A 72,089-nucleotide genomic window follows, 5' to 3' on the forward strand; every position below is an offset into this window, starting at 1 on the left:
TTCCCATCAGGAAGAAGAATTAACCACAGGCTCAGCCTGCCGCCAGGAACCAGAATACGGCCTGAAGCAATCCTGCGCTTTTGCGGCCAGCTCCCAAGAAAGCGAGTTGAATAATGGAGCTCAGGGGCACTGCAATTCACAAACCTGCAGACTTACAAATGATAACTCTCGTCCACAAATATACTGAGGGAAGGCAACGAAGAGGATTTGAAAGCAAGGCAGAATTGCAGGAAACAGATTTCAGGAGGTAGATTCGAATCGCCTTTAAAGCACTGGAAAAGCATCAAAACCTCGACAATGATGCCCTTGGCCAAAAAGGGCGTATGCGTTTTTTCCTGAATATATTCAGGAAAAAACGCATACGCCCTTTTTGGCCAACCAAGCAACCTGGAAAGGCAAATCAGCGCTACAAAGAAGTCTCGCTTCCCATCGGTCAAAAGGGCCATGCTGAAAAAAGTGTCAAAACCAGAAATGCAGGACAGGCCATGGAGAAATGGGAGCCTTGCTACACTGATGGGCGGGATGTAAATTGCCAACAGCCACTCTGGAGAAGTGTACGGTGTGTCCTGAAACATCTAAAAAACTCAGCTTAGAGAGCATAGGGCACTTCCACTCATGGGCGTATAAATTGGGAAAACTAAAAATCAGCAAGACACAGGCACCCCAAAGTTTTGGGCTACTCTGTTGACAAGAACCTCCACTTCGTTACACCTTAAATATCCCAGGAAAGAGAAGAATGGATAAAGAAGATGTGGTCCTTATATACAATGGAATATCACTCAGCCATGAAATCAATGTCATAAGGCTAGTAGCAGCATGATGAGTGGATTTAGCTATGACGATTCTAAGAGAAATAAGTCACACAGAAAAAGACACTTATCATGAGATATCACTTATAGAGGGAATGTAAAAACCGCTACCCTTGAACTGAATTACAAAACAGAACAGAATCACACGTTTAGAAAACACACTATGGCTGCTTAACGGGAAAGGTGAGGTGGGGTGATGCATAAAACAAGGGTTTCAAATTAGCTCAGATATCGTTCCATAAACCCAATATGTAATAGACAAGACCTACTCCTTGCTCAGTGAACTGGACTCAACACCCCCTATTCACCGCCCAGGAATATATCAGACTAGTAAGAATCTTCAAACCTATGTATTGATATCTCTCTGTAAGTGAGTCAAGTGGGTGTAAAGCGGCATAAACACAGCAGTGAAAAGCAGCCAAACCCCATTATAAAAATCAATTACTTTTCAAAACCCGTGAAACAAAGACAGTGAAAGAGAGAGAAATTCTTACAAAATTCGTTCAGGGGCTGTGATGCCACCTGGATTGACCATATCTAGACCCACAGCTGATTGAGACATATGGGTGGACACTCTTGGGGCTGAGAGGTTTGGTGAGGTTGGGTGAGCTAACGCAGACCCTTTAAATTAATACGGCGTGGTACCCATCCCATGGGTCCCAAATCTCCAGGTTCAAGGGTATCGTCCTACATTGAAAACATGCATGAGAAACCCCGAAGATGGCACACCGTGTGATCGGGAAAGGTTTCTAAAACGCACCTCATTTCTCATCTCCTTGTGCTCCGGCTCGCCATTCCAGCCGCTTTACTAGCAATCTCTCTCCTTGGAGAATCAGCACCTTTATCCTCCTGTTCCGTACAGGTTGCAATTTGTCCTGAGGATGAACGGGAAGAGGGGCAACCAATGAGGGACTAGCTCTAGGTGTTGGGACAGGCACAGGTCACTCTGTTTTCCCATCAGGAAGAAGAATTAACCACAGGCTCAGCCTGCCGCCAGGAACCAGAATACGGCCTGAAGCAATCCTGCGCTTTTGCGGCCAGCTCCCAAGAAAGCGAGTTGAATAATGGAGCTCAGGGGCACTGCAATTCACAAACCTGCAGACTTACAAATGATAACTCTCGTCCACAAATATATTGAGGGAAGGCAACGAAGAGGATTTGAAAGCAAGGCAGAATTGCAGGAAACAGATTTCAGGAGGTAGATTTGAATCGCCTTTAAAGCACAGGAAAAGCGGCAAAACCTCGACAGTGATGCCCTTGGCCAAAAAGGGCGTATGCGTTTTTTCCTGAATATATTCAGGAAAAAACGCATACGCCCTTTTTGGCCAACCAAGCAACCTGGAAAGGCAAATCAGCGCTACAAAGAAGTCTCGCTTCCCATCGGTCAAAAGGGCCATGCTGAATAAAGTGTCAAAACCAGAAATGCAGGACAGGCCATGGAGAAATGGGAGCCTTGCTACACTGATGGGCGGGATGTAAATTGCCAACAGCCACTCTGGAGAAGTGTACGGTGTGTCCTGAAACATCTAAAAAACTCAGCTTAGAGAGCATAGGGCACTTCCACTCATGGGCGTATAAATTGGGAAAACTAAAAATCAGCAAGACACAGGCACCCCAAAGTTTTGGGCTACTCTGTTGACAAGAACCTCCACTTCGTTACACCTTAAATATCCCAGGAAAGAGAAGAATGGATAAAGAAGATGTGGTCCTTATATACAATGGAATATCACTCAGCCATGAAATCAATGTCATAAGGCTAGTAGCAGCATGATGAGTGGATTTAGCTATGACGATTCTAAGTGAAATAAGTCCCACAGAAAAAGACACTTATCATGAGATATCACTTATAGAGGGAATGTAAAAACCGCTACCCTTGAACTGAATTACAAAACAGAACAGAGTCACACGTTTAGAAAACACACTATGGCTGCTTAACGGGAAAGGTGAGGTGGGGTGATGCATAAAACAAGGGTTTCAAATTAGCTCAGATATCGTTCCATAAACCCAATATGTAATAGACAAGACCTACTCCTTGCTCAGTGAACTGGACTCAACACCTCCTATTCACCGCCCAAGAATATATCTGAGTAGTAAGAATCTTCAAACCTATGTATTGATATCACTCTGTAAGTGAGTAAAGTGGGTGTAAAGCGGCATAAACACAGCAGTGAAAAGCAGCCAAACCCCATTATAAAAATCAATTACTTTTCAAAACCCGTGAAACAAAGACAGTGAAAGAGAGAGGAATTCTTACAAAATTCGTTCAGGGGCTGTGATGCCAAATGGATTGACCATATCTAGACCAACAGCTGATTGAGACATATGGGTGGACACTCTTGGGGCTGAGAGGTTTGGTGAGGTTGGGTGAGCTAACGCAGACCCTTTAAATTAATACGGCGTGGTACCCATCCCATGGGTCCCAAATCTCCAGGTTCAAGGGCATCGTCCTACATTGAAAACATGCATGAGAAACCCCGAAGATGGCACACCGTGTGATGGGGAAAGGTTTCTAAAACGCACCTCATTTCTCATCTCCTTGTGCTCCGGTTCGCCATTCCAGCCGCTTTACTAGCAATCTCTCTCCTTGGAGAATCAGCACCTTTATCCTCCTGTTCCGTACAGGTTGCAATTTGTCCTGAGGATGAACGGAAAGAGGGGCAACCAATGAGAGACTAGCTCTAGGTGTTGGGACAGGCACACGTCACTCTGTTTTCCCATCAGGAAGAAGAATTAACCACAGGCTCAGCCTTCCGCCAGGAACCAGAATACGGCCTGAAGCAATCCTGCGCTTTTGCGGCCAGCTCCCAAGAAAGCGAGTTGAATAATGGAGCTCAGGGGCACTGCAATTCACAAACCTGCAGACTTAGAAATGATAACTCTCGTCCACAAATATATTGAGGGAAGGCAACGAAGAGAATTTGAAAGCAAGGCAGAATTGCAGGAAACAGATTTCAGGAGGTACATTCGAATCGCCTTTAAAGCACAGGAAAAGCGGCAAAACCTCGACAGTGATGCACTTGGCCAAAAAGGGCGTATGCGTTTTTTCCTGAATATATTCAGGAAAAATCGCATACGCCCTTTTTGGCCAACCAAGCAACCTGGAAAGGCAAATCAGCGCTACAAAGAAGTCTCGCTTCCCATCGGTCAAAAGGGCCATGCTGAATAAAGTGTCAAAACCAGAAATGCAGGACAGGCCATGGAGAAATGGGAGCCTTGCTACGCTGATGGGCGGGACGTAAATTGCCAACAGCCACTCTGGAGAAGTGTACGGTGTGTCCTGAAACATCTAAAAAACTCAGCTTAGAGAGCTTGGGCACTTCCACTCATGGGCGTATAAATTGGGAAAACTAAAAATCAGCAAGACACAGGCACCCCAAATTTTGGGCTACTCTGTTGACAAAAACCTCCACTTCATTACACCTTAAATATCCGAGGAAAGAGAAGAATGGATAAAGAAGTTGTGGTCCTTATGTACAATGAAATATCACTCAGCCATGAAATCAATGTCATAAGGCTAGTAGCAGCATGATGAGTGGATTTAGGTATGACGATTCTAAGTGAAATAAGTCCCACAGAAAAAGACACTTATCATGAGATATCACTTATAGAGGGAATGTAAAAACCGCTACCCTTGAACTGAATTACAAAACAGAACGGAGTCACACATTTAGAAAACACACTATGGCTGCTTAACGGGAAAGGTGAGGTGGGGTGATGCATAAAACAAGGGTTTCAAATTAGCTCAGATACCGTTCCATGAACCCAATATGTAATAGACAAGACCTACTCCTTGCTCAGTGAACTGGACTCAACACCCCCTATTCACCGCCCAGGAATATATCTGACTAGTAAGAATCTTCAAACCTATGTATTGATATCTCTCTGTAAGTGAGTCAAGTGGGTGTAAAGCGGCATAAACACAGCAGTGAAAAGCAGCCAAACCCCATTATAAAAATCAATTACTTTTCAAAACCCGTGAAACAAAGACAGTGAAAGAGAGAGAAATTCTTACAAAATTCGTTCAGGGGCTGTGATGCCACCTGGATTGACCATATCTAGACCCACAGCTGATTGAGACATATGGGTGGACACTCTTGGGGCTGAGAGGTTTGGTGAGGTTGGGTGAGCTAACGCAGACCCTTTAAATTAATACGGCGTGGTACCCATCCCATGGGTCCCAAATCTCCAGGTTCAAGGGCATCGTCCTACATTGAAAACATGCATGAGAAACCCCGAAGATGGCACACCGTGTGATCGGGAAAGGTTTCTAAAACGCACCTCATTTCTCATCTCCTTGTGCTCCGGCTCGCCATTCCAGCCGCTTTACTAGCAATCTCTCTCCTTGGAGAATCAGCACCTTTATCCTCCTGTTCCGTACAGGTTGCAATTTGTCCTGAGGATGAACGGGAAGAGGGGCAACCAATGAGAGACTAGCTCTAGGTGTTGGGACAGGCACAGGTCACTCTGTTTTCCCATCAGGAAGAAGAATTAACCACAGGCTCAGCCTGCCGCCAGGAACCAGAATACGGCCTGAAGCAATCCTGCGCTTTTGCGGCCAGCTCCCAAGAAAGCGAGTTGAATAATGGAGCTCAGGGGCACTGCAATTCACAAACCTGCAGACTTACAAATGATAACTCTCGTCCACAAATATATTGAGGGAAGGCAACGAAGAGGATTTGAAAGCAAGGCAGAATTGCAGGAAACAGATTTCAGGAGGTAGATTCGAATCGCCTTTAAAGCACAGGAAAAGCGGCAAAACCTCGACAGTGATGCCCTTGGCCAAAAAGGGCGTATGCGTTTTTTCCTGAATATATTCAGGAAAAAACGCATACGCCCTTTTTGGCCAACCAAGCAACCTGGAAAGGCAAATCAGCGCTACAAAGAAGTCTCGCTTCCCATCGGTCAAAAGGGCCATGCTGAATAAAGTGTCAAAACCAGAAATGCAGGACAGGCCATGGAGAAATGGGAGCCTTGCTACACTGATGGGCGGGACGTAAATTGCCAACAGCCACTCTGGAGAAGTGTACGGTGTGTCCTGAAACATCTAAAAAACTCAGCTTAGAGAGCATAGGGCACTTCCACTCATGGGCGTATAAATTGGGAAAACTAAAAATCAGCAAGACACAGGCACCCCAAAGTTTTGGGCTACTCTGTTGACAAGAACCTCCACTTCGTTACACCTTAAATATCCCAGGAAAGAGAAGAATGGATAAAGAAGATGTGGTCCTTATATACAATGGAATATCACTCAGCCATGAAATCAATGTCATAAGGCTAGTAGCAGCATGATGAGTGGATTTAGGTATGACGATTCTAAGTGAAATAAGTCCCACAGAAAAAGACACTTATCATGAGATATCACTTATAGAGGGAATGTAAAAACCGCTACCCTTGAACTGAATTACAAAACAGAACGGAATCACACGTTTAGAAAACAGACTATGGCTGCTTAACGGGAAAGGTGAGGTGGGGTGATGCATAAAACAAGGGTTTCAAATTAGCTCAGATATCGTTCCATAAACCCAATATGTAATAGACAAGACCTACTCCTTGCTCAGTGAACTGGACTCAACACCCCCTATTCACCGCCCAGGAATATATCAGACTAGTAAGAATCTTCAAACCTATGTATTGATATCTCTCTGTAAGTGAGTCAAGTGGGTGTAAAGCGGCATAAACACAGCAGTGAAAAGCAGCCAAACCCCATTATAAAAATCAATTACTTTTCAAAACCCGTGAAACAAAGACAGTGAAAGAGAGAGAAATTCTTACAAAATTCGTTCAGGGGCTGTGATGCCACCTGGATTGACCATATCTAGACCCACAGCTGATTGAGACATATGGGTGGACACTCTTGGGGCTGAGAGGTTTGGTGAGGTTGGGTGAGCTAACGCAGACCCTTTAAATTAATACGGCGTGGTACCCATCCCATGGGTCCCAAATCTCCAGGTTCAAGGGCATCGTCCTACATTGAAAACATGCATGAGAAACCCCGAAGATGGCACACCGTGTGATCGGGAAAGGTTTCTAAAACGCACCTCATTTCTCATCTCCTTGTGCTCCGGCTCGCCATTCCAGCCGCTTTACTAGCAATCTCTCTCCTTGGAGAATCAGCACCTTTATCCTCCTGTTCCGTACAGGTTGCAATTTGTCCTGAGGATGAACGGGAAGAGGGGCAACCAATGAGAGACTAGCTCTAGGTGTTGGGACAGGCACAGGTCACTCTGTTTTCCCATCAGGAAGAAGAATTAACCACAGGCTCAGCCTGCCGCCAGGAACCAGAATACGGCCTGAAGCAATCCTGCGCTTTTGCGGCCAGCTCCCAAGAAAGCGAGTTGAATAATGGAGCTCAGGGGCACTGCAATTCACAAACCTGCAGACTTACAAATGATAACTCTCGTCCACAAATATATTGAGGGAAGGCAACGAAGAGGATTTGAAAGCAAGGCAGAATTGCAGGAAACAGATTTCAGGAGGTAGATTCGAATCGCCTTTAAAGCACAGGAAAAGCGGCAAAACCTCGACAGTGATGCCCTTGGCCAAAAAGGGCGTATGCGTTTTTTCCTGAATATATTCAGGAAAAAACGCATACGCCCTTTTTGGCCAACCAAGCAACCTGGAAAGGCAAATCAGCGCTACAAAGAAGTCTCGCTTCCCATCGGTCAAAAGGGCCATGCTGAATAAAGTGTCAAAACCAGAAATGCAGGACAGGCCATGGAGAAATGGGAGCCTTGCTACACTGATGGGCGGGATGTAAATTGCCAACAGCCACTCTGGAGAAGTGTACGGTGTGTCCTGAAACATCTAAAAAACTCAGCTTAGAGAGCATAGGGCACTTCCACTCATGGGCGTATAAATTGGGAAAACTAAAAATCAGCAAGACACAGGCACCCCAAAGTTTTGGGCTACTCTGTTGACAAAAACCTCCACTTCGTTACACCTTAAATATCCCAGGAAAGAGAAGAATGGATAAAGAAGATGTGGTCCTTATATACAATGGAATATCACTCAGCCATGAAATCAATGTCATAAGGCTAGTAGCAGCATGATGAGTGGATTTAGCTATGACGATTCTAAGTGAAATAAGTCACACAGAAAAAGACACTTATCATGAGATATCACTTATAGAGGGAATGTAAAAACCGCTACCCTTGAACTGCATTACAAAACAGAACAGAGTCACACGTTTAGAAAACACACTATGGCTGCTTAACGGGAAAGGTGAGGTGGGGTGATGCATAAAACAAGGGTTTCAAATTAGCTCAGATATCGTTCCATAAACCCAATATGTAATAGACAAGACCTACTCCTTGCTCAGTGAACTGGACTCAACACCCCCTATTCACCGCCCAAGAATATATCTGACTAGTAAGAATCTTCAAACCTATGTATTGATATCACTCTGTAAGTGAGTCAAGTGGGTGTAAAGCGGCATAAACACAGCAGTGGAAAGCAGCCAAACCCCATTATAAAAATCAATTACTTTTCAAAACCCGTGAAACAAAGACAGTGAAAGAGAGAGGAATTCTTACAAAATTCGTTCAGGGGCTGTGATGCCACCTGGATTGACCATATCTAGACCCACAGCTGATTGAGACATATGGGTGGACACTCTTGGGGCTGAGAGGTTTGGTGAGGTTGGGTGAGCTAACGCAGACCCTTTAAATTAATACGGCGTGGTACCCATCCCATGGGTCCCAAATCTCCAGGTTCAAGGGCATCGTCCTACATTGAAAACATGCATGAGAAACCCCGAAGATGGCACACCGTGTGATGGGGAAAGGTTTCTAAAACGCACCTCATTTCTCATCTCCTTGTGCTCCGGTTCGCCATTCCAGCCGCTTTACTAGCAATCTCTCTCCTTGGAGAATCAGCACCTTTATCCTCCTGTTCCGTACAGGTTGCAATTTGTCCTGAGGATGAACGGGAAGAGGGGCAACCAATGAGAGACTAGCTCTAGGTGTTGGGACAGGCACACGTCACTCTGTTTTCCCATCAGGAAGAAGAATTAACCACAGGCTCAGCCTTCCGCCAGGAACCAGAATACGGCCTGAAGCAATCCTGCGCTTTTGCGGCCAGCTCCCAAGAAAGCGAGTTGAATAATGGAGCTCAGGGGCACTGCAATTCACAAACCTGCAGACTTAGAAATGATAACTCTCGTCCACAAATATATTGAGGGAAGGCAACGAAGAGGATTTGAAAGCAAGGCAGAATTGCAGGAAACAGATTTCAGGAGGTACATTCGAATCGCCTTTAAAGCACAGGAAAAGCGGCAAAAACTCGACAGTGATGCACTTGGCCAAAAAGGGCGTATGCGTTTTTTCCTGAATATATTCAGGAAAAATCGCATACGCCCTTTTTGGCCAACCAAGCAACCTGGAAAGGCAAATCACCGCTACAAAGAAGTCTCGCTTCCCATTGGTCAAAAGGGCCATGCTGAATAAAGTGTCAAAACCAGAAATGCAGGACAGGCCATGGAGAAATGGGAGCCTTGCTACGCTGATGGGCGGGACGTAAATTGCCAACAGCCACTCTGGAGAAGTGTACGGTGTGTCCTGAAACATCTAAAAAACTCAGCTTAGAGAGCTTGGGCACTTCCACTCATGGGCGTATAAATTGGGAAAACTAAAAATCAGCAAGACACAGGCACCCCAAATTTTGGGCTACTCTGTTGACAAGAACCTCCACTTCATTACACCTTAAATATCCGAGGAAAGAGAAGAATGGATAAAGAAGTTGTGGTCCTTATGTACAATGGAATATCACTCAGCCATGAAATCAATGTCATAAGGCTAGTAGCAGCATGATGAGTGGATTTAGGTATGACGATTCTAAGTGAAATAAATCACACAGAAAAAGACACTTATCATAAGATATCACTTATAGAGGGAATGTAAAAACCGCTACCCTTGAACTGAATTACAAAACAGAACGGAGTCACACATTTAGAAAACACACTATGGCTGCTTAACGGGAAAGGTGAGGTGGGGTGATGCATAAAACAAGGGTTTCAAATTAGCTCAGATACCGTTCCATGAACCCAATATGTAATAGACAAGACCTACTCCTTGCTCAGTGAACTGGACTCAACACCCCCTATTCACCGCCCAAGAATATATCTGACTAGTAAGAATCTTAAAACCTATGTATTGATATCTCTCTGTAAGTGAGTCAAGTGGGTGTAAAGCGGCATAAACACAGCAGTGAAAAGCAGCTAAACCCCATTATAAAAATCAATTACTTTTCAAAACCCGTGAAACAAAGACAGTGAAAGAGAGAGAAATTCTTACAAAATTCGTTCAGGGGCTGTGATGCCACCTGGATTGACCATATCTAGACCCACAGCTGATTGAGACATATGGGTGGACACTCTTGGGGCTGAGAGGTTTGGTGAGGTTGGGTGAGCTAACGCAGACCCTTTAAATTAATACGGCGTGGTACCCATCCCATGGGTCTCAAATCTCCAGGTTCAAGGGCATCGTCCTACATTGAAAACATGCATGAGAAACCCCGAAGATGGCACACCGTGTGATCGGGAAAGGTTTCTAAAACGCACCTCATTTCTCATCTCCTTGTGCTCCGGCTCGCCATTCCAGCCGCTTTACTAGCAATCTCTCTCCTTGGAGAATCAGCACCTTTATCCTCCTGTTCCGTACAGGTTGCAATTTGTCCTGAGGATGAACGGGAAGAGGGGCAACCAATGAGAGACTAGCTCTAGGTGTTGGGACAGGCACACGTCACTCTGTTTTCCCATCAGGAAGAAGAATTAACCACAGGCTCAGCCTGCCGCCAGGAACCAGAATATGGCCTGAAGCAATCCTGCGCTTTTGCGGCCAGCTCCCAAGAAAGCGACTTGAATAATGGAGCTCAGGGGCACTGCAATTCACAAACCTGCAGACTTAGAAATGATAACTGTTGTCCACAAATATATTGAGGGAAGGCATCGAAGAGGATTTGAAAGCAAGGCAGAATTGCAGGAAACAGATTTCAGGAGGTAGATTCGAATCGCCTTTAAAGCACAGGAAAAGCATCAAAACCTCGACAATGATGCCCTTGGCCAAAAAGGGCGTATGCGTTTTTTCCTGAATATATTCAGGAAAAAACGCATACGCCCTTTTTGGCCAACCAAGCAACCTGGAAAGGCAAATCAGCGCTACAAAGAAGTCTCGCTTCCCATCGGTCAAAAGGGCCATGCTGAATAAAGTGTCAAAACCAGAAATGCAGGACAGGCCATGGAGAAATGGGAGCCTTGCTACACTGATGGGCGGGATGTAAATTGCCAACAGCCACTCTGGAGAAGTGTACGGTGTGTCCTGAAACATCTAAAAAACTCAGCTTAGAGAGCATAGGGCACTTCCACTCATGGGCGTATAAATTGGGAAAACTAAAAATCAGCAAGACACAGGCACCCCAAAGTTTTGGGCTACTCTGTTGACAAGAACCTCCACTTCGTTACACCTTAAATATCCCAGGAAAGAGAAGAATGGATAAAGAAGATGTGGTCCTTATATACAATGGAATATCACTCAGCCATGAAATCAATGTCATAAGGCTAGTAGCAGCATGATGAGTGGATTTAGGTATGACGATTCTAAGTGAAATAAGTCCCACAGAAAAAGACACTTATCATGAGATATCACTTATAGAGGGAATGTAAAAACCGCTACCCTTGAACTGAATTGCAAAACAGAACGGAATCACACGTTTAGAAAACAGACTATGGCTGCTTAACGGGAAAGGTGAGGTGGGGTGATGCATAAAACAAGGGTTTCAAATTAGCTCAGATATCGTTCCATAAACCCAATATGTAATAGACAAGACCTACTCCTTGCTCAGTGAACTGGACTCAACACCTCCTATTCACCGCCCAAGAATATATCTGAGTAGTAAGAATCTTCAAACCTATGTATTGATATCACTCTGTAAGTGAGTAAAGTGGGTGTAAAGCGGCATAAACACAGCAGTGGAAAGCAGCCAAACCCCATTATAAAAATCAATTACTTTTCAAAACCCGTGAAACAAAGACAGTGAAAGAGAGAGGAATTCTTACAAAATTCGTTCAGGGGCTGTGATGCCAAATGGATTGACCATATCTAGACCAACAGCTGATTGAGACATATGGGTGGACACTCTTGGGGCTGAGAGGTTTGGTGAGGTTGGGTGAGCTAACGCAGACCCTTTAAATTAATACGGCGTGGTACCCATCCCATGGGTCCCAAATCTCCAGGTTCAAGGGCATCGTCCTACATTGAAAACATGCATGAGAAACCCCGAAGATGGCACACCGTGTGATGGGGAAAGGTTTCTAAAACGCACCTCATTTCTCATCTCCTTGTGCTCCGGTTCGCCATTCCAGCCGCTTTACTAGCAATCTCTCTCCTTGGAGAATCAGCACCTTTATCCTCCTGTTCCGTACAGGTTGCAATTTGTCCTGAGGATGAACGGAAAGAGGGGCAACCAATGAGAGACTAGCTCTAGGTGTTGGGACAGGCACACGTCACTCTGTTTTCCCATCAGGAAGAAGAATTAACCACAGGCTCAGCCTTCCGCCAGGAACCAGAATACGGCCTGAAGCAATCCTGCGCTTTTGCGGCCAGCTCCCAAGAAAGCGAGTTGAATAATGGAGCTCAGGGGCACTGCAATTCACAAACCTGCAGACTTAGAAATGATAACTCTCGTCCACAAATATATTGAGGGAAGGCAACGAAGAGAATTTGAAAGCAAGGCAGAATTGCAGGAAACAGATTTCAGGAGGTACATTCGAATCGCCTTTAAAGCACAGGAAAAGCGGCAAAACCTCGACAGTGATGCACTTGGCCAAAAAGGGCGTATGCGTTTTTTCCTGAATATATTCAGGAAAAATCGCATACGCCCTTTTTGGCCAACCAAGCAACCTGGAAAGGCAAATCAGCGCTACAAAGAAGTCTCGCTTCCCATCGGTCAAAAGGGCCATGCTGAATAAAGTGTCAAAACCAGAAATGCAGGACAGGCCATGGAGAAATGGGAGCCTTGCTACGCTGATGGGCGGGACGTAAATTGCCAACAGCCACTCTGGAGAAGTGTACGGTGTGTCCTGAAACATCTAAAAAACTCAGCTTAGAGAGCTTGGGCACTTCCACTCATGGGCGTATAAATTGGGAAAACTAAAAATCAGCAAGACACAGGCACCCCAAATTTTGGGCTACTCTGTTGACAAAAACCTCCACTTCATTACACCTTAAATATCCGAGGAAAGAGAAGAATGGATAAAGAAGTTGTGGTCCTTATGTACAATGAAATATCACTCAGCCATGAAATCAATGTCATAAGGCTAGTAGCAGCATGATGAGTGGATTTAGGTATGACGATTCTAAGTGAAATAAGTCCCACAGAAAAAGACACTTATCATGAGATATCACTTATAGAGGGAATGTAAAAACCGCTACCCTTGAACTGAATTACAAAACAGAACGGAGTCACACATTTAGAAAACACACTATGGCTGCTTAACGGGAAAGGTGAGGTGGGGTGATGCATAAAACAAGGGTTTCAAATTAGCTCAGATACCGTTCCATGAACCCAATATGTAATAGACAAGACCTACTCCTTGCTCAGTGAACTGGACTCAACACCCCCTATTCACCGCCCAGGAATATATCTGACTAGTAAGAATCTTCAAACCTATGTATTGATATCTCTCTGTAAGTGAGTCAAGTGGGTGTAAAGCGGCATAAACACAGCAGTGAAAAGCAGCCAAACCCCATTATAAAAATCAATTACTTTTCAAAACCCGTGAAACAAAGACAGTGAAAGAGAGAGAAATTCTTACAAAATTCGTTCAGGGGCTGTGATGCCACCTGGATTGACCATATCTAGACCCACAGCTGATTGAGACATATGGGTGGACACTCTTGGGGCTGAGAGGTTTGGTGAGGTTGGGTGAGCTAACGCAGACCCTTTAAATTAATACGGCGTGGTACCCATCCCATGGGTCCCAAATCTCCAGGTTCAAGGGCATCGTCCTACATTGAAAACATGCATGAGAAACCCCGAAGATGGCACACCGTGTGATCGGGAAAGGTTTCTAAAACGCACCTCATTTCTCATCTCCTTGTGCTCCGGCTCGCCATTCCAGCCGCTTTACTAGCAATCTCTCTCCTTGGAGAATCAGCACCTTTATCCTCCTGTTCCGTACAGGTTGCAATTTGTCCTGAGGATGAACGGGAAGAGGGGCAACCAATGAGAGACTAGCTCTAGGTGTTGGGACAGGCACAGGTCACTCTGTTTTCCCATCAGGAAGAAGAATTAACCACAGGCTCAGCCTGCCGCCAGGAACCAGAATACGGCCTGAAGCAATCCTGCGCTTTTGCGGCCAGCTCCCAAGAAAGCGAGTTGAATAATGGAGCTCAGGGGCACTGCAATTCACAAACCTGCAGACTTACAAATGATAACTCTCGTCCACAAATATATTGAGGGAAGGCAACGAAGAGGATTTGAAAGCAAGGCAGAATTGCAGGAAACAGATTTCAGGAGGTAGATTCGAATCGCCTTTAAAGCACAGGAAAAGCGGCAAAACCTCGACAGTGATGCCCTTGGCCAAAAAGGGCGTATGCGTTTTTTCCTGAATATATTCAGGAAAAAACGCATACGCCCTTTTTGGCCAACCAAGCAACCTGGAAAGGCAAATCAGCGCTACAAAGAAGTCTCGCTTCCCATCGGTCAAAAGGGCCATGCTGAATAAAGTGTCAAAACCAGAAATGCAGGACAGGCCATGGAGAAATGGGAGCCTTGCTACACTGATGGGCGGGACGTAAATTGCCAACAGCCACTCTGGAGAAGTGTACGGTGTGTCCTGAAACATCTAAAAAACTCAGCTTAGAGAGCATAGGGCACTTCCACTCATGGGCGTATAAATTGGGAAAACTAAAAATCAGCAAGACACAGGCACCCCAAAGTTTTGGGCTACTCTGTTGACAAGAACCTCCACTTCGTTACACCTTAAATATCCCAGGAAAGAGAAGAATGGATAAAGAAGATGTGGTCCTTATATACAATGGAATATCACTCAGCCATGAAATCAATGTCATAAGGCTAGTAGCAGCATGATGAGTGGATTTAGGTATGACGATTCTAAGTGAAATAAGTCCCACAGAAAAAGACACTTATCATGAGATATCACTTATAGAGGGAATGTAAAAACCGCTACCCTTGAACTGAATTACAAAACAGAACGGAATCACACGTTTAGAAAACAGACTATGGCTGCTTAACGGGAAAGGTGAGGTGGGGTGATGCATAAAACAAGGGTTTCAAATTAGCTCAGATATCGTTCCATAAACCCAATATGTAATAGACAAGACCTACTCCTTGCTCAGTGAACTGGACTCAACACCCCCTATTCACCGCCCAGGAATATATCAGACTAGTAAGAATCTTCAAACCTATGTATTGATATCTCTCTGTAAGTGAGTCAAGTGGGTGTAAAGCGGCATAAACACAGCAGTGAAAAGCAGCCAAACCCCATTATAAAAATCAATTACTTTTCAAAACCCGTGAAACAAAGACAGTGAAAGAGAGAGAAATTCTTACAAAATTCGTTCAGGGGCTGTGATGCCACCTGGATTGACCATATCTAGACCCACAGCTGATTGAGACATATGGGTGGACACTCTTGGGGCTGAGAGGTTTGGTGAGGTTGGGTGAGCTAACGCAGACCCTTTAAATTAATACGGCGTGGTACCCATCCCATGGGTCCCAAATCTCCAGGTTCAAGGGCATCGTCCTACATTGAAAACATGCATGAGAAACCCCGAAGATGGCACACCGTGTGATCGGGAAAGGTTTCTAAAACGCACCTCATTTCTCATCTCCTTGTGCTCCGGCTCGCCATTCCAGCCGCTTTACTAGCAATCTCTCTCCTTGGAGAATCAGCACCTTTATCCTCCTGTTCCGTACAGGTTGCAATTTGTCCTGAGGATGAACGGGAAGAGGGGCAACCAATGAGAGACTAGCTCTAGGTGTTGGGACAGGCACAGGTCACTCTGTTTTCCCATCAGGAAGAAGAATTAACCACAGGCTCAGCCTGCCGCCAGGAACCAGAATACGGCCTGAAGCAATCCTGCGCTTTTGCGGCCAGCTCCCAAGAAAGCGAGTTGAATAATGGAGCTCAGGGGCACTGCAATTCACAAACCTGCAGACTTAAAAATGATAACTCTCGTCCACAAATATATTGAGGGAAGGCAACGAAGAGGATTTGAAAGCAAGGCAGAATTGCAGGAAACAGATTTCAGGAGGTAGATTCGAATCGCCTTTAAAGCACAGGAAAAGCGGCAAAACCTCGACAGTGATGCCCTTGGCCAAAAAGGGCGTATGCGTTTTTTCCTGAATATATTCAGGAAAAAACGCATACGCCCTTTTTGGCCAACCAAGCAACCTGGAAAGGCAAATCAGCGCTACAAAGAAGTCTCGCTTCCCATCGGTCAAAAGGGCCATGCTGAATAAAGTGTCAAAACCAGAAATGCAGGACAGGCCATGGAGAAATGGGAGCCTTGCTACACTGATGGGCGGGATGTAAATTGCCAACAGCCACTCTGGAGAAGTGTACGGTGTGTCCTGAAACATCTAAAAAACTCAGCTTAGAGAGCATAGGGCACTTCCACTCATGGGCGTATAAATTGGGAAAACTAAAAATCAGCAAGACACAGGCACCCCAAAGTTTTGGGCTACTCTGTTGACAAAAACCTCCACTTCGTTACACCTTAAATATCCCAGGAAAGAGAAGAATGGATAAAGAAGATGTGGTCCTTATATACAATGGAATATCACTCAGCCATGAAATCAATGTCATAAGGCTAGTAGCAGCATGATGAGTGGATTTAGCTATGACGATTCTAAGTGAAATAAGTCACACAGAAAAAGACACTTATCATGAGATATCACTTATAGAGGGAATGTAAAAACCGCTACCCTTGAACTGCATTACAAAACAGAACAGAGTCACACGTTTAGAAAACACACTATGGCTGCTTAACGGGAAAGGTGAGGTGGGGTGATGCATAAAACAAGGGTTTCAAATTAGCTCAGATATCGTTCCATAAACCCAATATGTAATAGACAAGACCTACTCCTTGCTCAGTGAACTGGACTCAACACCCCCTATTCACCGCCCAAGAATATATCTGACTAGTAAGAATCTTCAAACCTATGTATTGATATCACTCTGTAAGTGAGTCAAGTGGGTGTAAAGCGGCATAAACACAGCAGTGGAAAGCAGCCAAACCCCATTATAAAAATCAATTACTTTTCAAAACCCGTGAAACAAAGACAGTGAAAGAGAGAGGAATTCTTACAAAATTCGTTCAGGGGCTGTGATGCCACCTGGATTGACCATATCTAGACCCACAGCTGATTGAGACATATGGGTGGACACTCTTGGGGCTGAGAGGTTTGGTGAGGTTGGGTGAGCTAACGCAGACCCTTTAAATTAATACGGCGTGGTACCCATCCCATGGGTCCCAAATCTCCAGGTTCAAGGGCATCGTCCTACATTGAAAACATGCATGAGAAACCCCGAAGATGGCACACCGTGTGATGGGGAAAGGTTTCTAAAACGCACCTCATTTCTCATCTCCTTGTGCTCCGGTTCGCCATTCCAGCCGCTTTACTAGCAATCTCTCTCCTTGGAGAATCAGCACCTTTATCCTCCTGTTCCGTACAGGTTGCAATTTGTCCTGAGGATGAACGGGAAGAGGGGCAACCAATGAGAGACTAGCTCTAGGTGTTGGGACAGGCACAGGTCACTCTGTTTTCCCATCAGGAAGAAGAATTAACCACAGGCTCAGCCTTCCGCCAGGAACCAGAATACGGCCTGAAGCAATCCTGCGCTTTTGCGGCCAGCTCCCAAGAAAGCGAGTTGAATAATGGAGCTCAGGGGCACTGCAATTCACAAACCTGCAGACTTAGAAATGATAACTCTCGTCCACAAATATATTGAGGGAAGGCAACGAAGAGGATTTGAAAGCAAGGCAGAATTGCAGGAAACAGATTTCAGGAGGTACATTCGAATCGCCTTTAAAGCACAGGAAAAGCGGCAAAAACTCGACAGTGATGCACTTGGCCAAAAAGGGCGTATGCGTTTTTTCCTGAATATATTCAGGAAAAATCGCATACGCCCTTTTTGGCCAACCAAGCAACCTGGAAAGGCAAATCACCGCTACAAAGAAGTCTCGCTTCCCATTGGTCAAAAGGGCCATGCTGAATAAAGTGTCAAAACCAGAAATGCAGGACAGGCCATGGAGAAATGGGAGCCTTGCTACGCTGATGGGCGGGACGTAAATTGCCAACAGCCACTCTGGAGAAGTGTACGGTGTGTCCTGAAACATCTAAAAAACTCAGCTTAGAGAGCTTGGGCACTTCCACTCATGGGCGTATAAATTGGGAAAACTAAAAATCAGCAAGACACAGGCACCCCAAATTTTGGGCTACTCTGTTGACAAGAACCTCCACTTCATTACACCTTAAATATCCGAGGAAAGAGAAGAATGGATAAAGAAGTTGTGGTCCTTATGTACAATGGAATATCACTCAGCCATGAAATCAATGTCATAAGGCTAGTAGCAGCATGATGAGTGGATTTAGGTATGACGATTCTAAGTGAAATAAATCACACAGAAAAAGACACTTATCATAAGATATCACTTATAGAGGGAATGTAAAAACCGCTACCCTTGAACTGAATTACAAAACAGAACGGAGTCACACATTTAGAAAACACACTATGGCTGCTTAACGGGAAAGGTGAGGTGGGGTGATGCATAAAACAAGGGTTTCAAATTAGCTCAGATACCGTTCCATGAACCCAATATGTAATAGACAAGACCTACTCCTTGCTCAGTGAACTGGACTCAACACCCCCTATTCACCGCCCAAGAATATATCTGACTAGTAAGAATCTTAAAACCTATGTATTGATATCTCTCTGTAAGTGAGTCAAGTGGGTGTAAAGCGGCATAAACACAGCAGTGAAAAGCAGCTAAACCCCATTATAAAAATCAATTACTTTTCAAAACCCGTGAAACAAAGACAGTGAAAGAGAGAGAAATTCTTACAAAATTCGTTCAGGGGCTGTGATGCCACCTGGATTGACCATATCTAGACCCACAGCTGATTGAGACATATGGGTGGACACTCTTGGGGCTGAGAGGTTTGGTGAGGTTGGGTGAGCTAACGCAGACCCTTTAAATTAATACGGCGTGGTACCCATCCCATGGGTCTCAAATCTCCAGGTTCAAGGGCATCGTCCTACATTGAAAACATGCATGAGAAACCCCGAAGATGGCACACCGTGTGATCGGGAAAGGTTTCTAAAACGCACCTCATTTCTCATCTCCTTGTGCTCCGGCTCGCCATTCCAGCCGCTTTACTAGCAATCTCTCTCCTTGGAGAATCAGCACCTTTATCCTCCTGTTCCGTACAGGTTGCAATTTGTCCTGAGGATGAACGGGAAGAGGGGCAACCAATGAGAGACTAGCTCTAGGTGTTGGGACAGGCACACGTCACTCTGTTTTCCCATCAGGAAGAAGAATTAACCACAGGCTCAGCCTGCCGCCAGGAACCAGAATATGGCCTGAAGCAATCCTGCGCTTTTGCGGCCAGCTCCCAAGAAAGCGACTTGAATAATGGAGCTCAGGGGCACTGCAATTCACAAACCTGCAGACTTAGAAATGATAACTGTTGTCCACAAAAATATTGAGGGAAGGCATCGAAGAGGATTTGAAAGCAAGGCAGAATTGCAGGAAACAGATTTCAGGAGGTAGATTCGAATCGCCTTTAAAGCACAGGAAAAGCATCAAAACCTCGACAATGATGCCCTTGGCCAAAAAGGGCGTATGCGTTTTTTCCTGAATATATTCAGGAAAAAACGCATACGCCCTTTTTGGCCAACCAAGCAACCTGGAAAGGCAAATCAGCGCTACAAAGAAGTCTCGCTTCCCATCGGTCAAAAGGGCCATGCTGAATAAAGTGTCAAAACCAGAAATGCAGGACAGGCCATGGAGAAATGGGAGCCTTGCTACACTGATGGGCGGGATGTAAATTGCCAACAGCCACTCTGGAGAAGTGTACGGTGTGTCCTGAAACATCTAAAAAACTCAGCTTAGAGAGCATAGGGCACTTCCACTCATGGGCGTATAAATTGGGAAAACTAAAAATCAGCAAGACACAGGCACCCCAAAGTTTTGGGCTACTCTGTTGACAAGAACCTCCACTTCGTTACACCTTAAATATCCCAGGAAAGAGAAGAATGGATAAAGAAGATGTGGTCCTTATATACAATGGAATATCACTCAGCCATGAAATCAATGTCATAAGGCTAGTAGCAGCATGATGAGTGGATTTAGGTATGACGATTCTAAGTGAAATAAGTCCCACAGAAAAAGACACTTATCATGAGATATCACTTATAGAGGGAATGTAAAAACCGCTACCCTTGAACTGAATTGCAAAACAGAACGGAATCACACGTTTAGAAAACAGACTATGGCTGCTTAACGGGAAAGGTGAGGTGGGGTGATGCATAAAACAAGGGTTTCAAATTAGCTCAGATACCGTTCCATGAACCCAATATGTAATAGACAAGACCTACTCCTTGCTCAGTGAACTGGACTCAACACCCCCTATTCACCGCCCAGGAATATATCAGACTAGTAAGAATCTTCAAACCTATGTATTGATATCTCTCTGTAAGTGAGTCAAGTGGGTGTAAAGCGGCATAAACACAGCAGTGAAAAGCAGCCAAACCCCATTATAAAAATCAATTACTTTTCAAAACCCGTGAAACAAAGACAGTGAAAGAGAGAGAAATTCTTACAAAATTCGTTCAGGGGCTGTGATGCCACCTGGATTGACCATATCTAGACCCACAGCTGATTGAGACATATGGGTGGACACTCTTGGGGCTGAGAGGTTTGGTGAGGTTGGGTGAGCTAACGCAGACCCTTTAAATTAATACGGCGTGGTACCCATCCCATGGGTCCCAAATCTCCAGGTTCAAGGGCATCGTCCTACATTGAAAACATGCATGAGAAACCCCGAAGATGGCACACCGTGTGATCGGGAAAGGTTTCTAAAACGCACCTCATTTCTCATCTCCTTGTGCTCCGGCTCGCCATTCCAGCCGCTTTACTAGCAATCTCTCTCCTTGGAGAATCAGCACCTTTATCCTCCTGTTCCGTACAGGTTGCAATTTGTCCTGAGGATGAACGGGAAGAGGGGCAACCAATGAGAGACTAGCTCTAGGTGTTGGGACAGGCACAGGTCACTCTGTTTTCCCATCAGGAAGAAGAATTAACCACAGGCTCAGCCTGCCGCCAGGAACCAGAATACGGCCTGAAGCAATCCTGCGCTTTTGCGGCCAGCTCCCAAGAAAGCGAGTTGAATAATGGAGCTCAGGGGCACTGCAATTCACAAACCTGCAGACTTACAAATGATAACTCTCGTCCACAAATATATTGAGGGAAGGCAACGAAGAGGATTTGAAAGCAAGGCAGAATTGCAGGAAACAGATTTCAGGAGGTAGATTCGAATCGCCTTTAAAGCACAGGAAAAGCGGCAAAACCTCGACAGTGATGCCCTTGGCCAAAAAGGGCGTATGCGTTTTTTCCTGAATATATTCAGGAAAAAACGCATACGCCCTTTTTGGCCAACCAAGCAACCTGGAAAGGCAAATCAGCGCTACAAAGAAGTCTCGCTTCCCATCGGTCAAAAGGGCCATGCTGAATAAAGTGTCAAAACCAGAAATGCAGGACAGGCCATGGAGAAATGGGAGCCTTGCTACACTGATGGGCGGGATGTAAATTGCCAACAGCCACTCTGGAGAAGTGTACGGTGTGTCCTGAAACATCTAAAAAACTCAGCTTAGAGAGCATAGGGCACTTCCACTCATGGGCGTATAAATTGGGAAAACTAAAAATCAGCAAGACACAGGCACCCCAAAGTTTTGGGCTACTCTGTTGACAAAAACCTCCACTTCGTTACACCTTAAATATCCCAGGAAAGAGAAGAATGGATAAAGAAGATGTGGTCCTTATATACAATGGAATATCACTCAGCCATGAAATCAATGTCATAAGGCTAGTAGCAGCATGATGAGTGGATTTAGCTATGACGATTCTAAGTGAAATAAGTCACACAGAAAAAGACACTTATCATGAGATATCACTTATAGAGGGAATGTAAAAACCGCTACCCTTGAACTGCATTACAAAACAGAACAGAGTCACACGTTTAGAAAACACACTATGGCTGCTTAACGGGAAAGGTGAGGTGGGGTGATGCATAAAACAAGGGTTTCAAATTAGCTCAGATATCGTTCCATAAACCCAATATGTAATAGACAAGACCTACTCCTTGCTCAGTGAACTGGACTCAACACCCCCTATTCACCGCCCAAGAATATATCTGACTAGTAAGAATCTTCAAACCTATGTATTGATATCACTCTGTAAGTGAGTCAAGTGGGTGTAAAGCGGCATAAACACAGCAGTGGAAAGCAGCCAAACCCCATTATAAAAATCAATTACTTTTCAAAACCCGTGAAACAAAGACAGTGAAAGAGAGAGGAATTCTTACAAAATTCGTTCAGGGGCTGTGATGCCACCTGGATTGACCATATCTAGACCCACAGCTGATTGAGACATATGGGTGGACACTCTTGGGGCTGAGAGGTTTGGTGAGGTTGGGTGAGCTAACGCAGACCCTTTAAATTAATACGGCGTGGTACCCATCCCATGGGTCCCAAATCTCCAGGTTCAAGGGCATCGTCCTACATTGAAAACATGCATGAGAAACCCCGAAGATGGCACACCGTGTGATGGGGAAAGGTTTCTAAAACGCACCTCATTTCTCATCTCCTTGTGCTCCGGTTCGCCATTCCAGCCGCTTTACTAGCAATCTCTCTCCTTGGAGAATCAGCACCTTTATCCTCCTGTTCCGTACAGGTTGCAATTTGTCCTGAGGATGAACGGGAAGAGGGGCAACCAATGAGAGACTAGCTCTAGGTGTTGGGACAGGCACACGTCACTCTGTTTTCCCATCAGGAAGAAGAATTAACCACAGGCTCAGCCTTCCGCCAGGAACCAGAATACGGCCTGAAGCAATCCTGCGCTTTTGCGGCCAGCTCCCAAGAAAGCGAGTTGAATAATGGAGCTCAGGGGCACTGCAATTCACAAACCTGCAGACTTAGAAATGATAACTCTCGTCCACAAATATATTGAGGGAAGGCAACGAAGAGGATTTGAAAGCAAGGCAGAATTGCAGGAAACAGATTTCAGGAGGTACATTCGAATCGCCTTTAAAGCACAGGAAAAGCGGCAAAAACTCGACAGTGATGCACTTGGCCAAAAAGGGCGTATGCGTTTTTTCCTGAATATATTCAGGAAAAATCGCATACGCCCTTTTTGGCCAACCAAGCAACCTGGAAAGGCAAATCACCGCTACAAAGAAGTCTCGCTTCCCATTGGTCAAAAGGGCCATGCTGAATAAAGTGTCAAAACCAGAAATGCAGGACAGGCCATGGAGAAATGGGAGCCTTGCTACGCTGATGGGCGGGACGTAAATTGCCAACAGCCACTCTGGAGAAGTGTACGGTGTGTCCTGAAACATCTAAAAAACTCAGCTTAGAGAGCTTGGGCACTTCCACTCATGGGCGTATAAATTGGGAAAACTAAAAATCAGCAAGACACAGGCACCCCAAATTTTGGGCTACTCTGTTGACAAGAACCTCCACTTCATTACACCTTAAATATCCGAGGAAAGAGAAGAATGGATAAAGAAGTTGTGGTCCTTATGTACAATGGAATATCACTCAGCCATGAAATCAATGTCATAAGGCTAGTAGCAGCATGATGAGTGGATTTAGGTATGACGATTCTAAGTGAAATAAATCACACAGAAAAAGACACTTATCATAAGATATCACTTATAGAGGGAATGTAAAAACCGCTACCCTTGAACTGAATTACAAAACAGAACGGAGTCACACATTTAGAAAACACACTATGGCTGCTTAACGGGAAAGGTGAGGTGGGGTGATGCATAAAACAAGGGTTTCAAATTAGCTCAGATACCGTTCCATGAACCCAATATGTAATAGACAAGACCTACTCCTTGCTCAGTGAACTGGACTCAACACCCCCTATTCACCGCCCAAGAATATATCTGACTAGTAAGAATCTTCAAACCTATGTATTGATATCTCTCTGTAAGTGAGTCAAGTGGGTGTAAAGCGGCATAAACACAGCAGTGAAAAGCAGCTAAACCCCATTATAAAAATCAATTACTTTTCAAAACCCGTGAAACAAAGACAGTGAAAGAGAGAGAAATTCTTACAAAATTCGTTCAGGGGCTGTGATGCCACCTGGATTGACCATATCTAGACCCACAGCTGATTGAGACATATGGGTGGACACTCTTGGGGCTGAGAGGTTTGGTGAGGTTGGGTGAGCTAACGCAGACCCTTTAAATTAATACGGCGTGGTACCCATCCCATGGGTCTCAAATCTCCAGGTTCAAGGGCATCGTCCTACATTGAAAACATGCATGAGAAACCCCGAAGATGGCACACCGTGTGATCGGGAAAGGTTTCTAAAACGCACCTCATTTCTCATCTCCTTGTGCTCCGGCTCGCCATTCCAGCCGCTTTACTAGCAATCTCTCTCCTTGGAGAATCAGCACCTTTATCCTCCTGTTCCGTACAGGTTGCAATTTGTCCTGAGGATGAACGGGAAGAGGGGCAACCAATGAGAGACTAGCTCTAGGTGTTGGGACAGGCACACGTCACTCTGTTTTCCCATCAGGAAGAAGAATTAACCACAGGCTCAGCCTGCCGCCAGGAACCAGAATATGGCCTGAAGCAATCCTGCGCTTTTGCGGCCAGCTCCCAAGAAAGCGACTTGAATAATGGAGCTCAGGGGCACTGCAATTCACAAACCTGCAGACTTAGAAATGATAACTGTTGTCCACAAATATATTGAGGGAAGGCATCGAAGAGGATTTGAAAGCAAGGCAGAATTGCAGGAAACAGATTTCAGGAGGTAGATTCGAATCGCCTTTAAAGCACAGGAAAAGCATCAAAACCTCGACAATGATGCCCTTGGCCAAAAAGGGCGTATGCGTTTTTTCCTGAATATATTCAGGAAAAAACGCATACGCCCTTTTTGGCCAACCAAGCAACCTGGAAAGGCAAATCAGCGCTACAAAGAAGTCTCGCTTCCCATCGGTCAAAAGGGCCATGCTGAATAAAGTGTCAAAACCAGAAATGCAGGACAGGCCATGGAGAAATGGGAGCCTTGCTACACTGATGGGCGGGATGTAAATTGCCAACAGCCACTCTGGAGAAGTGTACGGTGTGTCCTGAAACATCTAAAAAACTCAGCTTAGAGAGCATAGGGCACTTCCACTCATGGGCGTATAAATTGGGAAAACTAAAAATCAGCAAGACACAGGCACCCCAAAGTTTTGGGCTACTCTGTTGACAAGAACCTCCACTTCGTTACACCTTAAATATCCCAGGAAAGAGAAGAATGGATAAAGAAGATGTGGTCCTTATATACAATGGAATATCACTCAGCCATGAAATCAATGTCATAAGGCTAGTAGCAGCATGATGAGTGGATTTAGGTATGACGATTCTAAGTGAAATAAGTCCCACAGAAAAAGACACTTATCATGAGATATCACTTATAGAGGGAATGTAAAAACCGCTACCCTTGAACTGAATTGCAAAACAGAACGGAATCACACGTTTAGAAAACAGACTATGGCTGCTTAACGGGAAAGGTGAGGTGGGGTGATGCATAAAACAAGGGTTTCAAATTAGCTCAGATACCGTTCCATGAACCCAATATGTAATAGACAAGACCTACTCCTTGCTCAGTGAACTGGACTCAACACCCCCTATTCACCGCCCAGGAATATATCAGACTAGTAAGAATCTTCAAACCTATGTATTGATATCTCTCTGTAAGTGAGTCAAGTGGGTGTAAAGCGGCATAAACACAGCAGTGAAAAGCAGCCAAACCCCATTATAAAAATCAATTACTTTTCAAAACCCGTGAAACAAAGACAGTGAAAGAGAGAGAAATTCTTACAAAATTCGTTCAGGGGCTGTGATGCCACCTGGATTGACCATATCTAGACCCACAGCTGATTGAGACATATGGGTGGACACTCTTGGGGCTGAGAGGTTTGGTGAGGTTGGGTGAGCTAACGCAGACCCTTTAAATTAATACGGCGTGGTACCCATCCCATGGGTCCCAAATCTCCAGGTTCAAGGGCATCGTCCTACATTGAAAACATGCATGAGAAACCCCGAAGATGGCACACCGTGTGATCGGGAAAGGTTTCTAAAACGCACCTCATTTCTCATCTCCTTGTGCTCCGGCTCGCCATTCCAGCCGCTTTACTAGCAATCTCTCTCCTTGGAGAATCAGCACCTTTATCCTCCTGTTCCGTACAGGTTGCAATTTGTCCTGAGGATGAACGGGAAGAGGGGCAACCAATGAGAGACTAGCTCTAGGTGTTGGGACAGGCACAGGTCACTCTGTTTTCCCATCAGGAAGAAGAATTAACCACAGGCTCAGCCTGCCGCCAGGAACCAGAATACGGCCTGAAGCAATCCTGCGCTTTTGCGGCCAGCTCCCAAGAAAGCGAGTTGAATAATGGAGCTCAGGGGCACTGCAATTCACAAACCTGCAGACTTACAAATGATAACTCTCGTCCACAAATATATTGAGGGAAGGCAACGAAGAGGATTTGAAAGCAAGGCAGAATTGCAGGAAACAGATTTCAGGAGGTACATTCGAATCGCCTTTAAAGCACAGGAAAAGCGGCAAAACCTCGACAGTGATGCACTTGGCCAAAAAGGGCGTATGCGTTTTTTCCTGAATATATTCAGGAAAAATCGCATACGCCCTTTTTGGCCAACCAAGCAACCTGGAAAGGCAAATCAGCGCTACAAAGAAGTCTCGCTTCCCATTGGTCAAAAGGGCCATGCTGAATAAAGTGTCAAAACCAGAAATGCAGGACAGGCCATGGAGAAATGGGAGCCTTGCTACGCTGATGGGCGGGACGTAAATTGCCAACAGCCACTCTGGAGAAGTGTACGGTGTGTCCTGAAACATCTAAAAAACTCAGCTTAGAGAGCTTGGGCACTTCCACTCATGGGCGTATAAATTGGGAAAACTAAAAATCAGCAAGACACAGGCACCCCAAATTTTGGGCTACTCTGTTGACAAAAACCTCCACTTCATTACACCTTAAATATCCGAGGAAAGAGAAGAATGGATAAAGAAGTTGTGGTCCTTATGTACAATGGAATATCACTCAGCCATGAAATCAATGTCATAAGGCTAGTAGCAGCATGATGAGTGGATTTAGGTATGACGATTCTAAGTGAAATAAATCACACAGAAAAAGACACTTATCATAAGATATCACTTATAGAGGGAATGTAAAAACCGCTACCCTTGAACTGCATTACAAAATAGAACAGAGTCACACGTTTAGAAAACACACTATGGCTGCTTAACGGGAAAGGTGAGGTGGGGTGATGCATAAATCAAGGGTTTCAAATTAGCTCAGATACCGTTCCATAAACCCAATATGTAATAGACAAGACCTACTCCTTGCTCAGTGAACTGGACTCAACACCCCCTATTCACCGCCCAAGAATATATCTCACTAGTAAGAATCTTCAAACCTATGTATTGATATCTCTCTGTAAGTGAGTCAAGTGGGTGTAAAGCGGCATAAACACAGCAGTGAAAAGCAGCTAAACCCCATTATAAAAATCAATTACTTTTCAAAACCCGTGAAACAAAGACAGTGAAAGAGAGAGAAATTCTTACAAAATTCGTTCAGGGGCTGTGATGCCACCTGGATTGACCATATCTAGACCCACAGCTGATTGAGACATATGGGTGGACACTCTTGGGGCTGAGAGGTTTGGTGAGGTTGGGTGAGCTAACGCAGACCCTTTAAATTAATACGGCGTGGTACCCATCCCATGGGTCCCAAATCTCCAGGTTCAAGGGCATCGTCCTACATTGAAAACATGCATGAGAAACCCCGAAGATGGCACACCGTGTGATCGGGAAAGGTTTCTAAAACGCACCTCATTTCTCATCTCCTTGTGCTCCGGTTCGCCATTCCAGCCGCTTAACTAGCAATCTCTCTCCTTGGAGAATCAGCACCTTTATCCTCCTGTTCCGTACAGGTTGCAATTTGTCCTGAGGATGAACGGGAAGAGGGGCAACCAATGAGAGACTAGCTCTAGGTGTTGGGACAGGCACAGGTCACTCTGTTTTCCCATCAGGAAGAAGAATTAACCACAGGCTCAGCCTGCCGCCAGGAACCAGAATACGGCCTGAAGCAATCCTGCGCTTTTGCGGCCAGCTCCCAAGAAAGCGAGTTGAAGAATGGAGCTCAGGGGCACTGCAATTCACAAACCTGCAGACTTACAAATGATAACTCTCGTCCACAAATATATTGAGGGAAGGCAACGAAGAGGATTTGAAAGCAAGGCAGAATTGCAGGAAACAGATTTCAGGAGGTAGATTCGAATCGCCTTTAAAGCACAGGAAAAGCGGCAAAACCTCGACAGTGATGCCCTTGGCCAAAAAGGGCGTATGCGTTTTTTCCTGAATATATTCAGGAAAAAACGCATACGCCCTTTTTGGCCAACCAAGCAACCTGGAAAGGCAAATCAGCGCTACAAAGAAGTCTCGCTTCCCATCGGTCAAAAGGGCCATGCTGAATAAAGTGTCAAAACCAGAAATGCAGGACAGGCCATGGAGAAATGGGAGCCTTGCTACACTGATGGGCGGGATGTAAATTGCCAACAGCCACTCTGGAGAAGTGTACGGTGTGTCCTGAAACATCTAAAAAACTCAGCTTAGAGAGCATAGGGCACTTCCACTCATGGGCGTATAAATTGGGAAAACTAAAAATCAGCAAGACACAGGCACCCCAAAGTTTTGGGCTACTCTGTTGACAAGAACCTCCACTTCGTTACACCTTAAATATCCCAGGAAAGAGAAGAATGGATAAAGAAGATGTGGTCCTTATATACAATGGAATATCACTCAGCCATGAAATCAATGTCATAAGGCTAGTAGCAGCATGATGAGTGGATTTAGCTATGACGATTCTAAGTGAAATAAGTCACACAGAAAAAGACACTTATCATGAGATATCACTTATAGAGGGAATGTAAAAACCGCTACCCTTGAACTGAATTACAAAACAGAACAGAGTCACACGTTTAGAAAACACACTATGGCTGCTTAACGGGAAAGGTGAGGTGGGGTGATGCATAAAACAAGGGTTTCAAATTAGCTCAGATATCGTTCCATAAACCCAATATGTAATAGACAAGACCTACTCCTTGCTCAGTGAACTGGACTCAACACCCCCTATTCACCGCCCAAGAATATATCTGACTAGTAAGAATCTTCAAACCTATGTATTGATATCACTCTGTAAGTGAGTCAAGTGGGTGTAAAGCGGCATAAACACAGCAGTGGAAAGCAGCCAAACCCCATTATAAAAATCAATTACTTTTCAAAACCCGTGAAACAAAGACAGTGAAAGAGAGAGGAATTCTTACAAAATTCGTTCAGGGGCTGTGATGCCACCTGGATTGACCATATCTAGACCCACAGCTGATTGAGACATATGGGTGGACACTCTTGGGGCTGAGAGGTTTGGTGAGGTTGGGTGAGCTAACGCAGACCCTTTAAATTAATACGGCGTGGTACCCATCCCATGGGTCCCAAATCTCCAGGTTCAAGGGCATCGTCCTACATTGAAAACATGCATGAGAAACCCTGAAGATGGCACACCGTGTGATGGGGAAAGGTTTCTAAAACGCACCTCATTTCTCATCTGCTTGTGCTCCGGTTCGCCATTCCAGCCGCTTTACTAGCAATCTCTCTCCTTGGAGAATCAGCACCTTTATCCTCCTGTTCCGTACAGGTTGCAATTTGTCCTGAGGATGAACGGGAAGAGGGGCAACCAATGAGAGACTAGCTCTAGGTGTTGGGACAGGCACAGGTCACTCTGTTTTCCCATCAGGAAGAAGAATTAACCACAGGCTCAGCCTGCCGCCAGGAACCAGAATACGGCCTGAAGCAATCCTGCGCTTTTGCGGCCAGCTCCCAAGAAAGCGAGTTGAAGAATGGAGCTCAGGGGCACTGCAATTCACAAACCTGCAGACTTACAAATGATAACTCTCGTCCACAAATATATTGAGGGAAGGCAACGAAGAGGATTTGAAAGCAAGGCAGAATTGCAGGAAACAGATTTCAGGAGGTAGATTCGAATCGCCTTTAAAGCACAGGAAAAGCGGCAAAACCTCGACAGTGATGCCCTTGGCCAAAAAGGGCGTATGCGTTTTTTCCTGAATATATTCAGGAAAAAACGCATACGCCCTTTTTGGCCAACCAAGCAACCTGGAAAGGCAAATCAGCGCTACAAAGAAGTCTCGCTTCCCATCGGTCAAAAGGGCCATGCTGAATAAAGTGTCAAAACCAGAAATGCAGGACAGGCCATGGAGAAATGGGAGCCTTGCTACACTGATGGGCGGGATGTAAATTGCCAACAGCCACTCTGGAGAAGTGTACGGTGTGTCCTGAAACATCTAAAAAACTCAGCTTAGAGAGCATAGGGCACTTCCACTCATGGGCGTATAAATTGGGAAAACTAAAAATCAGCAAGACACAGGCACCCCAAAGTTTTGGGCTACTCTGTTGACAAGAACCTCCACTTCGTTACACCTTAAATATCCCAGGAAAGAGAAGAATGGATAAAGAAGATGTGGTCCTTATATACAATGGAATATCACTCAGCCATGAAATCAATGTCATAAGGCTAGTAGCAGCATGATGAGTGGATTTAGCTATGACGATTCTAAGTGAAATAAGTCACACAGAAAAAGACACTTATCATGAGATATCACTTATAGAGGGAATGTAAAAACCGCTACCCTTGAACTGAATTACAAAACAGAACAGAGTCACACGTTTAGAAAACACACTATGGCTGCTTAACGGGAAAGGTGAGGTGGGGTGATGCATAAATCAAGGGTTTCAAATTAGCTCAGATACCGTTCCATAAACCCAATATGTAATAGACAAGACCTACTCCTTGCTCAGTGAACTGGACTCAACACCCCCTATTCACCGCCCAAGAATATATCTCACTAGTAAGAATCTTCAAACCTATGTATTGATATCTCTCTGTAAGTGAGTCAAGTGGGTGTAAAGCGGCATAAACACAGCAGTGAAAAGCAGCTAAACCCCATTATAAAAATCAATTACTTTTCAAAACCCGTGAAACAAAGACAGTGAAAGAGAGAGAAATTCTTACAAAATTCGTTCAGGGGCTGTGATGCCACCTGGATTGACCATATCTAGACCCACAGCTGATTGAGACATATGGGTGGACACTCTTGGGGCTGAGAGGTTTGGTGAGGTTGGGTGAGCTAACGCAGACCCTTTAAATTAATACGGCGTGGTACCCATCCCATGGGTCCCAAATCTCCAGGTTCAAGGGCATCGTCCTACATTGAAAACATGCATGAGAAACCCCGAAGATGGCACACCGTGTGATCGGGAAAGGTTTCTAAAACGCACCTCATTTCTCATCTCCTTGTGCTCCGGCTCACCATTCCAGCCGCTTTACTAGCAATCTCTCTCCTTGGAGAATCAGCACCTTTATCCTCCTGTTCCGTACAGGTTGCAATTTGTCCTGAGGATGAACGGGAAGAGGGGCAACCAATGAGAGACTAGCTCTAGGTGTTGGGACAGGCACAGGTCACTCTGTTTTCCCATCAGGAAGAAGAATTAACCACAGGCTCAGCCTGCCGCCAGGAACCAGAATACGGCCTGAAGCAATCCTGCGCTTTTGCGGCCAGCTCCCAAGAAAGCGAGTTGAAGAATGGAGCTCAGGGGCACTGCAATTCACAAACCTGCAGACTTAGAAATGATAACTCTCGTCCACAAATATATTGAGGGAAGGCAACGAAGAGGATTTGAAAGCAAGGCAGAATTGCAGGAAACAGATTTCAGGAGGTACATTCGAATCGCCTTTAAAGCACAGGAAAAGCGGCAAAACCTCGACAGTGATGCACTTGGCCAAAAAGGGCGTATGCGTTTTTTCCTGAATATATTCAGGAAAAATCGCATACGCCCTTTTTGGCCAACCAAGCAACCTGGAAAGGCAAATCAGCGCTACAAAGAAGTATCGCTTCCCATTGGTCAAAAGGGCCATGCTGAATAAAGTGTCAAAACCAGAAATGCAGGACAGGCCATGGAGAAATGGGAGCCTTGCTACGCTGATGGGCGGGACGTAAATTGCCAACAGCCACTCTGGAGAAGTGTACGGTGTGTCCTGAAACATCTAAAAAACTCAGCTTAGAGAGCTTGGGCACTTCCACTCATGGGCGTATAAATTGGGAAAACTAAAAATCAGCAAGACACAGGCACCCCAAATTTTGGGCTACTCTGTTGACAAAAACCTCCACTTCATTACACCTTAAATATCCGAGGAAAGAGAAGAATGGATAAAGAAGTTGTGGTCCTTATGTACAATGGAATATCACTCAGCCATGAAATCAATGTCATAAGGCTAGTAGCAGCATGATGAGTGGATTTAGGTATGACGATTGTAAGTGAAATAAATCACACAGAAAAAGACACTTATCATAAGATATCACTTATAGAGGGAATGTAAAAACCGCTACCCTTGAACTGCATTACAAAATAGAACAGAGTCACACGTTTAGAAAACACACTATGGCTGCTTAACGGGAAAGGTGAGGTGGGGTGATGCATAAATCAAGGGTTTCAAATTAGCTCAGATACCGTTCCATAAACCCAATATGTAATAGACAAGACCTACTCCTTGCTCAGTGAACTGGACTCAACACCCCCTATTCACCGCCCAAGAATATATCTCACTAGTAAGAATCTTCAAACCTATGTATTGATATCTCTCTGTAAGTGAGTCAAGTGGGTGTAAAGCGGCATAAACACAGCAGTGAAAAGCAGCTAAACCCCATTATAAAAATCAATTACTTTTCAAAACCCGTGAAACAAAGACAGTGAAAGAGAGAGAAATTCTTACAAAATTCGTTCAGGGGCTGTGATGCCACCTGGATTGACCATATCTAGACCCACAGCTGATTGAGACATATGGGTGGACACTCTTGGGGCTGAGAGGTTTGGTGAGGTTGGGTGAGCTAACGCAGACCCTTTAAATTAATACGGCGTGGTACCCATCCCATGGGTCCCAAATCTCCAGGTTCAAGGGCATCGTCCTACATTGAAAACATGCATGAGAAACCCCGAAGATGGCACACCGTGTGATCGGGAAAGGTTTCTAAAACGCACCTCATTTCTCATCTCCTTGTGCTCCGGTTCGCCATTCCAGCCGCTTTACTAGCAATCTCTCTCCTTGGAGAATCAGCACCTTTATCCTCCTGTTCCGTACAGGTTGCAATTTGTCCTGAGGATGAACGGGAAGAGGGGCAACCAATGAGAGACTAGCTCTAGGTGTTGGGACAGGCACAGGTCACTCTGTTTTCCCATCAGGAAGAAGAATTAACCACAGGCTCAGCCTGCCGCCAGGAACCAGAATACGGCCTGAAGCAATCCTGCGCTTTTGCGGCCAGCTCCCAAGAAAGCGAGTTGAATAATGGAGCTCAGGGGCACTGCAATTCACAAACCTGCAGACTTACAAATGATAACTCTCGTCCACAAATATATTGAGGGAAGGCAACGAAGAGGATTTGAAAGCAAGGCAGAATTGCAGGAAACAGATTTCAGGAGGTAGATTCGAATCGCCTTTAAAGCACAGGAAAAGCGGCAAAACCTCGACAGTGATGCCCTTGGCCAAAAAGGGCGTATGCGTTTTTTCCTGAATATATTCAGGAAAAAACGCATACGCCCTTTTTGGCCAACCAAGCAACCTGGAAAGGCAAATAAGCGCTACAAAGAAGTCTCGCTTCCCATCGGTCAAAAGGGCCATGCTGAATAAAGTGTCAAAACCAGAAATGCAGGACAGGCCATGGAGAAATGGGAGCCTTGCTACACTGATGGGCGGGATGTAAATTGCCAACAGCCACACTGGAGAAGTGTACGGTGTGTCCTGAAACATCTAAAAAACTCAGCTTAGAGAGCATAGGGCACTTCCACTCATGGGCGTATAAATTGGGAAAACTAAAAATCAGCAAGACACAGGCACCCCAAAGTTTTGGGCTACTCTGTTGACAAGAACCTCCACTTCGTTACACCTTAAATATCCCAGGAAAGAGAAGAATGGATAAAGAAGATGTGGTCCTTATATACAATGGAATATCACTCAGCCATGAAATCAATGTCATAAGGCTAGTAGCAGCATGATGAGTGGATTTAGCTATGACGATTCTAAGTGAAATAAGTCACACAGAAAAAGACACTTATCATGAGATATCACTTATAGAGGGAATGTAAAAACCGCTACCCTTGAACTGAATTACAAAACAGAACAGAGTCACACGTTTAGAAAACACACTATGGCTGCTTAACGGGAAAGGTGAGGTGGGGTGATGCATAAAACAAGGGTTTCAAATTAGCTCAGATATCGTTCCATAAACCCAATATGTAATAGACAAGACCTACTCCTTGCTCAGTGAACTGGACTCAACACCCCCTATTCACCGCCCAAGAATATATCTGACTAGTAAGAATCTTAAAACCTATGTATTGATATCACTCTGTAAGTGAGTAAAGTGGGTGTAAAGCGGCATAAACACAGCAGTGGAAAGCAGCCAAACCCCATTATAAAAATCAATTACTTTTCAAAACCCGTGAAACAAAGACAGTGAAAGAGAGAGGAATTCTTACAAAATTCGTTCAGGGGCTGTGATGCCACCTGGATTGACCATATCTAGACCCACAGCTGATTGAGACATATGGGTGGACACTCTTGGGGCTGAGAGGTTTGGTGAGGTTGGGTGAGCTAACGCAGACCCTTTAAATTAATACGGCGTGGTACCCATCCCATGGGTCCCAAATCTCCAGGTTCAAGGGCATCGTCCTACATTGAAAACATGCATGAGAAACCCCGAAGATGGCACACCGTGTGATGGGGAAAGGTTTCTAAAACGCACCTCATTTCTCATCTGCTTGTGCTCCGGTTCGCCATTCCAGCCGCTTTACTAGCAATCTCTCTCCTTGGAGAATCAGCACCTTTATCCTCCTGTTCCGTACAGGTTGCAATTTGTCCTGAGGATGAACGGGAAGAGGGGCAACCAATGAGAGACTAGCTCTAGGTGTTGGGACACGCACACGTCACTCTGTTTTCCCATCAGGAAGAAGAATTAACCACAGGCTCAGCCTGCCGCCAGGAACCAGAATACGGCCTGAAGCAATCCTGCGCTTTTGCGGCCAGCTCCCAAGAAAGCGAGTTGAATAATGGAGCTCAGGGGCACTGCAATTCACAAACCTGCAGACTTAGAAATGATAACTCTCGTCCACAAATATATTGAGGGAAGGCAACGAAGAGGATTTGAAAGCAAGGCAGAATTGCAGGAAACAGATTTCAGGAGGTATATTCGAATCGCCTTTAAAGCACAGGAAAAGCGGCAAAACCTCGACAGTGATGCACTTGGCCAAAAAGGGCGTATGCGTTTTTTCCTGAATATATTCAGGAAAAATCGCATACGCCCTTTTTGGCCAACCAAGCAACCTGGAAAGGCAAATCAGCGCTACAAAGAAGTCTCGCTTCCCATTGGTCAAAAGGGCCATGCTGAATAAAGTGTCAAAACCAGAAATGCAGGACAGGCCATGGAGAAATGGGAGCCTTGCTACGCTGATGGGCGGGACGTAAATTGCCAACAGCCACTCTGGAGAAGTGTACGGTGTGTCCTGAAACATCTAAAAAACTCAGCTTAGAGAGCTTGGGCACTTCCACTCATGGGCGTATAAATTGGGAAAACTAAAAATCAGCAAGACACAGGCACCCCAAATTTTGGGCTACTCTGTTGACAAAAACCTCCACTTCATTACACCTTAAATATCCGAGGAAAGAGAAGAATGGATAAAGAAGTTGTGGTCCTTATGTACAATGGAATATCACTCAGCCATGAAATCAATGTCATAAGGCTAGTAGCAGCATGATGAGTGGATTTAGGTATGACGATTCTAAGTGAAATAAATCACACAGAAAAAGACACTTATCATAAGATATCACTTATAGAGGGAATGTAAAAACCGCTACCCTTGAACTGCATTACAAAATAGAACAGAGTCACACGTTTAGAAAACACACTATGGCTGCTTAACGGGAAAGGTGAGGTGGGGTGATGCATAAATCAAGGGTTTCAAATTAGCTCAGATACCGTTCCATAAACCCAATATGTAATAGACAAGACCTACTCCTTGCTCAGTGAACTGGACTCAACACCCCCTATTCACCGCCCAAGAATATATCTCACTAGTAAGAATCTTCAAACCTATGTATTGATATCTCTCTGTAAGTGAGTCAAGTGGGTGTAAAGCGGCATAAACACAGCAGTGAAAAGCAGCTAAACCCCATTATAAAAATCAATTACTTTTCAAAACCCGTGAAACAAAGACAGTGAAAGAGAGAGAAATTCTTACAAAATTCGTTCAGGGGCTGTGATGCCACCTGGATTGACCATATCTAGACCCACAGCTGATTGAGACATATGGGTGGACACTCTTGGGGCTGAGAGGTTTGGTGAGGTTGGGTGAGCTAACGCAGACCCTTTAAATTAATACGGCGTGGTACCCATCCCATGGGTCCCAAATCTCCAGGTTCAAGGGCATCGTCCTACATTGAAAACATGCATGAGAAACCCCGAAGATGGCACACCGTGTGATCGGGAAAGGTTTCTAAAACGCACCTCATTTCTCATCTCCTTGTGCTCCGGTTCGCCATTCCAGCCGCTTTACTAGCAATCTCTCTCCTTGGAGAATCAGCACCTTTATCCTCCTGTTCCGTACAGGTTGCAATTTGTCCTGAGGATGAACGGGAAGAGGGGCAACCAATGAGAGACTAGCTCTAGGTGTTGGGACAGGCACAGGTCACTCTGTTTTCCCATCAGGAAGAAGAATTAACCACAGGCTCAGCCTGCCGCCAGGAACCAGAATACGGCCTGAAGCAATCCTGCGCTTTTGCGGCCAGCTCCCAAGAAAGCGAGTTGAAGAATGGAGCTCAGGGGCACTGCAATTCACAAACCTGCAGACTTAGAAATGATAACTCTCGTCCACAAATATATTGAGGGAAGGCAACGAAGAGGATTTGAAAGCAAGGCAGAATTGCAGGAAACAGATTTCAGGAGGTAGATTCGAATCGCCTTTAAAGCACAGGAAAAGCGGCAAAACCTCGACAATGATGCCCTTGGCCAAAAAGGGCGTATGCGTTTTTTCCTGAATATATTCAGGAAAAAACGCATACGCCCTTTTTGGCCAACCAAGCAACCTGGAAAGGCAAATCAGCGCTACAAAGAAGTCTCGCTTCCCATCGGTCAAAAGGGTCATGCTGAATAAAGGGTCAAAACCAGAAATGCAGGACAGGCCATGGAGAAATGGGAGCCTTGCTACGCTGAAGGGCGGGACGTAAATTGCCAACAGCCACTCTGGAGAAGTGTACGGTGTGTCCTGAAACATATAAAAAACTCAGCTTAGAGAGCTTGGGCACTTCCACTCATGGGCGTATAAATTGGGAAAACTAAAAATCAGCAAGACACAGGCACCCCAAAGTTTTGGGCTACTCTGTTGACAAGAACCTCCACTTCGTTACACCTTAAATATCCGAGGAAAGAGAAGAATGGATAAAGAAGTTGTGGTCCTTATGTACAATGGAATATCACTCAGCCATGAAATCAATGTCATAAGGCTAGTAGCAGCATGATGAGTGGATTTAGGTATGACGATTCTAAGTGAAATAAGTCCCACAGAAAAAGACACTTATCATGAGATATCACTTATAGAGGGAATGTAAAAACCGCTACCCTTGAACTGAATTACAAAACAGAACGGAGTCACACATTTAGAAAACACACTATGGCTGCTTAACGGGAAAGGTGAGGTGGGGTGATGCATAAAACAAGGGTTTCAAATTAGCTCAGATACCGTTCCATGAACCCAATATGTAATAGACAAGACCTACTCCTTGCTCAGTGAACTGGACTCAACACCCCCTATTCACCGCCCAAGAATATATCTGACTAGTAAGAATCTTCAAACCTATGTATTGATATCTCTCTGTAAGTGAGTCAAGTGGGTGTAAAGCGGCATAAACACAGCAGTGAAAAGCAGCTAAACCCCATTATAAAAATCAATTACTTTTCAAAACCCGTGAAACAAAGACAGTGAAAGAGAGAGAAATTCTTACAAAATTCGTTCAGGGGCTGTGATGCCACCTGGATTGACCATATCTAGACCCACAGCTGATTGAGACATATGGGTGGACACTCTTGGGGCTGAGAGGTTTGGTGAGGTTGGGTGAGCTAACGCAGACCCTTTAAATTAATACGGCGTGGTACCCATCCCATGGGTCCCAAATCTCCAGGTTCAAGGGCATCGTCCTACATTGAAAACATGCATGAGAAACCCCGAAGATGGCACACCGTGTGATCGGGAAAGGTTTCTAAAACGCACCTCATTTCTCATCTCCTTGTGCTCCGGCTCGCCATTCCAGCCGCTTTACTAGCAATCTCTCTCCTTGGAGAATCAGCACCTTTATCCTCCTGTTCCGTACAGGTTGCAATTTGTCCTGAGGATGAACGGGAAGAGGGGCAACCAATGAGAGACTAGCTCTAGGTGTTGGGACAGGCACAGGTCACTCTGTTTTCCCATCAGGAAGAAGAATTAACCACAGGCTCAGCCTGCCGCCAGGAACCAGAATACGGCCTGAAGCAATCCTGCGCTTTTGCGGCCAGCTCCCAAGAAAGCGAGTTGAATAATGGAGCTCAGGGGCACTGCAATTCACAAACCTGCAGACTTACAAATGATAACTCTCGTCCACAAATATATTGAGGGAAGGCAACGAAGAGGATTTGAAAGCAAGGCAGAATTGCAGGAAACAGATTTCAGGAGGTAGATTCGAATCGCCTTTAAAGCACAGGAAAAGCATCAAAACCTCGACAATGATGCCCTTGGCCAAAAAGGGCGTATGCGTTTTTTCCTGAATATATTCAGGAAAAAACGCATACGCCCTTTTTGGCCAACCAAGCAACCTGGAAAGGCAAATCAGCGCTACAAAGAAGTCTCGCTTCCCATCGGTCAAAAGGGCCATGCTGAAAAAAGTGTCAAAACCAGAAATGCAGGACAGGCCATGGAGAAATGGGAGCCTTGCTACACTGATGGGCGGGATGTAAATTGCCAACAGCCACTCTGGAGAAGTGTACGGTGTGTCCTGAAACATCTAAAAAACTCAGCTTAGAGAGCATAGGGCACTTCCACTCATGGGCGTATAAATTGGGAAAACTAAAAATCAGCAAGACACAGGCACCCCAAAGTTTTGGGCTACTCTGTTGACAAGAACCTCCACTTCGTTACACCTTAAATATCCCAGGAAAGAGAAGAATGGATAAAGAAGATGTGGTCCTTATATACAATGGAATATCACTCAGCCATGAAATCAATGTCATAAGGCTAGTAGCAGCATGATGAGTGGATTTAGCTATGACGATTCTAAGTGAAATAAGTCCCACAGAAAAAGACACTTATCATGAGATATCACTTATAGAGGGAATGTAAAAACCGCTACCCTTGAACTGAATTACAAAACAGAACAGAATCACACGTTTAGAAAACAGACTATGGCTGCTTAACGGGAAAGGTGAGGTGGGGTGATGCATAAAACAAGGGTTTCAAATTAGCTCAGATGTCGTTCCATAAACCCAATATGTAACAGACAAGACCTACTCCTTGCTCAGTGAACTGGACTCAACACCCCCTATTCACCGCCCAGGAATATATCAGACTAGTAAGAATCTTCAAACCTATGTATTGATATCTCTCTGTAAGTGAGTCAAGTGGGTGTAAAGCGGCATAAACACAGCAGTGAAAAGCAGCCAAACCCCATTATAAAAATCAATTACTTTTCAAAACCCGTGAAACAAAGACAGTGAAAGAGAGAGAAATTCTTACAAAATTCGTTCAGGGGCTGTGATGCCACCTGGATTGACCATATCTAGACCCACAGCTGATTGAGACATATGGGTGGACACTCTTGGGGCTGAGAGGTTTGGTGAGGTTGGGTGAGCTAACGCAGACCCTTTAAATTAATACGGCGTGGTACCCATCCCATGGGTCCCAAATCTCCAGGTTCAAGGGCATCGTCCTACATTGAAAACATGCATGAGAAACCCCGAAGATGGCACACCGTGTGATCGGGAAAGGTTTCTAAAACGCACCTCATTTCTCATCTCCTTGTGCTCCGGCTCGCCATTCCAGCCGCTTTACTAGCAATCTCTCTCCTTGGAGAATCAGCACCTTTATCCTCCTGTTCCGTACAGGTTGCAATTTGTCCTGAGGATGAACGGGAAGAGGGGCAACCAATGAGAGACTAGCTCTAGGTGTTGGGACAGGCACAGGTCACTCTGTTTTCCCATCAGGAAGAAGAATTAACCACAGGCTCAGCCTGCCGCCAGGAACCAGAATACGGCCTGAAGCAATCCTGCGCTTTTGCGGCCAGCTCCCAAGAAAGCGAGTTGAATAATGGAGCTCAGGGGCACTGCAATTCACAAACCTGCAGACTTACAAATGATAACTCTTGTCCACAAATATATTGAGGGAAGGCAACGAAGAGGATTTGAAAGCAAGGCAGAATTGCAGGAAACAGATTTCAGGAGGTAGATTCGAATCGCCTTTAAAGCACAGGAAAAGCATCAAAACCTCGACAATGATGCCCTTGGCCAAAAAGGGCGTATGCGTTTTTTCCTGAATATATTCAGGAAAAAACGCATACGCCCTTTTTGGCCAACCAAGCAACCTGGAAAGGCAAATCAGCGCTACAAAGAAGTCTCGCTTCCCATCGGTCAAAAGGGCCATGCTGAAAAAAGTGTCAAAACCAGAAATGCAGGACAGGCCATGGAGAAATGGGAGCCTTGCTACACTGATGGGCGGGATGTAAATTGCCAACAGCCACTCTGGAGAAGTGTACGGTGTGTCCTGAAACATCTAAAAAACTCAGCTTAGAGAGCATAGGGCACTTCCACTCATGGGCGTATAAATTGGGAAAACTAAAAATCAGCAAGACACAGGCACCCCAAAGTTTTGGGCTACTCTGTTGACAAGAACCTCCACTTCGTTACACCTTAAATATCCCAGGAAAGAGAAGAATGGATAAAGAAGATGTGGTCCTTATATACAATGGAATATCACTCAGCCATGAAATCAATGTCATAAGGCTAGTAGCAGCATGATGAGTGGATTTAGCTCTGACGATTCTAAGTGAAATAAGTCACACAGAAAAAGACACTTATCATGAGATATCACTTATAGAGGGAATGTAAAAACCGCTACCCTTGAACTGAATTACAAAACAGAACAGAATCACACGTTTAGAAAACAGACTATGGCTGCTTAACGGGAAAGGTGAGGTGGGGTGATGCATAAAACAAGGGTTTCAAATTAGCTCAGATATCGTTCCATAAACCCAATATGTAACAGACAAGACCTACTCCTTGCTCAGTGAACTGGACTCAACACCCCCTATTCACCGCCCAGGAATATATCAGACTAGTAAGAATCTTCAAACCTATGTATTGATATCTCTCTGTAAGTGAGTCAAGTGGGTGTAAAGCGGCATAAACACAGCAGTGAAAAGCAGCCAAACCCCATTATAAAAATCAATTACTTTTCAAAACCCGTGAAACAAAGACAGTGAAAGAGAGAGAAATTCTTACAAAATTCGTTCAGGGGCTGTGATGCCACCTGGATTGACCATATCTAGACCCACAGCTGATTGAGACATATGGGTGGACACTCTTGGGGCTGAGAGGTTTGGTGAGGTTGGGTGAGCTAACGCAGACCCTTTAAATTAATACGGCGTGGTACCCATCCCATGGGTCCCAAATCTCCAGGTTCAAGGGCATCGTCCTACATTGAAAACATGCATGAGAAACCCCGAAGATGGCACACCGTGTGATCGGGAAAGGTTTCTAAAACGCACCTCATTTCTCATCTCCTTGTGCTCCGGCTCGCCATTCCAGCCGCTTTACTAGCAATCTCTCTCCTTGGAGAATCAGCACCTTTATCCTCCTGTTCCGTACAGGTTGCAATTTGTCCTGAGGATGAACGGGAAGAGGGGCAACCAATGAGAGACTAGCTCTAGGTGTTGGGACAGGCACAGGTCACTCTGTTTTCCCATCAGGAAGAAGAATTAACCACAGGCTCAGCCTGCCGCCAGGAACCAGAATACGGCCTGAAGCAATCCTGCGCTTTTGCGGCCAGCTCCCAAGAAAGCGAGTTGAATAATGGAGCTCAGGGGCACTGCAATTCACAAACCTGCAGACTTACAAATGATAACTCTTGTCCACAAATATATTGAGGGAAGGCAACGAAGAGGATTTGAAAGCAAGGCAGAATTGCAGGAAACAGATTTCAGGAGGTAGATTCGAATCGCCTTTAAAGCACAGGAAAAGCATCAAAACCTCGACAATGATGCCCTTGGCCAAAAAGGGCGTATGCGTTTTTTCCTGAATATATTCAGGAAAAAACGCATACGCCCTTTTTGGCCAACCAAGCAACCTGGAAAGGCAAATCAGCGCTACAAAGAAGTCTCGCTTCCCATCGGTCAAAAGGGCCATGCTGAAAAAAGTGTCAAAACCAGAAATGCAGGACAGGCCATGGAGAAATGGGAGCCTTGCTACACTGATGGGCGGGATGTAAATTGCCAACAGCCACTCTGGAGAAGTGTACGGTGTGTCCTGAAACATCTAAAAAACTCAGCTTAGAGAGCATAGGGCACTTCCACTCATGGGCGTATAAATTGGGAAAACTAAAAATCAGCAAGACACAGGCACCCCAAAGTTTTGGGCTACTCTGTTGACAAGAACCTCCACTTCGTTACACCTTAAATATCCCAGGAAAGAGAAGAATGGATAAAGAAGATGTGGTCCTTATATACAATGGAATATCACTCAGCCATGAAATCAATGTCATAAGGCTAGTAGCAGCATGATGAGTGGATTTAGCTATGACGATTCTAAGTGAAATAAGTCCCACAGAAAAAGACACTTATCATGAGATATCACTTATAGAGGGAATGTAAAAACCGCTACCCTTGAACTGAATTACAAAACAGAACAGAATCACACGTTTAGAAAACAGACTATGGCTGCTTAACGGGAAAGGTGAGGTGGGGTGATGCATAAAACAAGGGTTTCAAATTAGCTCAGATGTCGTTCCATAAACCCAATATGTAACAGACAAGACCTACTCCTTGCTCAGTGAACTGGACTCAACACCCCCTATTCACCGCCCAGGAATATATCAGACTAGTAAGAATCTTCAAACCTATGTATTGATATCTCTCTGTAAGTGAGTCAAGTGGGTGTAAAGCGGCATAAACACAGCAGTGAAAAGCAGCCAAACCCCATTATAAAAATCAATTACTTTTCAAAACCCGTGAAACAAAGACAGTGAAAGAGAGAGAAATTCTTACAAAATTCGTTCAGGGGCTGTGATGCCACCTGGATTGACCATATCTAGACCCACAGCTGATTGAGACATATGGGTGGACACTCTTGGGGCTGAGAGGTTTGGTGAGGTTGGGTGAGCTAACGCAGACCCTTTAAATTAATACGGCGTGGTACCCATCCCATGGGTCCCAAATCTCCAGGTTCAAGGGCATCGTCCTACATTGAAAACATGCATGAGAAACCCCGAAGATGGCACACCGTGTGATCGGGAAAGGTTTCTAAAACGCACCTCATTTCTCATCTCCTTGTGCTCCGGCTCGCCATTCCAGCCGCTTTACTAGCAATCTCTCTCCTTGGAGAATCAGCACCTTTATCCTCCTGTTCCGTACAGGTTGCAATTTGTCCTGAGGATGAACGGGAAGAGGGGCAACCAATGAGAGACTAGCTCTAGGTGTTGGGACAGGCACAGGTCACTCTGTTTTCCCATCAGGAAGAAGAATTAACCACAGGCTCAGCCTGCCGCCAGGAACCAGAATACGGCCTGAAGCAATCCTGCGCTTTTGCGGCCAGCTCCCAAGAAAGCGAGTTGAATAATGGAGCTCAGGGGCACTGCAATTCACAAACCTGCAGACTTACAAATGATAACTCTTGTCCACAAATATATTGAGGGAAGGCAACGAAGAGGATTTGAAAGCAAGGCAGAATTGCAGGAAACAGATTTCAGGAGGTAGATTCGAATCGCCTTTAAAGCACAGGAAAAGCATCAAAACCTCGACAATGATGCCCTTGGCCAAAAAGGGCGTATGCGTTTTTTCCTGAATATATTCAGGAAAAAACGCATACGCCCTTTTTGGCCAACCAAGCAACCTGGAAAGGCAAATCAGCGCTACAAAGAAGTCTCGCTTCCCATCGGTCAAAAGGGCCATGCTGAAAAAAGTGTCAAAACCAGAAATGCAGGACAGGCCATGGAGAAATGGGAGCCTTGCTACACTGATGGGCGGGATGTAAATTGCCAACAGCCACTCTGGAGAAGTGTACGGTGTGTCCTGAAACATCTAAAAAACTCAGCTTAGAGAGCATAGGGCACTTCCACTCATGGGCGTATAAATTGGGAAAACTAAAAATCAGCAAGACACAGGCACCCCAAAGTTTTGGGCTACTCTGTTGACAAGAACCTCCACTTCGTTACACCTTAAATATCCCAGGAAAGAGAAGAATGGATAAAGAAGATGTGGTCCTTATATACAATGGAATATCACTCAGCCATGAAATCAATGTCATAAGGCTAGTAGCAGCATGATGAGTGGATTTAGCTCTGACGATTCTAAGTGAAATAAGTCACACAGAAAAAGACACTTATCATGAGATATCACTTATAGAGGGAATGTAAAAACCGCTACCCTTGAACTGAATTACAAAACAGAACAGAATCACACGTTTAGAAAACAGACTATGGCTGCTTAACGGGAAAGGTGAGGTGGGGTGATGCATAAAACAAGGGTTTCAAATTAGCTCAGATATCGTTCCATAAACCCAATATGTAACAGACAAGACCTACTCCTTGCTCAGTGAACTGGACTCAACACCCCCTATTCACCGCCCAGGAATATATCAGACTAGTAAGAATCTTCAAACCTATGTATTGATATCTCTCTGTAAGTGAGTCAAGTGGGTGTAAAGCGGCATAAACACAGCAGTGAAAAGCAGCCAAACCCCATTATAAAAATCAATTACTTTTCAAAACCCGTGAAACAAAGACAGTGAAAGAGAGAGAAATTCTTACAAAATTCGTTCAGGGGCTGTGATGCCACCTGGATTGACCATATCTAGACCCACAGCTGATTGAGACATATGGGTGGACACTCTTGGGGCTGAGAGGTTTGGTGAGGTTGGGTGAGCTAACGCAGACCCTTTAAATTAATACGGCGTGGTACCCATCCCATGGGTCCCAAATCTCCAGGTTCAAGGGCATCGTCCTACATTGAAAACATGCATGAGAAACCCCGAAGATGGCACACCGTGTGATCGGGAAAGGTTTCTAAAACGCACCTCATTTCTCATCTCCTTGTGCTCCGGCTCGCCATTCCAGCCGCTTTACTAGCAATCTCTCTCCTTGGAGAATCAGCACCTTTATCCTCCTGTTCCGTACAGGTTGCAATTTGTCCTGAGGATGAACGGGAAGAGGGGCAACCAATGAGAGACTAGCTCTAGGTGTTGGGACAGGCACAGGTCACTCTGTTTTCCCATCAGGAAGAAGAATTAACCACAGGCTCAGCCTGCCGCCAGGAACCAGAATACGGCCTGAAGCAATCCTGCGCTTTTGCGGCCAGCTCCCAAGAAAGCGAGTTGAATAATGGAGCTCAGGGGCACTGCAATTCACAAACCTGCAGACTTACAAATGATAACTCTTGTCCACAAATATATTGAGGGAAGGCAACGAAGAGGATTTGAAAGCAAGGCAGAATTGCAGGAAACAGATTTCAGGAGGTAGATTCGAATCGCCTTTAAAGCACAGGAAAAGCATCAAAACCTCGACAATGATGCCCTTGGCCAAAAAGGGCGTATGCGTTTTTTCCTGAATATATTCAGGAAAAAACGCATACGCCCTTTTTGGCCAACCAAGCAACCTGGAAAGGCAAATCAGCGCTACAAAGAAGTCTCGCTTCCCATCGGTCAAAAGGGCCATGCTGAAAAAAGTGTCAAAACCAGAAATGCAGGACAGGCCATGGAGAAATGGGAGCCTTGCTACACTGATGGGCGGGATGTAAATTGCCAACAGCCACTCTGGAGAAGTGTACGGTGTGTCCTGAAACATCTAAAAAACTCAGCTTAGAGAGCATAGGGCACTTCCACTCATGGGCGTATAAATTGGGAAAACTAAAAATCAGCAAGACACAGGCACCCCAAAGTTTTGGGCTACTCTGTTGACAAGAACCTCCACTTCGTTACACCTTAAATATCCCAGGAAAGAGAAGAATGGATAAAGAAGATGTGGTCCTTATATACAATGGAATATCACTCAGCCATGAAATCAATGTCATAAGGCTAGTAGCAGCATGATGAGTGGATTTAGCTATGACGATTCTAAGTGAAATAAGTCACACAGAAAAAGACACTTATCATGAGATATCACTTATAGAGGGAATGTAAAAACCGCTACCCTTGAACTGAATTACAAAACAGAACAGAATCACACGTTTAGAAAACAGACTATGGCTGCTTAACGGGAAAGGTGAGGTGGGGTGATGCATAAAACAAGGGTTTCAAATTAGCTCAGATATCGTTCCATAAACCCAATATGTAACAGACAAGACCTACTCCTTGCTCAGTGAACTGGACTCAACACCCCCTATTCACCGCCCAGGAATATATCAGACTAGTAAGAATCTTCAAACCTATGTATTGATATCTCTCTGTAAGTGAGTCAAGTGGGTGTAAAGCGGCATAAACACAGCAGTGAAAAGCAGCCAAACCCCATTATAAAAATCAATTACTTTTCAAAACCCGTGAAACAAAGACAGTGAAAGAGAGAGAAATTCTTACAAAATTCGTTCAGGGGCTGTGATGCCACCTGGATTGACCATATCTAGACCCACAGCTGATTGAGACATATGGGTGGACACTCTTGGGGCTGAGAGGTTTGGTGAGGTTGGGTGAGCTAACGCAGACCCTTTAAATTAATACGGCGTGGTACCCATCCCATGGGTCCCAAATCTCCAGGTTCAAGGGCATCGTCCTACATTGAAAACATGCATGAGAAACCCCGAAGATGGCACACCGTGTGATCGGGAAAGGTTTCTAAAACGCACCTCATTTCTCATCTCCTTGTGCTCCGGCTCACCATTCCAGCCGCTTTACTAGCAATCTCTCTCCTTGGAGAATCAGCACCTTTATCCTCCTGTTCCGTACAGGTTGCAATTTGTCCTGAGGATGAACGGGAAGAGGGGCAACCAATGAGAGACTAGCTCTAGGTGTTGGGACAGGCACAGGTCACTCTGTTTTCCCATCAGGAAGAAGAATTAACCACAGGCTCAGCCTGCCGCCAGGAACCAGAATACGGCCTGAAGCAATCCTGCGCTTTTGCGGCCAGCTCCCAAGAAAGCGAGTTGAATAATGGAGCTCAGGGGCACTGCAATTCACAAACCTGCAGACTTAGAAATGATAACTCTTGTCCACAAATATATTGAGGGAAGGCAACGAAGAGGATTTGAAAGCAAGGCAGAATTGCAGGAAACAGATTTCAGGAGGTATATTCGAATCGCCTTTAAAGCACAGGAAAAGCGGCAAAACCTCGACAGTGATGCACTTGGCCAAAAAGGGCGTATGCGTTTTTTCCTGAATATATTCAGGAAAAATCGCATACGCCCTTTTTGGCCAACCAAGCAACCTGGAAAGGCAAATCAGCGCTACAAAGAAGTCTCGCTTCCCATTGGTCAAAAGGGCCATGCTGAATAAAGTGTCAAAACCAGAAATGCAGGACAGGCCATGGAGAAATGGGAGCCTTGCTACGCTGATGGGCGGGACGTAAATTGCCAACAGCCACTCTGGAGAAGTGTACGGTGTGTCCTGAAACATCTAAAAAACTCAGCTTAGAGAGCTTGGGCACTTCCACTCATGGGCGTATAAATTGGGAAAACTAAAAATCAGCAAGACACAGGCACCCCAAATTTTGGGCTACTCTGTTGACAAAAACCTCCACTTCGTTACACCTTAAATATCCGAGGAAAGAGAAGAATGGATAAAGAAGTTGTGGTCCTTATGTACAATGGAATATCACTCAGCCATGAAATCAATGTCATAAGGCTAGTAGCAGCATGATGAGTGGATTTAGGTATGACGATTCTAAGTGAAATAAATCACACAGAAAAAGACACTTATCATAAGATATCACTTATAGAGGGAATGTAAAAACCGCTACCCTTGAACTGCATTACAAAATAGAACAGAGTCACACGTTTAGAAAACACACTATGGCTGCTTAACGGGAAAGGTGAGGTGGGGTGATGCATAAATCAAGGGTTTCAAATTAGCTCAGATACCGTTCCATAAACCCAATATGTAATAGACAAGACCTACTCCTTGCTCAGTGAACTGGACTCAACACCCCCTATTCACCGCCCAAGAATATATCTCACTAGTAAGAATCTTCAAACCTATGTATTGATATCTCTCTGTAAGTGAGTCAAGTGGGTGTAAAGCGGCATAAACACAGCAGTGAAAAGCAGCTAAACCCCATTATAAAAATCAATTACTTTTCAAAACCCGTGAAACAAAGACAGTGAAAGAGAGAGAAATTCTTACAAAATTCGTTCAGGGGCTGTGATGCCACCTGGATTGACCATATCTAGACCCACAGCTGATTGAGACATATGGGTGGACACTCTTGGGGCTGAGAGGTTTGGTGAGGTTGGGTGAGCTAACGCAGACCCTTTAAATTAATACGGCGTGGTACCCATCCCATGGGTCCCAAATCTCCAGGTTCAAGGGCATCGTCCTACATTGAAAACATGCATGAGAAACCCCGAAGATGGCACACCGTGTGATCGGGAAAGGTTTCTAAAACGCACCTCATTTCTCATCTCCTTGTGCTCCGGTTCGCCATTCCAGCCGCTTTACTAGCAATCTCTCTCCTTGGAGAATCAGCACCTTTATCCTCCTGTTCCGTACAGGTTGCAATTTGTCCTGAGGATGAACGGGAAGAGGGGCAACCAATGAGAGACTAGCTCTAGGTGTTGGGACAGGCACAGGTCACTCTGTTTTCCCATCAGGAAGAAGAATTAACCACAGGCTCAGCCTGCCGCCAGGAACCAGAATACGGCCTGAAGCAATCCTGCGCTTTTGCGGCCAGCTCCCAAGAAAGCGAGTTGAATAATGGAGCTCAGGGGCACTGCAATTCACAAACCTGCAGACTTAGAAATGATAACTCTCGTCCACAAATATATTGAGGGAAGGCAACGAAGAGGATTTGAAAGCAAGGCAGAATTGCAGGAAACAGATTTCAGGAGGTAGATTCGAATCGCCTTTAAAGCACAGGAAAAGCGGCAAAACCTCGACAATGATGCCCTTGGCCAAAAAGGGCGTATGCGTTTTTTCCTGAATATATTCAGGAAAAAACGCATACGCCCTTTTTGGCCAACCAAGCAACCTGGAAAGGCAAATCAGCGCTACAAAGAAGTCTCGCTTCCCATCGGTCAAAAGGGTCATGCTGAATAAAGGGTCAAAACCAGAAATGCAGGACAGGCCATGGAGAAATGGGAGCCTTGCTACGCTGAAGGGCGGGACGTAAATTGCCAACAGCCACTCTGGAGAAGTGTACGGTGTGTCCTGAAACATCTAAAAAACTCAGCTTAGAGAGCTTGGGCACTTCCACTCATGGGCGTATAAATTGGGAAAACTAAAAATCAGCAAGACACAGGCACCCCAAAGTTTTGGGCTACTCTGTTGACAAGAACCTCCACTTCGTTACACCTTAAATATCCGAGGAAAGAGAAGAATGGATAAAGAAGTTGTGGTCCTTATGTACAATGGAATATCACTCAGCCATGAAATCAATGTCATAAGGCTAGTAGCAGCATGATGAGTGGATTTAGGTATGACGATTCTAAGTGAAATAAGTCCCACAGAAAAAGACCCTTATCATGAGATATCACTTATAGAGGGAATGTAAAAACCGCTACCCTTGAACTGAATTACAAAACAGAACGGAGTCACACATTTAGAAAACACACTATGGCTGCTTAACGGGAAAGGTGAGGTGGGGTGATGCATAAAACAAGGGTTTCAAATTAGCTCAGATACCGTTCCATGAACCCAATATGTAATAGACAAGACCTACTCCTTGCTCAGTGAACTGGACTCAACACCCCCTATTCACCGCCCAAGAATATATCTGACTAGTAAGAATCTTCAAACCTATGTATTGATATCTCTCTGTAAGTGAGTCAAGTGGGTGTAAAGCGGCATAAACACAGCAGTGAAAAGCAGCTAAACCCCATTATAAAAATCAATTACTTTTCAAAACCCGTGAAACAAAGACAGTGAAAGAGAGAGAAATTCTTACAAAATTCGTTCAGGGGCTGTGATGCCACCTGGATTGACCATATCTAGACCCACAGCTGATTGAGACATATGGGTGGACACTCTTGGGGCTGAGAGGTTTGGTGAGGTTGGGTGAGCTAACGCAGACCCTTTAAATTAATACGGCGTGGTACCCATCCCATGGGTCCCAAATCTCCAGGTTCAAGGGCATCGTCCTACATTGAAAACATGCATGAGAAACCCCGAAGATGGCACACCGTGTGATCGGGAAAGGTTTCTAAAACGCACCTCATTTCTCATCTCCTTGTGCTCCGGCTCGCCATTCCAGCCGCTTTACTAGCAATCTCTCTCCTTGGAGAATCAGCACCTTTATCCTCCTGTTCCGTACAGGTTGCAATTTGTCCTGAGGATGAACGGGAAGAGGGGCAACCAATGAGAGACTAGCTCTAGGTGTTGGGACAGGCACAGGTCACTCTGTTTTCCCATCAGGAAGAAGAATTAACCACAGGCTCAGCCTGCCGCCAGGAACCAGAATACGGCCTGAAGCAATCCTGCGCTTTTGCGGCCAGCTCCCAAGAAAGCGAGTTGAATAATGGAGCTCAGGGGCACTGCAATTCACAAACCTGCAGACTTAGAAATGATAACTCTTGTCCACAAATATATTGAGGGAAGGCAACGAAGAGGATTTGAAAGCAAGGCAGAATTGCAGGAAACAGATTTCAGGAGGTATATTCGAATCGCCTTTAAAGCACAGGAAAAGCGGCAAAACCTCGACAGTGATGCACTTGGCCAAAAAGGGCGTATGCGTTTTTTCCTGAATATATTCAGGAAAAATCGCATACGCCCTTTTTGGCCAACCAAGCAACCTGGAAAGGCAAATCAGCGCTACAAAGAAGTCTCGCTTCCCATTGGTCAAAAGGGCCATGCTGAATAAAGTGTCAAAACCAGAAATGCAGGACAGGCCATGGAGAAATGGGAGCCTTGCTACGCTGATGGGCGGGACGTAAATTGCCAACAGCCACTCTGGAGAAGTGTACGGTGTGTCCTGAAACATCTAAAAAACTCAGCTTAGAGAGCTTGGGCACTTCCACTCATGGGCGTATAAATTGGGAAAACTAAAAATCAGCAAGACACAGGCACCCCAAATTTTGGGCTACTCTGTTGACAAAAACCTCCACTTCGTTACACCTTAAATATCCGAGGAAAGAGAAGAATGGATAAAGAAGTTGTGGTCCTTATGTACAATGGAATATCACTCAGCCATGAAATCAATGTCATAAGGCTAGTAGCAGCATGATGAGTGGATTTAGGTATGACGATTGTAAGTGAAATAAATCACACAGAAAAAGACACTTATCATAAGATATCACTTATAGAGGGAATGTAAAAACCGCTACCCTTGAACTGCATTACAAAATAGAACAGAGTCACACGTTTAGAAAACACACTATGGCTGCTTAACGGGAAAGGTGAGGTGGGGTGATGCATAAATCAAGGGTTTCAAATTAGCTCAGATACCGTTCCATAAACCCAATATGTAATAGACAAGACCTACTCCTTGCTCAGTGAACTGGACTCAACACCCCCTATTCACCGCCCAAGAATATATCTCACTAGTAAGAATCTTCAAACCTATGTATTGATATCTCTCTGTAAGTGAGTCAAGTGGGTGTAAAGCGGCATAAACACAGCAGTGAAAAGCAGCTAAACCCCATTATAAAAATCAATTACTTTTCAAAACCCGTGAAACAAAGACAGTGAAAGAGAGAGAAATTCTTACAAAATTCGTTCAGGGGCTGTGATGCCACCTGGATTGACCATATCTAGACCCACAGCTGATTGAGACATATGGGTGGACACTCTTGGGGCTGAGAGGTTTGGTGAGGTTGGGTGAGCTAACGCAGACCCTTTAAATTAATACGGCGTGGTACCCATCCCATGGGTCCCAAATCTCCAGGTTCAAGGGCATCGTCCTACATTGAAAACATGCATGAGAAACCCCGAAGATGGCACACCGTGTGATCGGGAAAGGTTTCTAAAACGCACCTCATTTCTCATCTCCTTGTGCTCCGGTTCGCCATTCCAGCCGCTTTACTAGCAATCTCTCTCCTTGGAGAATCAGCACCTTTATCCTCCTGTTCCGTACAGGTTGCAATTTGTCCTGAGGATGAACGGGAAGAGGGGCAACCAATGAGAGACTAGCTCTAGGTGTTGGGACAGGCACAGGTCACTCTGTTTTCCCATCAGGAAGAAGAATTAACCACAGGCTCAGCCTGCCGCCAGGAACCAGAATACGGCCTGAAGCAATCCTGCGCTTTTGCGGCCAGCTCCCAAGAAAGCGAGTTGAATAATGGAGCTCAGGGGCACTGCAATTCACAAACCTGCAGACTTAGAAATGATAACTCTCGTCCACAAATATATTGAGGGAAGGCAACGAAGAGGATTTGAAAGCAAGGCAGAATTGCAGGAAACAGATTTCAGGAGGTAGATTCGAATCGCCTTTAAAGCACAGGAAAAGCGGCAAAACCTCGACAATGATGCCCTTGGCCAAAAAGGGCGTATGCGTTTTTTCCTGAATATATTCAGGAAAAAACGCATACGCCCTTTTTGGCCAACCAAGCAACCTGGAAAGGCAAATCAGCGCTACAAAGAAGTCTCGCTTCCCATCGGTCAAAAGGGTCATGCTGAATAAAGGGTCAAAACCAGAAATGCAGGACAGGCCATGGAGAAATGGGAGCCTTGCTACGCTGAAGGGCGGGACGTAAATTGCCAACAGCCACTCTGGAGAAGTGTACGGTGTGTCCTGAAACATCTAAAAAACTCAGCTTAGAGAGCTTGGGCACTTCCACTCATGGGCGTATAAATTGGGAAAACTAAAAATCAGCAAGACACAGGCACCCCAAAGTTTTGGGCTACTCTGTTGACAAGAACCTCCACTTCGTTACACCTTAAATATCCGAGGAAAGAGAAGAATGGATAAAGAAGTTGTGGTCCTTATGTACAATGGAATATCACTCAGCCATGAAATCAATGTCATAAGGCTAGTAGCAGCATGATGAGTGGATTTAGGTATGACGATTCTAAGTGAAATAAGTCCCACAGAAAAAGACCCTTATCATGAGATATCACTTATAGAGGGAATGTAAAAACCGCTACCCTTGAACTGAATTACAAAACAGAACGGAGTCACACATTTAGAAAACACACTATGGCTGCTTAACGGGAAAGGTGAGGTGGGGTGATGCATAAAACAAGGGTTTCAAATTAGCTCAGATACCGTTCCATGAACCCAATATGTAATAGACAAGACCTACTCCTTGCTCAGTGAACTGGACTCAACACCCCCTATTCACCGCCCAAGAATATATCTGACTAGTAAGAATCTTCAAACCTATGTATTGATATCTCTCTGTAAGTGAGTCAAGTGGGTGTAAAGCGGCATAAACACAGCAGTGAAAAGCAGCTAAACCCCATTATAAAAATCAATTACTTTTCAAAACCCGTGAAACAAAGACAGTGAAAGAGAGAGAAATTCTTACAAAATTCGTTCAGGGGCTGTGATGCCACCTGGATTGACCATATCTAGACCCACAGCTGATTGAGACATATGGGTGGACACTCTTGGGGCTGAGAGGTTTGGTGAGGTTGGGTGAGCTAACGCAGACCCTTTAAATTAATACGGCGTGGTACCCATCCCATGGGTCCCAAATCTCCAGGTTCAAGGGCATCGTCCTACATTGAAAACATGCATGAGAAACCCCGAAGATGGCACACCGTGTGATCGGGAAAGGTTTCTAAAACGCACCTCATTTCTCATCTCCTTGTGCTCCGGCTCGCCATTCCAGCCGCTTTACTAGCAATCTCTCTCCTTGGAGAATCAGCACCTTTATCCTCCTGTTCCGTACAGGTTGCAATTTGTCCTGAGGATGAACGGGAAGAGGGGCAACCAATGAGAGACTAGCTCTAGGTGTTGGGACAGGCACAGGTCACTCTGTTTTCCCATCAGGAAGAAGAATTAACCACAGGCTCAGCCTGCCGCCAGGAACCAGAATACGGCCTGAAGCAATCCTGCGCTTTTGCGGCCAGCTCCCAAGAAAGCGAGTTGAATAATGGAGCTCAGGGGCACTGCAATTCACAAACCTGCAGACTTACAAATGATAACTCTCGTCCACAAATATATTGAGGGAAGGCAACGAAGAGGATTTGAAAGCAAGGCAGAATTGCAGGAAACAGATTTCAGGAGGTAGATTCGAATCGCCTTTAAAGCACAGGAAAAGCATCAAAACCTCGACAATGATGCCCTTGGCCAAAAAGGGCGTATGCGTTTTTTCCTGAATATATTCAGGAAAAAACGCATACGCCCTTTTTGGCCAACCAAGCAACCTGGAAAGGCAAATCAGCGCTACAAAGAAGTCTCGCTTCCCATCGGTCAAAAGGGCCATGCTGAAAAAAGTGTCAAAACCAGAAATGCAGGACAGGCCATGGAGAAATGGGAGCCTTGCTACACTGATGGGCGGGATGTAAATTGCCAACAGCCACTCTGGAGAAGTGTACGGTGTGTCCTGAAACATCTAAAAAACTCAGCTTAGAGAGCATAGGGCACTTCCACTCATGGGCGTATAAATTGGGAAAACTAAAAATCAGCAAGACACAGGCACCCCAAAGTTTTGGGCTACTCTGTTGACAAGAACCTCCACTTCGTTACACCTTAAATATCCCAGGAAAGAGAAGAATGGATAAAGAAGATGTGGTCCTTATATACAATGGAATATCACTCAGCCATGAAATCAATGTCATAAGGCTAGTAGCAGCATGATGAGTGGATTTAGGTATGACGATTCTAAGTGAAATAAGTCCCACAGAAAAAGACACTTATCATGAGATATCACTTATAGAGGGAATGTAAAAACCGCTACCCTTGAACTGAATTACAAAACAGAACGGAGTCACACATTTAGAAAACACACTATGGCTGCTTAACGGGAAAGGTGAGGTGGGGTGATGCATAAAACAAGGGTTTCAAATTAGCTCAGATACCGTTCCATGAACCCAATATGTAATAGACAAGACCTACTCCTTGCTCAGTGAACTGGACTCAACACCCCCTATTCACCGCCCAAGAATATATCTGACTAGTAAGAATCTTCAAACCTATGTATTGATATCTCTCTGTAAGTGAGTCAAGTGGGTGTAAAGCGGCATAAACACAGCAGTGAAAAGCAGCTAAACCCCATTATAAAAATCAATTACTTTTCAAAACCCGTGAAACAAAGACAGTGAAAGAGAGAGAAATTCTTACAAAATTCGTTCAGGGGCTGTGATGCCACCTGGATTGACCATATCTAGACCCACAGCTGATTGAGACATATGGGTGGACACTCTTGGGGCTGAGAGGTTTGGTGAGGTTGGGTGAGCTAACGCAGACCCTTTAAATTAATACGGCGTGGTACCCATCCCATGGGTCCCAAATCTCCAGGTTCAAGGGCATCGTCCTACATTGAAAACATGCATGAGAAACCCCGAAGATGGCACACCGTGTGATCGGGAAAGGTTTCTAAAACGCACCTCATTTCTCATCTCCTTGTGCTCCGGCTCGCCATTCCAGCCGCTTTACTAGCAATCTCTCTCCTTGGAGAATCAGCACCTTTATCCTCCTGTTCCGTACAGGTTGCAATTTGTCCTGAGGATGAACGGGAAGAGGGGCAACCAATGAGAGACTAGCTCTAGGTGTTGGGACAGGCACAGGTCACTCTGTTTTCCCATCAGGAAGAAGAATTAACCACAGGCTCAGCCTGCCGCCAGGAACCAGAATACGGCCTGAAGCAATCCTGCGCTTTTGCGGCCAGCTCCCAAGAAAGCGAGTTGAATAATGGAGCTCAGGGGCACTGCAATTCACAAACCTGCAGACTTACAAATGATAACTCTCGTCCACAAATATATTGAGGGAAGGCAACGAAGAGGATTTGAAAGCAAGGCAGAATTGCAGGAAACAGATTTCAGGAGGTAGATTCGAATCGCCTTTAAAGCACAGGAAAAGCATCAAAACCTCGACAATGATGCCCTTGGCCAAAAAGGGCGTATGCGTTTTTTCCTGAATATATTCAGGAAAAAACGCATACGCCCTTTTTGGCCAACCAAGCAACCTGGAAAGGCAAATCAGCGCTACAAAGAAGTCTCGCTTCCCATCGGTCAAAAGGGCCATGCTGAAAAAAGTGTCAAAACCAGAAATGCAGGACAGGCCATGGAGAAATGGGAGCCTTGCTACACTGATGGGCGGGATGTAAATTGCCAACAGCCACTCTGGAGAAGTGTACGGTGTGTCCTGAAACATCTAAAAAACTCAGCTTAGAGAGCATAGGGCACTTCCACTCATGGGCGTATAAATTGGGAAAACTAAAAATCAGCAAGACACAGGCACCCCAAAGTTTTGGGCTACTCTGTTGACAAGAACCTCCACTTCGTTACACCTTAAATATCCCAGGAAAGAGAAGAATGGATAAAGAAGATGTGGTCCTTATATACAATGGAATATCACTCAGCCATGAAATCAATGTCATAAGGCTAGTAGCAGCATGATGAGTGGATTTAGCTATGACGATTCTAAGTGAAATAAGTCCCACAGAAAAAGACACTTATCATGAGATATCACTTATAGAGGGAATGTAAAAACCGCTACCCTTGAACTGAATTACAAAACAGAACAGAATCACACGTTTAGAAAACAGACTATGGCTGCTTAACGGGAAAGGTGAGGTGGGGTGATGCATAAAACAAGGGTTTCAAATTAGCTCAGATGTCGTTCCATAAACCCAATATGTAACAGACAAGACCTACTCCTTGCTCAGTGAACTGGACTCAACACCCCCTATTCACCGCCCAGGAATATATCAGACTAGTAAGAATCTTCAAACCTATGTATTGATATCTCTCTGTAAGTGAGTCAAGTGGGTGTAAAGCGGCATAAACACAGCAGTGAAAAGCAGCCAAACCCCATTATAAAAATCAATTACTTTTCAAAACCCGTGAAACAAAGACAGTGAAAGAGAGAGAAATTCTTACAAAATTCGTTCAGGGGCTGTGATGCCACCTGGATTGACCATATCTAGACCCACAGCTGATTGAGACATATGGGTGGACACTCTTGGGGCTGAGAGGTTTGGTGAGGTTGGGTGAGCTAACGCAGACCCTTTAAATTAATACGGCGTGGTACCCATCCCATGGGTCCCAAATCTCCAGGTTCAAGGGCATCGTCCTACATTGAAAACATGCATGAGAAACCCCGAAGATGGCACACCGTGTGATCGGGAAAGGTTTCTAAAACGCACCTCATTTCTCATCTCCTTGTGCTCCGGCTCGCCATTCCAGCCGCTTTACTAGCAATCTCTCTCCTTGGAGAATCAGCACCTTTATCCTCCTGTTCCGTACAGGTTGCAATTTGTCCTGAGGATGAACGGGAAGAGGGGCAACCAATGAGAGACTAGCTCTAGGTGTTGGGACAGGCACAGGTCACTCTGTTTTCCCATCAGGAAGAAGAATTAACCACAGGCTCAGCCTGCCGCCAGGAACCAGAATACGGCCTGAAGCAATCCTGCGCTTTTGCGGCCAGCTCCCAAGAAAGCGAGTTGAATAATGGAGCTCAGGGGCACTGCAATTCACAAACCTGCAGACTTACAAATGATAACTCTTGTCCACAAATATATTGAGGGAAGGCAACGAAGAGGATTTGAAAGCAAGGCAGAATTGCAGGAAACAGATTTCAGGAGGTAGATTCGAATCGCCTTTAAAGCACAGGAAAAGCATCAAAACCTCGACAATGATGCCCTTGGACAAAAAGGGCGTATGCGTTTTTTCCTGAATATATTCAGGAAAAAACGCATACGCCCTTTTTGGCCAACCAAGCAACCTGGAAAGGCAAATCAGCGCTACAAAGAAGTCTCGCTTCCCATCGGTCAAAAGGGCCATGCTGAAAAAAGTGTCAAAACCAGAAATGCAGGACAGGCCATGGAGAAATGGGAGCCTTGCTACACTGATGGGCGGGATGTAAATTGCCAACAGCCACTCTGGAGAAGTGCACGGTGTGTCCTGAAACATCTAAAAAACTCAGCTTAGAGAGCATAGGGCACTTCCACTCATGGGCGTATAAATTGTGAAAACTAAAAATCAGCAAGACACAGGCACCCCAAAGTTTTGGGCTACTCTGTTGACAAGAACCTCCACTTCGTTACACCTTAAATATCCCAGGAAAGAGAAGAATGGATAAAGAAGATGTGGTCCTTATATACAATGGAATATCACTCAGCCATGAAATCAATGTCATAAGGCTAGTAGCAGCATGATGAGTGGATTTAGCTCTGACGATTCTAAGTGAAATAAGTCACACAGAAAAAGACACTTATCATGAGATATCACTTATAGAGGGAATGTAAAAACCGCTACCCTTGAACTGAATTACAAAACAGAACAGAATCACACGTTTAGAAAACAGACTATGGCTGCTTAACGGGAAAGGTGAGGTGGGGTGATGCATAAAACAAGGGTTTCAAATTAGCTCAGATATCGTTCCATAAACCCAATATGTAATAGACAAGACCTACTCCTTGCTCAGTGAACTGGACTCAACACCCCTTATTCACCGCCCAGGAATATATCAGACTAGTAAGAATCTTCAAACCTATGTATTGATATCTCTCTGTAAGTGAGTCAAGTGGGTGTAAAGCGGCATAAACACAGCAGTGAAAAGCAGCCAAACCCCATTATAAAAATCAATTACTTTTCAAAACCCGTGAAACAAAGACAGTGAAAGAGAGAGAAATTCTTACAAAATTCGTTCAGGGGCTGTGATGCCACCTGGATTGACCATATCTAGACCCACAGCTGATTGAGACATATGGGTGGACACTCTTGGGGCTGAGAGGTTTGGTGAGGTTGGGTGAGCTAACGCAGACCCTTTAAAGTAATACGGCGTGGTACCCATCCCATGGGTCCCAAATCTCCAGGTTCAAGGGCATCGTCCTACATTGAAAACATGCATGAGAAACCCCGAAGATGGCACACCGTGTGATCGGGAAAGGTTTCTAAAACGCACCTCATTTCTCATCTCCTTGTGCTCCGGCTCGCCATTCCAGCCGCTTTACTAGCAATCTCTCTCCTTGGAGAATCAGCACCTTTATCCTCCTGTTCCGTACAGGTTGCAATTTGTCCTGAGGATGAACGGGAAGAGGGGCAACCAATGAGAGACTAGCTCTAGGTGTTGGGACAGGCACAGGTCACTCTGTTTTCCCATCAGGAAGAAGAATTAACCACAGGCTCAGCCTGCCGCCAGGAACCAGAATACGGCCTGAAGCAATCCTGCGCTTTTGCGGCCAGCTCCCAAGAAAGCGAGTTGAATAATGGAGCTCAGGGGCACTGCAATTCACAAACCTGCAGACTTACAAATGATAACTCTTGTCCACAAATATATTGAGGGAAGGCAACGAAGAGGATTTGAAAGCAAGGCAGAATTGCAGGAAACAGATTTCAGGAGGTAGATTCGAATCGCCTTTAAAGCACAGGAAAAGCATCAAAACCTCGACAATGATGCCCTTGGCCAAAAAGGGCGTATGCGTTTTTTCCTGAATATATTCAGGAAAAAACGCATACGCCCTTTTTGGCCAACCAAGCAACCTGGAAAGGCAAATCAGCGCTACAAAGAAGTCTCGCTTCCCATCGGTCAAAAGGGCCATGCTGAAAAAAGTGTCAAAACCAGAAATGCAGGACAGGCCATGGAGAAATGGGAGCCTTGCTACACTGATGGGCGGGATGTAAATTGCCAACAGCCACTCTGGAGAAGTGTACGGTGTGTCCTGAAACATCTAAAAAACTCAGCTTAGAGAGCATAGGGCACTTCCACTCATGGGCGTATAAATTGGGAAAACTAAAAATCAGCAAGACACAGGCACCCCAAAGTTTTGGGCTACTCTGTTGACAAGAACCTCCACTTCGTTACACCTTAAATATCCCAGGAAAGAGAAGAATGGATAAAGAAGATGTGGTCCTTATATACAATGGAATATCACTCAGCCATGAAATCAATGTCATAAGGCTAGTAGCAGCATGATGAGTGGATTTAGCTCTGACGATTCTAAGTGAAATAAGTCACACAGAAAAAGACACTTATCATGAGATATCACTTATAGAGGGAATGTAAAAACCGCTACCCTTGAACTGAATTACAAAACAGAACAGAATCACACGTTTAGAAAACAGACTATGGCTGCTTAACGGGAAAGGTGAGGTGGGGTGATGCATAAAACAAGGGTTTCAAATTAGCTCAGATATCGTTCCATAAACCCAATATGTAACAGACAAGACCTACTCCTTGCTCAGTGAACTGGACTCAACACCCCCTATTCACCGCCCAGGAATATATCAGACTAGTAAGAATCTTCAAACCTATGTATTGATATCTCTCTGTAAGTGAGTCAAGTGGGTGTAAAGCGGCATAAACACAGCAGTGAAAAGCAGCCAAACCCCATTATAAAAATCAATTACTTTTCAAAACCCGTGAAACAAAGACAGTGAAAGAGAGAGAAATTCTTACAAAATTCGTTCAGGGGCTGTGATGCCACCTGGATTGACCATATCTAGACCCACAGCTGATTGAGACATATGGGTGGACACTCTTGGGGCTGAGAGGTTTGGTGAGGTTGGGTGAGCTAACGCAGACCCTTTAAATTAATACGGCGTGGTACCCATCCCATGGGTCCCAAATCTCCAGGTTCAAGGGCATCGTCCTACATTGAAAACATGCATGAGAAACCCCGAAGATGGCACACCGTGTGATCGGGAAAGGTTTCTAAAACGCACCTCATTTCTCATCTCCTTGTGCTCCGGCTCGCCATTCCAGCCGCTTTACTAGCAATCTCTCTCCTTGGAGAATCAGCACCTTTATCCTCCTGTTCCGTACAGGTTGCAATTTGTCCTGAGGATGAACGGGAAGAGGGGCAACCAATGAGAGACTAGCTCTAGGTGTTGGGACAGGCACAGGTCACTCTGTTTTCCCATCAGGAAGAAGAATTAACCACAGGCTCAGCCTGCCGCCAGGAACCAGAATACGGCCTGAAGCAATCCTGCGCTTTTGCGGCCAGCTCCCAAGAAAGCGAGTTGAATAATGGAGCTCAGGGGCACTGCAATTCACAAACCTGCAGACTTACAAATGATAACTCTTGTCCACAAATATATTGAGGGAAGGCAACGAAGAGGATTTGAAAGCAAGGCAGAATTGCAGGAAACAGATTTCAGGAGGTAGATTCGAATCGCCTTTAAAGCACAGGAAAAGCGGCAAAACCTCGACAATGATGCCCTTGGCCAAAAAGGGCGTATGCGTTTTTTCCTGAATATATTCAGGAAAAAACGCATACGCCCTTTTTGGCCAACCAAGCAACCTGGAAAGGCAAATCAGCGCTACAAAGAAGTCTCGCTTCCCATCGGTCAAAAGGGTCATGCTGAATAAAGGGTCAAAACCAGAAATGCAGGACAGGCCATGGAGAAATGGGAGCCTTGCTACGCTGAAGGGCGGGACGTAAATTGCCAACAGCCACTCTGGAGAAGTGTACGGTGTGTCCTGAAACATCTAAAAAACTCAGCTTAGAGAGCTTGGGCACTTCCACTCATGGGCGTATAAATTGGGAAAACTAAAAATCAGCAAGACACAGGCACCCCAAAGTTTTGGGCTACTCTGTTGACAAGAACCTCCACTTCGTTACACCTTAAATATCCGAGGAAAGAGAAGAATGGATAAAGAAGTTGTGGTCCTTATGTACAATGGAATATCACTCAGCCATGAAATCAATGTCATAAGGCTAGTAGCAGCATGATGAGTGGATTTAGGTATGACGATTCTAAGTGAAATAAGTCCCACAGAAAAAGACACTTATCATGAGATATCACTTATAGAGGGAATGTAAAAACCGCTACCCTTGAACTGAATTACAAAACAGAACGGAGTCACACATTTAGAAAACACACTATGGCTGCTTAACGGGAAAGGTGAGGTGGGGTGATGCATAAAACAAGGGTTTCAAATTAGCTCAGATACCGTTCCATGAACCCAATATGTAATAGACAAGACCTACTCCTTGCTCAGTGAACTGGACTCAACACCCCCTATTCACCGCCCAAGAATATATCTGACTAGTAAGAATCTTCAAACCTATGTATTGATATCTCTCTGTAAGTGAGTCAAGTGGGTGTAAAGCGGCATAAACACAGCAGTGAAAAGCAGCTAAACCCCATTATAAAAATCAATTACTTTTCAAAACCCGTGAAACAAAGACAGTGAAAGAGAGAGAAATTCTTACAAAATTCGTTCAGGGGCTGTGATGCCACCTGGATTGACCATATCTAGACCCACAGCTGATTGAGACATATGGGTGGACACTCTTGGGGCTGAGAGGTTTGGTGAGGTTGGGTGAGCTAACGCAGACCCTTTAAATTAATACGGCGTGGTACCCATCCCATGGGTCCCAAATCTCCAGGTTCAAGGGCATCGTCCTACATTGAAAACATGCATGAGAAACCCCGAAGATGGCACACCGTGTGATCGGGAAAGGTTTCTAAAACGCACCTCATTTCTCATCTCCTTGTGCTCCGGCTCGCCATTCCAGCCGCTTTACTAGCAATCTCTCTCCTTGGAGAATCAGCACCTTTATCCTCCTGTTCCGTACAGGTTGCAATTTGTCCTGAGGATGAACGGGAAGAGGGGCAACCAATGAGAGACTAGCTCTAGGTGTTGGGACAGGCACAGGTCACTCTGTTTTCCCATCAGGAAGAAGAATTAACCACAGGCTCAGCCTGCCGCCAGGAACCAGAATACGGCCTGAAGCAATCCTGCGCTTTTGCGGCCAGCTCCCAAGAAAGCGAGTTGAATAATGGAGCTCAGGGGCACTGCAATTCACAAACCTGCAGACTTACAAATGATAACTCTCGTCCACAAATATATTGAGGGAAGGCAACGAAGAGGATTTGAAAGCAAGGCAGAATTGCAGGAAACAGATTTCAGGAGGTACATTCGAATCGCCTTTAAAGCACAGGAAAAGCATCAAAACCTCGACAATGATGCCCTTGGCCAAAAAGGGCGTATGCGTTTTTTCCTGAATATATTCAGGAAAAAACGCATACGCCCTTTTTGGCCAACCAAGCAACCTGGAAAGGCAAATCAGCGCTACAAAGAAGTCTCGCTTCCCATCGGTCAAAAGGGCCATGCTGAAAAAAGTGTCAAAACCAGAAATGCAGGACAGGCCATGGAGAAATGGGAGCCTTGCTACACTGATGGGCGGGATGTAAATTGCCAACAGCCACTCTGGAGAAGTGTACGGTGTGTCCTGAAACATCTAAAAAACTCAGCTTAGAGAGCATAGGGCACTTCCACTCATGGGCGTATAAATTGGGAAAACTAAAAATCAGCAAGACACAGGCACCCCAAAGTTTTGGGCTACTCTGTTGACAAGAACCTCCACTTCGTTACACCTTAAATATCCCAGGAAAGAGAAGAATGGATAAAGAAGATGTGGTCCTTATATACAATGGAATATCACTCAGCCATGAAATCAATGTCATAAGGCTAGTAGCAGCATGATGAGTGGATTTAGCTATGACGATTCTAAGTGAAATAAGTCCCACAGAAAAAGACACTTATCATGAGATATCACTTATAGAGGGAATGTAAAAACCGCTACCCTTGAAATGAATTACAAAACAGAACAGAATCACACGTTTAGAAAACAGACTATGGCTGCTTAACGGGAAAGGTGAGGTGGGGTGATGCATAAAACAAGGGTTTCAAATTAGCTCAGATGTCGTTCCATAAACCCAATATGTAACAGACAAGACCTACTCCTTGCTCAGTGAACTGGACTCAACACCCCCTATTCACCGCCCAGGAATATATCAGACTAGTAAGAATCTTCAAACCTATGTATTGATATCTCTCTGTAAGTGAGTCAAGTGGGTGTAAAGCGGCATAAACACAGCAGTGAAAAGCAGCCAAACCCCATTATAAAAATCAATTACTTTTCAAAACCCGTGAAACAAAGACAGTGAAAGAGAGAGAAATTCTTACAAAATTCGTTCAGGGGCTGTGATGCCACCTGGATTGACCATATCTAGACCCACAGCTGATTGAGACATATGGGTGGACACTCTTGGGGCTGAGAGGTTTGGTGAGGTTGGGTGAGCTAACGCAGACCCTTTAAATTAATACGGCGTGGTACCCATCCCATGGGTCCCAAATCTCCAGGTTCAAGGGCATCGTCCTACATTGAAAACATGCATGAGAAACCCCGAAGATGGCACACCGTGTGATCGGGAAAGGTTTCTAAAACGCACCTCATTTCTCATCTCCTTGTGCTCCGGCTCGCCATTCCAGCCGCTTTACTAGCAATCTCTCTCCTTGGAGAATCAGCACCTTTATCCTCCTGTTCCGTACAGGTTGCAATTTGTCCTGAGGATGAACGGGAAGAGGGGCAACCAATGAGAGACTAGCTCTAGGTGTTGGGACAGGCACAGGTCACTCTGTTTTCCCATCAGGAAGAAGAATTAACCACAGGCTCAGCCTGCCGCCAGGAACCAGAATACGGCCTGAAGCAATCCTGCGCTTTTGCGGCCAGCTCCCAAGAAAGCGAGTTGAATAATGGAGCTCAGGGGCACTGCAATTCACAAACCTGCAGACTTAGAAATGATAACTCTTGTCCACAAATATATTGAGGGAAGGCAACGAAGAGGATTTGAAAGCAAGGCAGAATTGCAGGAAACAGATTTCAGGAGGTAGATTCGAATCGCCTTTAAAGCACAGGAAAAGCATCAAAACCTCGACAATGATGCCCTTGGCCAAAAAGGGCGTATGCGTTTTTTCCTGAATATATTCAGGAAAAAACGCATACGCCCTTTTTGGCCAACCAAGCAACCTGGAAAGGCAAATCAGCGCTACAAAGAAGTCTCGCTTCCCATCGGTCAAAAGGGCCATGCTGAAAAAAGTGTCAAAACCATAAATGCAGGACAGGCCATGGAGAAATGGGAGCCTTGCTACACTGATGGGCGGGATGTAAATTGCCAACAGCCACTCTGGAGAAGTGTACGGTGTGTCCTGAAACATCTAAAAAACTCAGCTTAGAGAGCATAGGGCACTTCCACTCATGGGCGTATAAATTGGGAAAACTAAAAATCAGCAAGACACAGGCACCCCAAAGTTTTGGGCTACTCTGTTGACAAGAACCTCCACTTCGTTACACCTTAAATATCCCAGGAAAGAGAAGAATGGATAAAGAAGATGTGGTCCTTATATACAATGGAATATCACTCAGCCATGAAATCAATGTCATAAGGCTAGTAGCAGCATGATGAGTGGATTTAGCTCTGACGATTCTAAGTGAAATAAGTCACACAGAAAAAGACACTTATCATGAGATATCACTTATAGAGGGAATGTAAAAACCGCTACCCTTGAACTGAATTACAAAACAGAACAGAATCACACGTTTAGAAAACAGACTATGGCTGCTTAACGGGAAAGGTGAGGTGGGGTGATGCATAAAACAAGGGTTTCAAATTAGCTCAGATATCGTTCCATAAACCCAATATGTAATAGACAAGACCTACTCCTTGCTCAGTGAACTGGACTCAACACCCCTTATTCACCGCCCAGGAATATATCAGACTAGTAAGAATCTTCAAACCTATGTATTGATATCTCTCTGTAAGTGAGTCAAGTGGGTGTAAAGCGGCATAAACACAGCAGTGAAAAGCAGCCAAACCCCATTATAAAAATCAATTACTTTTCAAAACCCGTGAAACAAAGACAGTGAAAGAGAGAGAAATTCTTACAAAATTCGTTCAGGGGCTGTGATGCCACCTGGATTGACCATATCTAGACCCACAGCTGATTGAGACATATGGGTGGACACTCTTGGGGCTGAGAGGTTTGGTGAGGTTGGGTGAGCTAACGCAGACCCTTTAAATTAATACGGCGTGGTACCCATCCCATGGGTCCCAAATCTCCAGGTTCAAGGGCATCGTCCTACATTGAAAACATGCATGAGAAACCCCGAAGATGGCACACCGTGTGATCGGGAAAGGTTTCTAAAACGCACCTCATTTCTCATCTCCTTGTGCTCCGGCTCGCCATTCCAGCCGCTTTACTAGCAATCTCTCTCCTTGGAGAATCAGCACCTTTATCCTCCTGTTCCGTACAGGTTGCAATTTGTCCTGAGGATGAACGGGAAGAGGGGCAACCAATGAGAGACTAGCTCTAGGTGTTGGGACAGGCACAGGTCACTCTGTTTTCCCATCAGGAAGAAGAATTAACCACAGGCTCAGCCTGCCGCCAGGAACCAGAATACGGCCTGAAGCAATCCTGCGCTTTTGCGGCCAGCTCCCAAGAAAGCGAGTTGAATAATGGAGCTCAGGGGCACTGCAATTCACAAACCTGCAGACTTACAAATGATAACTCTTGTCCACAAATATATTGAGGGAAGGCAACGAAGAGGATTTGAAAGCAAGGCAGAATTGCAGGAAACAGATTTCAGGAGGTAGATTCGAATCGCCTTTAAAGCACAGGAAAAGCATCAAAACCTCGACAATGATGCCCTTGGCCAAAAAGGGCGTATGCGTTTTTTCCTGAATATATTCAGGAAAAAACGCATACGCCCTTTTTGGCCAACCAAGCAACCTGGAAAGGCAAATCAGCGCTACAAAGAAGTCTCGCTTCCCATCGGTCAAAAGGGCCATGCTGAATAAAGTGTCAAAACCAGAAATGCAGGACAGGCCATGGAGAAATGGGAGCCTTGCTACACTGATGGGCGGGATGTAAATTGCCAACAGCCACTCTGGAGAAGTGTACGGTGTGTCCTGAAACATCTAAAAAACTCAGCTTAGAGAGCATAGGGCACTTCCACTCATGGGCGTATAAATTGGGAAAACTAAAAATCAGCAAGACACAGGCACCCCAAAGTTTTGGGCTACTCTGTTGACAAGAACCTCCACTTCGTTACACCTTAAATATCCCAGGAAAGAGAAGAATGGATAAAGAAGATGTGGTCCTTATATACAATGGAATATCACTCAGCCATGAAATCAATGTCATAAGGCTAGTAGCAGCATGATGAGTGGATTTAGCTATGACGATTCTAAGTGAAATAAGTCACACAGAAAAAGACACTTATCATGAGATATCACTTATAGAGGGAATGTAAAAACCGCTACCCTTGAACTGAATTACAAAACAGAACAGAATCACACGTTTAGAAAACAGACTATGGCTGCTTAACGGGAAAGGTGAGGTGGGGTGATGCATAAAACAAGGGTTTCAAATTAGCTCAGATATCGTTCCATAAACCCAATATGTAACAGACAAGACCTACTCCTTGCTCAGTGAACTGGACTCAACACCCCCTATTCACCGCCCAGGAATATATCAGACTAGTAAGAATCTTCAAACCTATGTATTGATATCTCTCTGTAAGTGAGTCAAGTGGGTGTAAAGCGGCATAAACACAGCAGTGAAAAGCAGCCAAACCCCATTATAAAAATCAATTACTTTTCAAAACCCGTGAAACAAAGACAGTGAAAGAGAGAGAAATTCTTACAAAATTCGTTCAGGGGCTGTGATGCCACCTGGATTGACCATATCTAGACCCACAGCTGATTGAGACATATGGGTGGACACTCTTGGGGCTGAGAGGTTTGGTGAGGTTGGGTGAGCTAACGCAGACCCTTTAAATTAATACGGCGTGGTACCCATCCCATGGGTCCCAAATCTCCAGGTTCAAGGGCATCGTCCTACATTGAAAACATGCATGAGAATCCCCGAAGATGGCACACCGTGTGATCGGGAAAGGTTTCTAAAACGCACCTCATTTCTCATCTCCTTGTGCTCCGGCTCACCATTCCAGCCGCTTTACTAGCAATCTCTCTCCTTGGAGAATCAGCACCTTTATCCTCCTGTTCCGTACAGGTTGCAATTTGTCCTGAGGATGAACGGGAAGAGGGGCAACCAATGAGAGACTAGCTCTAGGTGTTGGGACAGGCACAGGTCACTCTGTTTTCCCATCAGGAAGAAGAATTAACCACAGGCTCAGCCTGCCGCCAGGAACCAGAATACGGCCTGAAGCAATCCTGCGCTTTTGCGGCCAGCTCCCAAGAAAGCGAGTTGAATAATGGAGCTCAGGGGCACTGCAATTCACAAACCTGCAGACTTAGAAATGATAACTCTTGTCCACAAATATATTGAGGGAAGGCAACGAAGAGGATTTGAAAGCAAGGCAGAATTGCAGGAAACAGATTTCAGGAGGTAGATTCGAATCGCCTTTAAAGCACAGGAAAAGCATCAAAACCTCGACAATGATGCCCTTGGCCAAAAAGGGCGTATGCGTTTTTTCCTGAATATATTCAGGAAAAAACGCATACGCCCTTTTTGGCCAACCAAGCAACCTGGAAAGGCAAATCAGCGCTACAAAGAAGTCTCGCTTCCCATCGGTCAAAAGGGCCATGCTGAAAAAAGTGTCAAAACCAGAAATGCAGGACAGGCCATGGAGAAATGGGAGCCTTGCTACACTGATGGGCGGGATGTAAATTGCCAACAGCCACTCCTGAGAAGTGTACGGTGTTTCCTGAAACATCTAAAAAACTCAGCTTAGAGAGCATAGGGCACTTCCACTCATGGGCGTATAAATTGGGAAAACTAAAAATCAGCAAGACACAGGCACCCCAAAGTTTTGGGCTACTCTGTTGACAAGAACCTCCACTTCGTTACACCTTAAATATCCCAGGAAAGAGAAGAATGGATAAAGAAGATGTGGTCCTTATATACAATGGAATATCACTCAGCCATGAAATCAATGTCATAAGGCTAGTAGCAGCATGATGAGTGGATTTAGCTATGACGATTCTAAGTGAAATAAGTCACACAGAAAAAGACACTTATCATGAGATATCACTTATAGAGGGAATGTAAAAACCGCTACCCTTGAACTGAATTACAAAACAGAACAGAATCACACGTTTAGAAAACAGACTATGGCTGCTTAACGGGAAAGGTGAGGTGGGGTGATGCATAAAACAAGGGTTTCAAATTAGCTCAGATATCGTTCCATAAACCCAATATGTAACAGACAAGACCTACTCCTTGCTCAGTGAACTGGACTCAACACCCCCTATTCACCGCCCAGGAATATATCAGACTAGTAAGAATCTTCAAACCTATGTATTGATATCTCTCTGTAAGTGAGTCAAGTGGGTGTAAAGCGGCATAAACACAGCAGTGAAAAGCAGCCAAACCCCATTATAAAAATCAATTACTTTTCAAAACCCGTGAAACAAAGACAGTGAAAGAGAGAGAAATTCTTACAAAATTCGTTCAGGGGCTGTGATGCCACCTGGATTGACCATATCTAGACCCACAGCTGATTGAGACATATGGGTGGACACTCTTGGGGCTGAGAGGTTTGGTGAGGTTGGGTGAGCTAACGCAGACCCTTTAAATTAATACGGCGTGGTACCCATCCCATGGGTCCCAAATCTCCAGGTTCAAGGGCATCGTCCTACATTGAAAACATGCATGAGAAACCCCGAAGATGGCACACCGTGTGATCGGGAAAGGTTTCTAAAACGCACCTCATTTCTCATCTCCTTGTGCTCCGGCTCGCCATTCCAGCCGCTTTACTAGCAATCTCTCTCCTTGGAGAATCAGCACCTTTATCCTCCTGTTCCGTACAGGTTGCAATTTGTCCTGAGGATGAACGGGAAGAGGGGCAACCAATGAGAGACTAGCTCTAGGTGTTGGGACAGGCACAGGTCACTCTGTTTTCCCATCAGGAAGAAGAATTAACCACAGGCTCAGCCTGCCGCCAGGAACCAGAATACGGCCTGAAGCAATCCTGCGCTTTTGCGGCCAGCTCCCAAGAAAGCGAGTTGAATAATGGAGCTCAGGGGCACTGCAATTCACAAACCTGCAGACTTAGAAATGATAACTCTCGTCCACAAATATATTGAGGGAAGGCAACGAAGAGGATTTGAAAGCAAGGCAGAATTGCAGGAAACAGATTTCAGGAGGTAGATTCGAATCGCCTTTAAAGCACAGGAAAAGCGGCAAAACCTCGACAGTGATGCCCTTGGCCAAAAAGGGCGTATGCGTTTTTTCCTGAATATATTCAGGAAAAAACGCATACGCCCCTTTTGGCCAACCAAGCAACCTGGAAAGGCAAATCAGCGCTACAAAGAAGTCGCGCTTCCCATCGGTCAAAAGGGCGATGCTGAATAAAGTGTCAAAACCAGAAATGCAGGACAGGCCATGGAGAAATGGGAGCCTTGCTACGCTGATGGGCCGGATGTAACTTGCCAACAGCCACTCTGGAGAAATGTACGGTGTGTCCTGAAACATCTAAAAAACTCAGCTTAGAGAGCATAGGGCACTTCCACTCATGGGCGTATAAATTGGGAAAACTAAAACTCAGCAAGACACAGGCACCCCAAAGTTTTGGGCTTCTCTGTTGACAAGAACCTCCACTTCGTTACACCTTAAATATCCCAGGAAAGAGAAGAATGGATAAAGAAGTTGTGGTCCTTATGTACAATGGAATATCACTCAGCCATGAAATCAATGTCATAAGGCTAGTAGCAGCATGATGAGTGGATTTAGCTATGACGATTCTAAGTGAAATAAATCACACAGAAAAAGACACTTATCATAAGATATCACTTATAGAGGGAATGTAAAAACCGCTACCCTTGAACTGCATTACAAAATAGAACAGAGTCACACGTTTAGAAAACACACTATGGCTGCTTAACGGGAAAGGTGAGGTGGGGTGATGCATAAATCAAGGGTTTCAAATTAGCTCAGATACCGTTCCATAAACCCAATATGTAATAGACAAGACCTACTCCTTGCTCAGTGAACTGGACTCAACACCCCCTATTCACCGCCCAAGAATATATCTCACTAGTAAGAATCTTCAAACCTATGTATTGATATCTCGCTGTAAGTGAGTCAAGTGGGTGTAAAGCGGCATAAACACAGCAGTGAAAAGCAGCCAAACCCCATTATAAAAATCAATTACTTTTCAAAACCCGTGAAACAAAGACAGTGAAAGAGAGAGAAATTCTTACAAAATTCGTTCAGGGGCTGTGATGCCACCTGGATTGACCATATCTAGACCCACAGCTGATTGAGACATATGGGTGGACACTCTTGGGGCTGAGAGGTTTGGTGAGGTTGGGTGAGCTAACGCAGACCCTTTAAATTAATACGGCGTGGTACCCATCCCATGGGTCCCAAATCTCCAGGTTCAAGGGCATCGTCCTACATTGAAAACATGCATGAGAAACCCCGAAGATGGCACACCGTGTGATCGGGAAAGGTTTCTAAAACGCACCTCATTTCTCATCTCCTTGTGCTCCGGCTCGCCATTCCAGCCGCTTTACTAGCAATCTCTCTCCTTGGAGAATCAGCACCTTTATCCTCCTGTTCCGTACAGGTTGCAATTTGTCCTGAGGATGAACGGGAAGAGGGGCAACCA

The sequence above is a fragment of the Balaenoptera borealis genome, assembly GCF_965194805.1.
Source record: "Balaenoptera borealis genome assembly, chromosome: 9".
Taxonomy (NCBI): domain Eukaryota; kingdom Metazoa; phylum Chordata; class Mammalia; order Artiodactyla; family Balaenopteridae; genus Balaenoptera; species Balaenoptera borealis.